The sequence below is a fragment of the Alosa sapidissima genome, chromosome 22 (genome assembly GCF_018492685.1).
Source record: "Alosa sapidissima isolate fAloSap1 chromosome 22, fAloSap1.pri, whole genome shotgun sequence".
NCBI lineage: Eukaryota > Metazoa > Chordata > Actinopteri > Clupeiformes > Clupeidae > Alosa > Alosa sapidissima.
The window spans coordinates 27,617,630-27,689,183 of record NC_055978.1 but is presented as its reverse complement, the minus strand read 5'-3'; the positions used below and the strand labels follow the sequence as shown (position 1 = coordinate 27,689,183).

The following is a 71,554-nucleotide window of genomic DNA, read 5'->3' as shown; positions in this document are numbered from 1 at the left end:
CAGTTGTCCGTCAGATCTTGTTATGAACATTCACATGAACATTAAAGGGACACCAGGCAAGCCTGATGTTTTTTCACTAAGAAACTCCCCCTCGCTCGGTCTGAAGCTCTTTTCCTTTTCTTTGCGTCTTCTGTCAAGGGTTTTCGCTGCTTCTTCGCCGGCTCTGCCATTATACACACGTTTGCAACAATCTCTAGCATTTTGTTAGCTTGCCTGCTTCGGTCGGCGGGTAGGATACACTGAACTTGCAAGCGGGATATTCTTCCTACAGGCAGTAGGGGCGGGCGAGAGAGTCTTCATTCGCCCTGTAACGAGTCATTTAACCATATACCAACTTACGAAGATGAGTAATTAACACGAAAACGTTGCCTGGTGTCCCTTTAATAGTAAGGCCTATCCGGCAGTGTTTAAGGGAAAGTCTGAAGTGCAAATCCCACTGTGGTAAGTGTCCACTGTGTGCTCTTCTGTTATGTCCACTAGGTTTTGATGAGTTTCAAGCTGTGGACTTCAGCGGTACGTTCTACGTCAACACAGAGCGTGATGATGACTACGCTGGCTTTGTCTTCGGCTACCAGTCCAGTCGCCGCTTCTACGTGGTCATGTGGAAGCAGATCACACAAACCTACTGGGAGGACAAGCCCCATAAGGCCTTTGGAATCTCTGGCGTGTCACTCAAGGTGGTCAACTCCACCACTGGCACCGGCGAATACCTACGCAATGCCCTCTGGCACACAGGCAATACCAGAAATCAGGTGGGCAGCCATCATGTCTTCACATGACAAAGCAAACAAAATCTTGTCTTCATTGTATCCTATTGCAGAGCTAAGCTTTGAATTACATCAGATTTTTTTCCAAATTCCATCTTGGTTTTTATCTCTCTTTCCTCACCTAGTTCTGTGCCTTTTTGAAATGTACAACGTGTTAAATTGAATGCATTCATTGTTGTTTGCCTAGGTACGCACACTTTGGCATGACCCCAAAAACATCGGCTGGAAAGATTACACAGCCTACCGCTGGCATCTCATTCATAGACCCAAGACTGGCTTCATCAGGTGAGTCACTTCACGGCTAGTCACAGACAGATCCATTTACAATATAAATACATGGTTAATGAAATATTAAAGACCACATTCAACCATTCAACTTTCTATTTCTAAATACATTTTTTTGGGGAATTGAGCTGTGAACACTGGCTTTTTTTGCAGGGTTGTGGTCTATGAAGGGAAGCAGATCCTGGCCGACTCCGGTCCTGTCTATGACAAGACGTACGCCGGAGGCAGACTGGGGCTGTTCGTCTTCTCTCAGGAGCTCGTCTTCTTCTCCGACCTCAAATATGTGTGCAGAGGTGAGCTAATGGCCGCGCCTCTCACAGCACTCAGCGCGGAGGCTTTATCAGCCCATCATTAAACATCTGCTTCTTTTCCTCCACAGACAACTAATCTGAGGATCACCAGTTCCATGGACATGCGTTTACCAGAACCCATACCACAAAGACGTACTAAATAAGACTCCAGGTAACCAATAACAGCAGAGAGAGCCACAGAAATACAAAATCAAGGCACCAAATTGGACTCCTAGTCAGGCAATTCTAGTCATAATCTATGCATCTGTTCAGTGATCTATACCACACAAAGGATGTTTCAAACATGTGATTCAGTGAGCAAACTGGATGTGGAGTCCATGGCACAGACTCAATGCAGGACATTGCTAATCCTCAACCCTTGTGCTGGTTGCACTTACACTTACAGCAGTACAATGTTGAATCCTGCCACCTTGAATGGACCCTGGGGGTTGCACCTGTTTCTCCAATTTCAGCTGATTTTTTGTACATGTGTAGCAAGTAGTCATATATTTTCAAAGAAAAATTTGTGTTTTGATTTGTAACATTTTTGTTAACATTTGAATGCTGAGGGAAAGATGTATCATAATTAGACTGTCTTATTTTCTACTGTAAATTATTTGCTTTTTTTGCTTTTCCGTGCAAAGATATAGATTCATGTTTTGTTGTTTGATCTGCTATTGCCAAAGAATGTAAATATTTATTTATTTTGTTTACACTGACAGAATTTCACCATTGAAGTGCCAAGCAATACTCAGTGTTAGTAGTTCTCTTTAAGCATTAAGCATAGAGTCTTAAACCCAATGAATTTGGTTCATCTTGGAGAGTCAGCACATTTAAATGCAGAGACTCTCAGTGAGGGACATTTCTTTTTTTGATATAAATATTTCCATTTGAGGTAACACTGCTCCATCGCATAACTCATAATTACATAACACGCTTACGCTTTGGACATATGGAGCAACTTAGTAAATGTCAAACTTTCGTGTCATCTGAAAAGCAAAAAATCAACCAGAGTTGATGTTACTCGTGCTTAAATAAATAGGCGACATGGTCTCCTGTCAGCCCAGAGTGGCCTTCAGAAGCACTGCGGCCTGCCGCGTGTCGGCAAGGTGAAACTATGTAAGATGAGCGATGCCCTGCATGCCCTGCATGCTTGTCATCTCACTCTCTGAGCTTTGACTGAGTGTAAAACTGAAACCAGGTGCCAGAGGAAAAACATTCCTTTGTCTGGCAGACATGGTCAGTATTTCATTTTAGTCAAGGTCAGTGTGTTTAGATGCCCAAAGCCAGTTTCAGGAAACCTTTTGTAATACAAAGCACATGCATACGTGTAGAGTGGCGTATAGTTCGCTTGGGGCAGAGAGGAGTAAGCACATAAAACGAGAGGAGTGAAATATATGAAATGTGATAATGATGCCATTTGAACTCTCAGGAGTTCACCATACCTCCTCATCAGGCTCATAGAACGTGTGATTGGAGCAAATGATCGGCCATCTATAGCTTGCAACTGTATGTCTTTGTGGCTTGCATTATTGTTTTGAATGTTTTTTATTTCTGTTTTGTAACACAATTTGTCATGCATATATCTGGCAACATTCAATATTCAAATCAATCAAACCAGCACATAAATAAACAGTAATAGGTTTACATGTTTCATTAATAAAATTTTATACAGTATGGCATCTATATTTTCCGTTTTGTCTTGAAAATGCATGTTTTAAATAGACAACAAATAGAACGCATCCAGTGAAAAAAACAAATTCTACTCTGCACTCTTTTGTAACTGAAAGTTCAATGTACAGTGTTTATTGGACTGATTGTCACCAATTGGACATGAATGCACTAGAGGCTAATAGTATACATTCAATGTTTATATCTCGGTTGACTGTTGATAGTGACACATGCAAAATTATAAATGTGTTAAGGAAGCTGTTATCTACTGTTATCAATGGTGAGAGGAAGTCTTGCTTGGAACAGCCATTTACTGTTCAGAGCACAAAAAGTTGTCAGCTGTATCATCCAAAGACAGAATACTGCGGTTATTATAGAAGTGACTATTGTAACAGCAGATTTTCTGTCTTCCCTCTCTCTGAGGCTGTCAGATAGCAGTATGACCCTAAAGCTAGGGGTGCTGCAAGGCATTGGCCTCTAAACCAAAGTTCATCTCAGAGCGCATACTTGTGTGGCATGTCTGACAGATCTCATGATGTGCAGACAGATTGTGTGATCTCCCAGACCTGGCACAGCATGAGTTGAAGAGGTCAAGAATTAAACTTTGGTAAAAGAATCTCAACTTGACAGAATGAGAGAGATTTAAAAACAATCACAGTTTGAAAAATAATGACATCAGTCTTCTTTCTCTATATGTCCACATGATGAATGGAAACACATTGGTTTAAATACCTGTGGCAACCTTAAAACAAAACATTTAGCATCTATAGCAACAATAACTCGCATTCTAGCATGTTATCAGTGACAGAGCTCTGCTTTGGATTTCACTGGAACAATTTATAGGACTCCTCAGGAATCAGTTACTCAGACCAACTTTACCTGGAAAATATGGTTATAATTCACAGGATTTAATGTCTCTGGTAGAGAGATCAAGAGTGACGATAATCTCTGTCTGAGAGAGTGTCCATGTGTGTGTTTGTGTGTGTGTGTGTGTGTGTGTGTGTGTGCGTGTGTGTGTGTGTGTGTGTGTGTGTGTGTGTGTGTGTGTGTGTGTGAATGTGTGTGAGTTCACAGCTGACAAAACATTCATTAAAGACTAATCAGGGGTAAAAGTTAGGCTTAATGTGGGAGTCACAGTACTAAGCAACAAAACTTTAACGGACATCAACAGCGAGCAATGATGACTTTGACTGGACTACAAGTCCGATTCATTCTAAGATGATGCCATCACAGCAAGGTAATACTCTGCGTGCTTTGGAGCAGCAGATTTCCTGGTACGTACTGATTGAAGAATTGTTATTCCTAATGGCATGTACATGATTCACTCAGCTGACATCATGGGTTTGGTTAAAGCACACACACATGGGAAGACTTTGGTTCCACTTGAGTGAGAGCATTTTGAATTTCATCTCAGGAGGGCACTCTTTGTCTTCTGAAATGTGGTTTTTGCATCTGTTTTCCTGATTTACAGGTTCCAACAGCACAATAAACAGATGCATGCATGTTTTGAAAGCTGCTAGGTCTGCTTTTATGTGCGCTTTTAGTGCAGGGCCCATGCACTGAAGAGCAATGCACTTAAGAGTTCTCTGCAGATGTAAAAGGATCATTCAGCAGCCTCCCTTTTCATTAAGGGGAAATTACCCAGGCTCCCACTGGAGAGGCTGGAGAGATGTTCTGTGAGAACTGGCCTCCACAACTCAGCTTAGAGTTGGAGCCTAGTCAGCCCCAGTGCCGTGAGTGTGTCTCCTTCAGAGAGGATAAGGAAACAGCAGGCAAAGCCAGAAACAAGATATTAAATTCAATCTATAATCCAAAAATAGACAGGGCGCAAAGACAGAGATTTTTCACTGATCCTCTTCTTCAACACAGTGGAAGAGATGCGCTAAAAAGAAGCCGTTGTGTAACTTGCAACCGTTTTGTAGCTCCTGATTGTATACAGTTTGCAGCTTGCACATAAGACCTATTAATTGTGCACTGTCAACTCACTGATGAAAAAGGAGGGAAAATGGAGTCCCTGTTAAAGTTTTGTACATCATTCTCTCCAAGTTAGCCGCATTCGGACACAACAGTTATAAGAACACAGTTATACTTACTAACTGGAGAGGCTACTCTTAACTACACAGTTCTAGGAACTGTAAAAAAGTCCTTACACTGCCTAAGGGCCTGCTATCTCAACATGTGGCTAAAGAGGTCAACAATTCATTCTAACAGAATCTGACACAAGGCATCCTGGCAAGCACACATTTCCTGTTTTAATGCGTACTCTTTTTTGCTCAGTGCAGTCGTGTCAGCCTTGTCCTGCTAGTTGAAGCTAATCAGGGCTAATTCAATCTGATGGGTGGCTCTCTGGAGCTGAAGCTGAGGGGATCGGTGGCTGTGACAGGCAACACATCTGACACCCCGACATGCATCTGGGGGGGAAATGGCTGACTTGCTGCCAAAGACAAGCTGAAACATCAACAGCTGTGAACTATAATCAGAACAACCAATTACAGTCCACACTGGACTAAATAACAAAAGTAATGACAGCAACTGGAAGCCATCCATGGTTGTAAAGAGCAGATGAGAGTAGATGTAAACCAAAGGGTGTGGTATCTGCTGTTTCAGGAAGTGAGCAGAGAATGAGTAAGTGAATATTATTATTATTATTTGGGGGCAGCCGTGGCCTACTGGTTAGCACTTCGGACCTGTAACCGGAGGGCTGCCGATTCGAACCCCGACCAGTAGGCACGGCTGAAGTGCCCTTGAGCAAGGCACCTAACCCCTCACTGCTCCCCGAGCGCCGCTGTCGATGCAGGCAGCTCACTGCACCGGGATTAGTGTGTGCTTCACCTCACTGTGTGTACACTGTGTGCTGTGTGTGTTTCACTAATTCACGGATTGGGATAAATGCAGAGACCAAATTTCCCTCACGGGATCAAAAAAGTATATATACTTAATACTTATACTTATTAACTGGTATCAGTTTTGGTGGATTGGATATTGCTAATACAATTCTAACACCCTATTTTTAGCTTCACATCAGTAATTCATAATTTTCACATTGACAAAAGGCCTATGCAAAATCATCTGTTTTTTGAATAGTGAATTGTATGGGTTGCCCTAGAAATGTTTTTCATATAACACTAATGTAGTTCATGCTGATTATTTTAAATCACGTTTTGACTTCTCGTGATGGAGAGACATGAAGTGCAGATGTTTTCCATTTTTGCAACTATCTTCAGATCGTCTGATCTGTAGATCCATGGAATGGAAAGAGAGGATGTTCACCAAACATCTGATTTGCTGAAATTGAATACAGAGAAAGGGGACAGTTGTGTTTTGCTTTCCTCCTCTCTGTCTCCAAACAGTAGAGTTCAGATGTATAACTAGACACAGCACATGATGCATTCTTTGCAAGCCCATGTCATCATGAGCTCACCATCATAAGGGCAATCAGAGGTTCAGAGCCTGGATTCTTCTCTATAATCTATAACTATTTGGTGATCACTTCTTGTAATGGTAATAATAATAAAGATTTGCCTTTGACATAAATTGGCAAAAACTCTTGCTGCAGGTGTCCTTTGAATATTCTGTCTCAAATGGGAGGCACACATTTCTGGATAATATCTGGGGAGGGACACCTTGTTCTAAACTAAAGCTACCAAAACATGTTTGTGTCATTAAAACAGAGCAACATATTGCATATTTTGTTGAAGGATTGGCTAAAGTATAATGATGAGTTTAAAGCTTTTTTGGCAACATAAGTTTGGCACGCTCTTTCTCTAGTTTGATCACAGAGTCATTTCCTCTGCAGTCATTTCTGTAGGGACGATGAGGGATGAACCCACAGCTAGGAGCCACCAGCTCTCTGCTGCCAGCCATTGGACGTGAGGGGCCGAGCGCCAGGCATGACTTCACTCCTGATCCTGATGCCCACACGTCTCGGTCATGTTGGGCTTGGTGCTTTTAGAGTCCCACTGGCACTCTGCTTAACAGGACATCCCTCATCCATGGTTCATGACACGGGTTCTCCCACATGACGGCTGCTGGCTCACTGCAGTCCTCAGTCATTGGAGGAGCACACAAACTCCATCACTAGAGTCTCTCTGCTTCTTTGTTTAATTCTGCAGCTGGTGAAGGATTTGCACCACTCAAATCAGGCCAACCATTGCTAACACATGGATTTAAAATATGACTGATAATTCATTCTTAAAATTGAGACATTTTTCAAGGATAAATATGTGTTAATCAGGTATTTTGCAGTATAAGAGCTTACCATGCATACGAGCTTAGAGCAGAAAAGCTGAACTAGTACATAAATAAATACTTCCCAAACCATATATGGCCTAAGGGATGAATTAAATTACATTCTGACATTCTATAAAATCATGAACTGTCCATCTAAGGGCTGAAAGGCTGGCATTCCACAAACCCCTAAATCATAACCCCCAAATTACAATATCTTCTGATCTTTCAGTGTCTTCAAATACATTTCCTGAGGGCAACTGATGTGTCAGCCAGATGGATTTGCAGCTTAAGTCACCCAGTGTGAACCCTCTGTGCCAACTGGAGGGGTGCCTACCGACACAGAAACACCAAAAGGGATTCAGAATATACAGAATATACAAAATACAGGAAAAAATGATGGCTAACTTTCATTAAGCCCTGTCATTAATCATACTTTTTGTTTGACAGCAACACTGAAAGCATGGGAGAGCAGAGCGGGTAATGAATGGGTGGTTCTCTGAACTGCTGGACTATGATCTGAAGCCCAGTCAAAACAGCTTTGTTGTGGGAGGTAGGAGTTGATGCAGAGGCTAGATGGAGGAGATCCTGTGATATGTCAAGCTTCCAGTATTTAGGACACAGCAAATGTGCAAAACGGGGCAGGTGCTTCATACACCCACAGGTTTTTGTTTTATTTTCGAAAAAGACTGGCTTCCTCACCTTTGAAGAAAACAGAATTTCATCACTGTTTCCATATTTACACTTAAAAGAAGCATGGCTTTCTTGCCACATCTCAAAGAAAACAGTTCCAGCTATTTATACTGCTCGGCTGCCAGGCTCCAGGTACAGTGATTTAAGAAGCAGGGGACTTTTTTGCTTTGTAATTAAAACCAGATGCCCGCTCCACAACCTCTCTCGGCCTAATTAAGACTTTAAAACACATGGAAAATAGCCTTTGCCTGTACGTGGGCTAGCTCATGTGTAAAGGTGTTATTCTATTGGTCTGTATGCAAAGCTATGGACATTTAGCCATCAGCTTGCAGTTGAAACTACTTGCAGTTGTTTCCTTGAAATAAAGAACATAATTATTTGGCAGTGGAACTCGCAAGGGCACTTATTTATCAAGACAACAGACAAACAGAACGTGCTGAAAAAAGATTTGAATTGTCATCGGCTGGAAGGGACACACAGGAAAATGGCCGCGGTGTGTGTTTGGGAAGACATCAGGATGACATTAGCATTCCCCTAACAGACCCATGCAGTGAGCTCACCGTGGATGTTTTCCACATTTCAAACGCAAACTGCTAAGTTTATGTGTACATGTCAGTCAGCTGTCCAGGGGCCGAGGGAGTGATTGATGCAAGATGTCAAACCAGGGAGAAATGAGCCCTGGAGATGAACAGCAGTAGCAAGGGGAGTTAGCATGCAGGCCAACACACTGCAATTACACCCAATCATATGTGTGCTAATGCATGCCAATTGAATGTGTGTGTGTGAGAGTGTGTGCTGAATCACTGGGTTAGAAAATGTCAAAATTAAGCTGCACTTAATTTCATTGATCATGTGTGATATATTGATCATAGTGCTTTCATACAGCAAAACTAGCAGCAATGTGAATATATAATCATACTTCAGTCTCCACTTTCACCTGTTTCTTGTGTAAAGATGTCTAGTCGATCAAAACATACAGCAAAATATTATAGGATTTAATAACTGTCCACTACTGACAAGTGTGTAAAAGCTTTACACAAGCTTAACAGGTCCAGATCATGCTGGGTCTGGACTCATAATACTATGAGACAAGCTGTCTTCATCTGTCCCTCTGATGGCTGGACGTTGGGTCCTCAGGTTGTCCACTGGGGTGGCTGGAGTCCTGAAAGAGGTCCTAATCATCGATAAATAAATCCGGAAAAGTAACGCAGGAGTCTTTTCTCTGAGGGGTTCCCAGAACACAAAGTGGAGCACACCAGGTTCTCGCTGACTGTGCGGAGGATAAGTGGCCCTCTGGGGTAGACCCGATGGCCAGGGATGACTTTTCCAGATGCTTCCGTCCGGCAGAGAATCTGCGGTTAGGACCAGATGGGAGTTTCTCTTCTCTTTTCCTTTTTTAATCTCACTGCTCTGTGTCAGGCTCAGCATAGCGGGCCTCGGTGCTCATTACTGAAGGCAAGAGCGGCCAGGAAACTCCACTTTCTTCCTTCTCAGGGCTTGAGAAAAACACATGCAATGTCTGTGTGAGACTGTGCTGCATGTGGACACAATCAATGACATGGCGAAGAGACACAGAGAGGGAATGAGAAAGTGAGAGAGAGAGAGGGAATGAGAAAGAGAGAGAGGGAGTGAAAAAGAGAGAGAGAAAAAACAGCTGAAAATATAGACACAGAGTGGCCATCTTGCCAACCAAACACACTCGTGACAAACGAACGTGCTGCCCTGCAGAGACGTGTGTCTCACTAGCCTTCCGTATGACACACAGAGGACAAAGCAGTGGCGGCAGCTGGCAGAGGGACAGCGGCCATCATGGCCCCGGGCCCCGGGCAGCCTGGGAACCTGGGAAAAGCTCCGAGGAGTTCCTGTGGGCCAATAAAAACAGTCCACCCACAGCACAGCACAGCAGAGCCGAGCAGCACGGAGCAGCCAGCCCCAACGGCCACTCACTGTTGACTCTGGCAGGAGCTGAGCAGAGGGGCCTGATCCTTGTTAGGTTCCAGTGGGGGGAAGAGAGGCTTAAGTGGGTGATGATGTTGGTCCGGCTGTGGGGCAGGCAGGAGCTCTCGGGCAGTTCTGTGAGTGTCTGAATGGTGTTCAAACATCCTGTTCAGTGACCAGGGGGACAGGGGAATACATAGTGATGCCCTACGAATAAAGCCGTCCTTGTTTGATGTCCAAACCTTTGAACTTAGCCGTGGAAAAACGCCACAACCTTCATTTGATTTAAAGTTGTATTTTGTGTTGTTTTATGGAAAATCATGATTGCCATAATGCTCAAGCAATCATTTGAAGGATGACTGATGCTGTGCTCTGTGGCTTTAGTACAGCACTCAGTATGAAGAGTCAGTGGTACTTAAAAAGAAAGCAAATAGCTGACCAGTATTCATGGACAGTCAACAATATGATATTTAATTTGTCTCTAATACTTGCTAGTCATATGATCTACATGCCTGTGGCAATCATTAAATCACTATCAATGCATTTATATGACAGGTCATTCATTTATAGATTTCAGCCTATTCAGAAGGCCTCGCCTCCCTGACTACCAAAATAAACATTTAGTGGATGTACCATCAGCACGTATTCAACATGACTTCCATAAGTGTATCAAAATGATGTGAAAACAAAACAAAACAACCTAGTCTGAGCACAAACTGAATTTGAGTATGCAGGGGGAAATACAGCTGGATTACTTGTACATTATGCAGCTGTCCAGCTCCTCCTAGTGGTGCTTTTTAATCATTGAGAAAGTGTCTCAGTACTTTGCTTGTGTTAATTTTCCATCAGTCTCTGACTGAAGCTATTCATTTCAGTGTGTGCAGCTTCTTGTCTAATCAGGAATAGAGGCAGCAATTAGAAGGCCAGCTAATGTTTTGACCTCATTCACTCATCTTATCAATGGCACTGAATTGACTATTATAATAGTATATATAGTAAATAGTATAATTTGTATTTAGTATATTAGTATATTCTTTATCTTCTACAGTCCTTATTGCTTAGTTGTGTTTTTTTATATTATATACTTTTAATTACTTTTTTTGCTGTTAGTGAATGTGTGTGTGTATGTTGTCTGCTACTGTGACCTTGAATTTCCCCTAGGGATCAATAAAGTATCTATCTATCTATCTATCTATCTATCTATCTATCTATCTATCTATCTATCTATCTATCTATCTATTCATGGCCCACTCCCCCGCATCACTGCACTCTCAATAAGTGAATATGCAAACTCTGTGGAATACCCACACCATGACATGCAACCTGAGAGGCCTACTCTGAAATCAGAACAATAACCTCATTCTAAAGGGGCACATCCTTCTTCATACACTCTATGGTCACATCAGCACCTCTATTTGTAGAGCACGTTTTCTAAGTGTTGTCTTACTGTCACAATTTGTCATTTGTCAATAGTTTTGCCCATCACACTGTAAATGTTAATAATAATACTGTATTTACCTAACCCTTCCATATCCACACACACATTTGGATCTTCCATTGAGCTCAGCAGGCCTCTGCAATATACATGTCCCTCCCCATATACATACCATACATACCATACACAAACACTTATCTGTGTCGCTGAAACTCATTGGAGAGGGAGGTCATATGTTTGTGCACATTTCACATGTTCTTCACTGGAGGAGTATGAAAAACCTGGGCTGCAAAATATGAATTTCAAATATTGTCACTATTTACATTTATGACACTATAAAAGATACAGGACAACAAATAAATGTAAACAAAATGCATACATTTCAAGAGAAACTACAACCAAAAACTTTGTAATGGATTTTTTTTCTGCCTAGCTGTGCAGCAGGTCTCTATTTCCCTCTGATGAGCCAAAAATAGCTCGGAGCAGCAGACCTAAGTCTATTCTGAGCCACCTCTCGCTAGCCAGCTAAGGTCCCCATAGCCTTGGGACAGAGTGGTCTGACTCAGCACATCGACCAGTACACTGCAACGCAGGCAGGATGCGCTCTGCTGCAGCGCCTCTGCCGTCACTAAACCAGATAGTGATGCAACAGTAATCAGTGTTGTGTGCGCCCTGGAGTGCCACGGTGCCACTGACAGTATAGCTTTAAAATATCAATACTACAAACCATGAAATTGATATTAGCATCTGTGAGGGGGCTAAGGGCACCTTTGCTTGGTTTAAAGATTAAGAAACATTTTGTACTGCAGGCCTACATTGAAATACAGTGAGTTTCCGAATGCATCAATGTTGGTTGTGTAGTAGCATGACCTTGTCTGACCAAACTGCCCTTGAGTTTCGCCATCATTGGTATGCAAAAGGAGAAGTCAAGTCTGATGAGTCATAGTTAGCTTTCCACTTATTGAGGGGGATGTGGTCTTCATCTGAGGCTTTGACAGCACACAAGGAGAGGGGTGTGTTTATAACACAAGAACAAGAGGTTTGACAGTTTCATCCTTAAAAAAGACATGCAGAATTTACATCTGAAACAGAGCTGTCTTTTCACATCATGACTGCATAGTCACACAGTGGCATCTTCACTGAATGTAAAAATGAATTAAAGAAGACAGGCCTGTGTTAACTATTGCCCTACGTGACAGCAGCACACATTTACAGTGAATAAGTAGGCTAAGGCAAATAAGTACACATAAAAATAGATACTATTCTAATACCATACTATACTATAAGATAGGCTACTTTGAGATCTGACATAAGCTATCACTCAGTTTTCTTGTCTGTGTGAAAAAGTAACTTACTTTTACATATTATGAAAAGAGGTGGAAACCACTTTCTGGCAACTGACATCGGCTATCATACAAGCACAGGCTAAAGCCTACCAAACAAATGAAGTGCTGTAAATATTGATGATGACATTGCCTTTTTATCCATGTTTGAATATCCCTTAGCAACGGCAATGTCCCAGGTATGTGCATATGCCTCCTTCCTGATCACTTGTGGTCACCTCCCATTCTTTGTTATGAATTGGCAGTCTTTCACACACACCTTCAAAACCTGTTTGACCAGAGAGATCGTCACAGATAAGGCAGGTGTATACGTGTGTGAGTGGGTGGGGCATGAAGACAGTTTCTAAACTGAGGCCAATCTCCGTCAACTGTGGACGGGAAAATGACTTAAAACTTGCCGTTTGTTTCTGAATCAGTCGCATACTTAAAATAGTCCTAGTGGTCTACAAGTCAGGTTTAGGTGTGCCTGCAGCTGTCGCCGTCATAGCTCACATCGCGCCGCCACCATCCTTGTCAGGCGACGTCACTGATCTCATCATTGCTTCACAACGAGCAGGAAACCGAGCAGTTGAAAAGTTTCATTTTCAGAGGCTCTTTTCTATTGCATTTCTAGGTGTGTTCGACACTGACCACCGAGAAATATTTATTTTAATTCACCCTGATAGCTTACCGGTAGCAACAAAACGACATGCTTCAGTGTCTTTCGGGAAGCGCATGTATGAGGCTGATACAAGGTAATAAAACGACGTGGTGTTTTGTGTGCCTTGTAGTGAGCTATGTATTATACCTGATACTCGGAGCTTTAATATTCTCTTCTGTGGAATTACCGTATGAGGATGACCTGAAAAGGGACCTCCTATCATTCAAACAGCAGTTTCTTCAGGACAATACCTGCTTATCTGACGATCGTTTAGAAGAGTTTCTTGCGAGAGTGCTTGAGGCAAACAATTACGGAGTGTCTGTGCTAAACAACGCATCCGCAAACAGGAACTGGGATTTTACCTCTTCGCTATTTTTCGCAAGCACTGTTCTCTCCACCACAGGTAAGCTGTGCCACCACCTAACCAGAGAGCAACCTTTTTACTTTACTCTAATTGACGTCTCTTTTGATGGTTCAGGTTCAAATTCAGGTGATAATCTGAAAACGATCAAAGATATAGGCCTGCTCTATCTATCTGTAAATGTGAGGCATTTAGTCTGATCAACATATTAATGAAACATGGAAATCCAGCCAGGGATACACCTGATGGGAATACTATGAGTTCATGCGTAACTTGAAATATTTAGCCCAATAACTTGGTTCAGGAGAAAACAGGGCCTACCTGTATCTATCAACTATTGCTTGTAGGCCTAAAGTAGACAACATAATTACCAAACCTATGTCCGATTAAAAAACCTAATTGGGGCAAACAAAAAACATGTACATCCACAAACAAAATAGCCTATTGAGAGATGGCCTCTCCCAAATCAAGTCTCACCTCAAAGGTTTCACCTAACGCGCAAGTGAAACGAGACACCAAGCTGCATCGCACCAGAGGTCACATAACAAAGAGTTGATTTCCGTTCGTGCCTTTCCTCTCAGAAAAATACACTACTGTAGCTGCTTTGTGTTCATCTTAAAACCTGTAAGAGATCTTAAAACCTATAAGAGACCACATAAATATTCTGACAAAACGAAAGTAGCCTATAGTGTTTGCTTCAGAGACAAATAAGGATAGTCTACTGATTTAACATAAATACAGCTTAAACTTTAAGTTATTCTCATATTTTGAGACTGATGACCAATTTGGATGAAAACAAAAACATATGATAAATATAGTATTATAATATAATAATACATGATAAAACTTCAGAAAGCATAGGCTTCCTATTGTCCATACTGAAAATTCACACTGAAATTCTCATGCACCTCCTCTTCAGTGATCTGATTCTGAGGGTGAGGTGTAGTATAGCGTGTTTGAAGGCTAAACCTGTGGGCAGTGTTGCTATAATTCCTCTTGGCCTTACGTAATGTAATCCACACCATGTAGGGAAGAGATCAGGAGAGGATTTCACTAATCACAGGTAGCATGTCTTTGACAATGAACTATACAGACACTTCATCAATGCCATCCCTTATCAGCAGTTCAAAAGTAAATGTTCCACCATTATTCTCATAAACAAATGTATGACGAGCAAGAAGCCCAAATAGTATATATTATATTTTGGCAAAGGTAGGTCCAGCCATAGGCCTATCTTAGGGTAACATACACCCTGATAAACTCTCCTGTGTACATGGTGTTGTTGTTCATCCCAAAATAACAAACATGACCGCTGCATGGAAAATGAGTTTCTGAAAATAATGTTTTGTTGGGGACAAACTTATTAAGATGCTATCACAATATAATTTGGTGATTCTCAATACATTGCATCTATAATGCATCAGATTTGTCACTGAAGGAGAGAATAAATACCCAGAAATAGGCAAAAGAGAGAAATGATTTATCTATACTACTGCATTATGGTTTAAGTTCCACAGAATTTCACAATTTAGATGAAATAACATACATCAAAATGCATTGTGTAAGCGACTCTGGAAAACCAAAGAGGTTAGGTAAATCAGATAGCTTTGTCTTGTGTCAATATTTGGTAATGATAACATATTGTGAGCAGGAATATTCCCAGTCAGATAAGCATGTGTGTTTGTGTGCTATACTCTGCAGGCTATGGACACTCGGTGCCACTATCCGATGGAGGAAAAGCCTTCTGCATCATCTACTCTGTCCTCGGGATCCCCTTCACCCTCCTCTTCCTCACGGCGGTGGTCCAGAGGATCATGGTCTACGTCACACGGCGGCCTGTTAACTACCTGCACAGGCGGCTGGGGCTGTCGAAGCCTCTGGTGGCTGGAGTTCACGCCGCTCTGCTGGCCCTGATCACGGCCTCGTGCTTCTTCCTCATTCCTGCCATAATCTTCTCGGCGCTCGAGGACGATTGGAACTTCCTGGAGTCTTTCTACTTCTGCTTCATCTCGCTGAGCACCATTGGCCTTGGGGACTACGTCCCGGGGGAGGGCTACAACCAGCGCTTCCGTCAGCTCTACAAAGTGGGCATCACAGGTGAGGTTTGGGAATGCACCTCATACAGACGTTTTTTTTTTTTATTTATTTTTTTAAGCACAAACATTGAAGAGACAGGCAGAGGACTGTGGGTTGCAATTAGCTGAATTTGACAAAAGGTGTATGAGATAACAATATAGCAGACTGTACCTTTAAGTGTGTACAGAGACGAGATATTTAGAAACCACAAGCTGCAAATAATTATGAATGTGCAAGAGCAGTGGAAGGACAAGTGCTGCGGATGTGTGGGCAGAAATACTCATATCATCTGACTTAGCATATCCGCCCCCTGCAGTATACAACTTTGAAACAAAATCTCTCACTCTCCATCTCTCTCTCTATCTCTCTCTCTTTCTTTCACACACACACACAAACACACACACACACTCTCTCACACACACACACACACACATACACTAACAATCCGACAAACAACTTTTGACACATCGTTGTTGTCTCCTTTACAGCTTATTTGCTCCTTGGCCTGATTGCAATGCTTGTAGTGCTGGAGACCTTCTGTGAGCTGCAGCATCTGAAAACCTTGAGGAAAATGTTCTACGTGAAGCAGGAGAAGAAGGAGGACGAGTTGACCATTGTGGATCATGACCATCTGTCCTTCACCACAGTATGTGAACAGACAACCCCTGTGACAGATAATAAGGGAGATCCCTTTACAGATGACACCTCTATGGCTGAAGCTTCACCAGTCACTCCCAGCGACAGCGTTGTAATTAAATGAGACCAATTCCTTGTTTGATCAGACCTGTAGTCATCAGAGAAATTTAGACTTGAAAATATTTTTAATCTACTGTCTATACGTGTTATAGTCTTACTTGATGGTATGCCAGGGTCTTTACTAGGTTGTGCATGCGATTGGTGAAGTATTTTTATTTTTTATTTTTATAAGTAATCATTAGACTGGTGTATTTTTTAAGTTACTGTTGTGCCATGCCACTGCTGCATAAACTACTGTAAATTTGAATCAATGCTGTATTCCTTAAAAGGCATGGATGTTGTCAGTAGGTTTTTAATGTAGTCTGTCAACTTATTTGTTACAATGTAACATGTATGGGCTGGTCCCTGATAGTTGTACATACAGTAATGTGTTGCCATAAACTGTAAATGGTGTCATGTCAGCTGTTCGGTGTCTTATGAGCAGTACAAACACTGGACAAGTGTACTTATTGCTAACCACATATTACTTACTGGAAAAAATAATGGTATTGTTAACAAAAACAGTCTCTTCTCTTGTCAATCTCTGTGCAAAAACACAAAAACACAAATGCAAGTGGTTACCAGATCCAAAAACACCAACAAAACATCATTCTTTACTGATACAGCTCTGCTGTTCATCCAAATGGCCAGGAGGGGGCACTGTTCACAACTGATATATTTTGCTTGTACTGTGATGCCATTAGGTGTCCAATGAACAGAAGGCAATAATCATGTTGTTGCCTATTTTTTACAGTCTATGGTTGAAGCATGATGCTACTGTAAGATCAACAACATTCCATAATGGATTGTAAGGGACATGTCTAGGGACCTACTTAAAAACTGCAAGTAGAGTGAAAGTGCTTTATATCTGAATAGTGTCCTTAGTGTAGCACCTTCATTTATTTTCTGTATATAACATTCTTAGTCTGAAATCATATAAATCGACTCAGTGGTTACTGTTACAGTGTCTATGTTCCCTATGGTAGCGTTATGGCTTTATGATCAAAACAAATCATTGATCTCATTATTAACACTGAGAAGGAAAACAGATATTATTTTGTGTTTAGACAGATTATTTCTATCTATTTGTCATGTAAGGAGCATGTCCTAGGGCTCTAAGTAAAATTTACTTTATTTATGTTTTACTGAGAATTTAAAATATATATTTTTTGTTTTGTTCTGTTCTGTTTTAAGCTGTATTTCTGCAACCAAAAAATTGAATGTGTCACTTAGACTCATGTTGGTGATGTTAGTCCAGAAAATCACTTGACAAAATAATAAACAGAATATGCTATGTATTGTGTGTTTGTGGTCTGGTTTATGTAAAATTGGATACTTACATTAGTTCTCATGTTTACAAAGAAATTACGGTGTATTAACCAAGTTTTAACCAAGTTTATTAACTTAACGAATCAATAAATATAATACTATGATCTATTTAGGTCCTTGAGCAAGGCACCTAACCCCTCACTGCTCCCTGAGTGCAGCTGTAGCAGGCAGCTCACTGCGTAGGGATTAGTGTTTGCTTCACCACACTGTACTGTGTGTGTTTTTCACTAAATCAAAAGAGTATACTTACTTATCTCACCTCTTTGTATGATGTGAATTTGCTTGCAATGCCAGCTGTTCCCACTTCTGGATTTCACACAGTGGTTTATGTTTAACATGTGTAATGTGGACTTTTGTTGTTCTACAATTCTTTTGGTCTGTCATGCTGTAATGAAACGGATGATAAAATGAACTATTTCAAATTACTTCTTCATGTATGAAGAGACTCTTTTCGTGAAATGGAATGTGCAATGTCATACAAATTGAAATCAAAGTGTAATATTGAAAGTTGATGCTGAAATCCACATGAAAGCACATTCTCCAATTGGAACAACTCTACATGCTTTATTAGAATAGCTTGTAAAGTGTCACATCAATGGTGAAAGTGCATACCCTTACCTAGGTAACAGAACACAAAGCCAACACTTCTGCTGATATCATCCTCATGAAAGTATACAATATATTAGGCAGCTATTTGCTATTTACTAACAAAGTTCCATTGGACATATTTGTTGTTCAGCTACAGTACACCGAGATTCCATTCCAAAACTTTCGTTAACCTTTCGTAGAAGCTGACTATGGCCAAAGGATTTTTGTTTACTTTGTTCTCACAGCTCTGCCACTTTAACTGCGACTTTGCTATGTCCTTGATACACCCATCATCCGTGAGTTCATCTAAACTGCATTGGAGACGCTGATCATTAATCTCCCTCCTCCAGGCTCCCCACGCTCCGGGCAGGGCAGGGCTGGCTCGGTCTCCAGGGCCCCAGCGAGATCTCTGCAGGTCTGCCTCCCATCCGCTGGGGCTCCCTGGGGTCTGCGCAGGGGGTCTCTGTGTCAGTGGGTGTCGGAGTAAACCTTACCGCCTCCCTCCCCACAGCAGTCTCCGGTGCAGAGTGTCGGCTGGCTTATTGATAAGCTCTGTCAGGAATTTTTGCCTGACTAAGCACAGGTCTCTTCACAGCAGGGGAGCCAGGCTTGCTACGTGGCGGAGGTTCTTCCCAATCGATCCGCGCCCGAGCCCCAAGCCCCTCCCCACTCGGGTGCATACTCAGACACACACACACAAATACACACACACGATCTGTCTCCAGCGTCGCACCCCTCCTCCTTCTAGTCATCTTTCAGGAGCTGGCTCTGGACAGCGCTGCTGCCACACTGCAAGGACGGGAGCCCTACACATGATGCACCGGCGCAATGCAGCGAGCCGAGCAGACAGCAGAGGCCCCCTGCTCTCCGCACAGCAACCGCACCAAGAGGTAGGGGCTCGTTCCACTCGCTACCTGTGTCAGCACTCTCACCTGGCTAGCACACAGAGCCGCAAGAGCAGCTTAATGTAAGTTTCAATGTCTAACAAACAGAGTTGGGATTTAAACTAGTGAAACTATATGTTCCTTAAAAATACTAAATATGTTTGCTTGTAGCTCTGTTTGTGCTGAAAACGGAGTAAACGGAGGACCTGTAGTTCTTTAAACAGGTTTAGTCAGGCTGCTTCTTCTCTTGGTTCTGTGTAGCTCCATAATGACTTGGATTTGTTTGGAACAACACAGTTCTGTGGCAGTGATTGCACTCCAAAACAATGACGTTGTCTAATTTGAAACTTGAAAATATTACTCACCACATGAGGGACATTCTACAATAATCTGTCATTGTCATGCAAGAAAATATATTCAAAATACATAAAAAGTTAAGTCATGTCCCTATTTGACTTCAACGCCTTAGAGATGGCTAAGGGTGTTGTATTGAATACTGCTGAAATGGTGAAGAAAATTATACCACATTAACTCTCTCTTGTAGTTCAGTTGGTCACTGTGCTATAAACTTCTTGGAAACAGGTCCGCCATCTGGTTCCTTCTTCTGTTTTCAACAACTGACCACTGCCCCACCACCACCCTCCCCATCTGTGTGTGTGTGTGTGTGTGCTGACACAGCCAGGTGGCAGGCAGAGGTTTTTGGCCTGGGTCTTTACTGCAGCATCTACTCCCCCATCTGTCCCACCCTCGTTTACTGCTGCATCCTTTGGCCCACCTGTCTGAGTCGTTTGTATTGCAGCAAACTCCTGATGGCCCTCGTTCTCCATCTGCTAACTGTGACTGAGCTCTCTGTCTTGTGTGTCTACACATGGAGCCTCTGTCCCAGTCTGATGCCAGCCTCTGTAGATAAGCCTGAGTTCACAGCAACTGAAAAGTTGACAGTTAACATCAACATTTAACATTTCTCTTGCAGGTTTTATGTGCTCAAAATTAGATATTTAAATGGGATGACTCTTAAATAATTCTGTCTGGTTTAAGTTGATGTTTTTATCTTCCTGTAGAAAATACAGTGCCACTGTAATAGGACTAATCTTGTGTTCATTGGTATGCGTCTAATTATCTAATATCATTGAATATTCACACAATGAATTTCCATGGCACTTACTTGGTAAGGTGCATTATCAGGTAGGAAAAAATATGCTATAAGCAGTTAAATAGGCCTAGGCCTAATTAACATACAGGACACCATAAACACAATGCCAAATTCCAATCCAATAGGCCTACAGTGACAAGACCTGCACAACACAACTCTCTTCCTCATCCCCAAGACACTTGCTTGGGAACAAAACATGAAGAAAGCATAACGTTAATTTGGCACTTTCATCTGACTGCTTTGCTCTGGTCTGTGCTTATCAATATGCTGTGCAACTCATATAATTCCTTGTTTTGCAGAGGTATGAGAACTGCTCCAGACTTGAGCCCAAGGCGCCTGTCTGATATTAGCCCACAACTACAGCAGCTGAAGGCCCTCGTTGTTGTCGTCGATGACGATACTAAAGAAGAGTTGAAGTCGTCCCGCTCCGTGGAGACAATCAACAATACGTCAATCGAAGAGCGAATACTTAGAATTGCTGGCTACTATGGCTGCAGTGGTAAGAGTAGTAGGCTAGCCTACTCATTGATCAAAATAACAGGTCTCTGATAGAAGATACATGGATAACTCTACAGAGTAGCCTATGCATTTCTTTTTCCTGGTTGGTCTACCTTGCCTGGGTATCTTAATATTAAACGTCAATACTTAATATAAAATTCTGTGGCAACTGCAAAGTAACCTGTTATTGTTTTGCCAGCAATTTATTACCTAACACGTCGGTGTACCCCAGTCGACTCTGATGATGATGGATGCCACGGCCAAGATTGCCGCGCACATCCACCTGCTCGCGCATCGATCTACGCCTGCCACTTCACCCACAGCATCAATTTTTGCCTTGCATGCGGGCGCACAGTTAGACTGGTGTCGCCGACATTTCACCCATTACCTCAGGAAGGACAAACAGTTTAGTTAAAGACTAGTAGAGGGACTGTTCATTAGTTCAATAACTGTAGAATATGAATATTCGGTAGACTACACTTCAAATATGATTGACTGCTACATGACTGTGATGCTTTCAGCCATACTCCACACATCAGTCTGAGCTCAAGGTTTTGAAAGTAGGGGTGTTGTCGTTAGTGGATACTGCTTGCAGTCGCTGAGATGGTAGTGTCTGAGGTGGCATTCATAGTTGATTAAAAAGTGTGCCAAAAATATTTCTGCAGAGTCACAGGTCTGGCCTAATCCCGTCTCTCACTACTTGCTCATTTGTGTGCACGCTCATGAGCATATTTCATCCCGTGAGTGAGCAGGGAGATAATCTAGTCACACCCTTTTGCCATTTTCTTCATGAATAGACTGAATTTTAATACACCAGGGAGGACTGCAGTAAGTGAAGTATATCTGAGGGACAGACTACTTTATTTTTGTGATTACTTCATTGCAGTGTTTTGTATATGCACTTATCTATAAGAAGTGTTGATATTTCTTATCCGTTCCAGTGTTAATATTTGTGCAGCGCTCAGCATGGGCAGGCTCAGTGTCAGTAGCTGTGTTGAGGGCTGCTTTCTGTAGTGACTTCCCTTCTCGCTTGATAAACTTCAGGGGCAGGTTCAGCTATGCTGGGCTCAGCCTTACATCACTCACTGCCTACTTCTGGCGTTCTTGGGATAACAAACATCGTTTGGTCTGCGCATGGGGACAGTCTGTCTGCCTCCTTGTCATCCAGAGCTCGGATCTCTCTCTCTCGCTTTCTCAGACACACACACACACACACACACACACTCGGATCTCTCTCTCTCGCTTTCTCAGACACACACACACACACACACACACACACACACACACACACTCGGATCTCTCTCTCGCTTTCTCAGACACACACACACACACACACACACACACACACACACACACACATACACACACAGACACTCAGAGAGACACTTCTCTCTCTCTCTCTCTCTCTCTCTCTCTCTCTCTCTCTCTCTCTCATTTAAGTTTAATGGGACAAATTTATATCCATTTCTTCCCTCAAGATAATCTTTCTTCAAGTAATTGGTTGAAAGAAATTGCGTGTGTGTTTTCTATACAATATTTCGCCCCAATGCCTTCATGTTATGGGCTATTTTCTTAATTACTGTATATGATTTGTTGGCAGTCAGTTAGGTCAGTCAACCATTCTATTGATGTACAGACAACACATAAACAAGGAGACAGTCCTGAACAGTCACCACACATCCTTCTATATCACGTTTCATTTATCTCTCCCTCTCTCTCTCCCTCTCTCCCTCCCTCTTCTCTCCCTCTCTCTGATGGCAGGACCGCGTGTGACCTAGAGCATAAAATAGTGCAATAGTCCTGAGGTTAAGCAGCTGTGTACGGTGTTCTGATCAGTTGTCAGAACATCTTATACAGCATCAGATCAGCAGCTAGATAGGGATACCATGTCGGCACAGCACGGCACTCTGTTTACACTAGATTAGATTGGATTAGATTCAACTCTATTTTCATTGTGCAGAGTACAAGTACAAAGACAACAAAATGCAGTTTGCGTCTAACCAGAAAAAAGCAGAAAACGTGATATACAAAGTATAGGCAGGTGGTGCATAGACAGTAGAAGATATATAGTGCAGTGTAGACAGTAGTATATTGTTAAGAAGGTGGTATGGTTTACACTAATATAAATTAAATAAAGGGGGCAGCCATGGCCTACTGGTTAGTTTGTCATGAGTTGGGTCGCGATAGTCCGTCATTTTTAAAAAGTGGGTCCCCAGAAAAAAAGTTTGAGAAACACTGGGTTAGGGCTTTGAGCTTATAACCAAAGGTTTGCCGGTTCGATCCCCAACCAGTAGGAAAAATGTGGGGGAAGTGGTTGAGCACTGCTCTACTATGCCCACATCCATGGCTGAAGTGCCCTTGAGCAAGGCACCTAACCCCTCACTGCTCCCCAAGTGCCGCTGTAGCAAGGCAGCTCTCTGCTCCGGGTTGGTGTGTGCTTCACCTCACTGTGTGTTCACTGTGTGCTTTGTGTGTTCACTAATAAATGCAGAGACCAAATTCCTTGTATACACAAGTATACTTGGCCTAGAAACCTGATTTACATTTACATTAAATATAAATATTCAGTGTATTAGCAGTAACCTTATAAGAGCAGAATTGATATGGCTATGTAGTATGAACAATGTATGAACAACATGTACAGATATGTACAGTGTAGTAGCAGTAACATTATCTGTGGCTGTTCTGTTTCGTGCACTTAAGAATGGTATTCTCATCTACCGGTACATTCTCCAGAATGTTGACTCCATAAAAATGAAAATGTGAAGATCGCTCTCCCCTCTGCAGGTGAGGAAGCTTCCAACGACAAAGCCCCTCTGTCCAAGCCTGATGAGTTTTCCATGACAAGCAGTGGGTCCCAGGCCGACGTGTCCAAGGCAAGCAGGAGCAGGAAGCTGCGTTGCTATACGCAAATCGTCATGGTGCACCTGCAACAGGCTCTGTGGGGCGTTGCCGTGACAATGTGCGTGTGCTGGTCATGGTGCGGCTCCACCCAACTTGCCAAGGTGACCCTCAGGCGTTTGAATGCCCCCCTGACCATCACCTGGTTCTCCACCTCCTGGAACTGCCTCCTCTTCCCCCTGTACTACCTTGGCTACTTGTGCTGCAGTGCGGAGAGGCAGAGTCCTCGACAGAGGTTCAGGTACAGAGTCTTCCATTCTTGACTAAACATTATTTTTGTGTTTCACCAGTGGGATACTTTTTGATGCACTCTGCTTTGTCAAAAATCTTCCTGATGGACATCTAATATCAGATTTGAGTGGAGTCTCTTCTTACCAGAGCCCACTAGTAACTTTGCTGAAGGGTCTTACGATAACGAAAGGTGGTTAATATTTGAGCTGAACAGCCAGCCAATACAAGATATTCCCCTTTCTTCTGTGACCCTGAAGCAACGGATCACACCTTTAATGATGCAGTAGTTACAACATGGTGTATGCAGCGCCTGAAAGCTAGATTTTGACACATGGAGTTTAAGTACAGTTCTTCATGCACAGACTATTGATTACACTTTTGATCACATGTAGCAAACTTCTCCTCACATTCCTCTATTTGCCCATCCTGAGTAAACTCAGTGTGTTTCTGCACCAACCTGGTTTTGTACATTTGGAAACCAACCAAACAAACCAAGCCATTTAGCCAATCAACAATGCTGCTTCAGGAGCACAGACGGTAAGGATTAGGGGTTGCACATTTAATTTATCTTTCACAGACTGCATGGGACATTTCTTTCCACCTGATCAGCTACCAGCTTCCATAATTTCTTCTATTCAACATCTAAATCTTAAATAACATTAACCATTATTCCATTCTCTCATCATAAAAATAATAAAATGAAATGAAATAGTTTCTTAAAAAATCATTTCAGTTTATTCCTGATTAAGCAATACTGAAACCTTATTTGGATTCATGATATGGCCTCAGTGTAAGTTGGAAGCTGTTGGACTCTGTGTCTCTGTGAGTCTCTGTGAAACCCTGGTATTGACTTGCATAGATAATGCCCTTCTGGGGGTTTATTGGGAGAGAGCTGAAGAAGCTGCCCTTGCCTTCTCTGACCCTGTCCTTTTGCTCAGGAGTTTCACAGGCACATCAGCACTTTATCACAGTTTGAGGTGTGCTCAAATAAAATGTGTGTGTGTGTGTGTGTGTGTGTGTGTGTGTGTGTGTGTGTGTGTGTGTGTGTGTGCGTGTGTGTGTGTGTGTGTGTCTGTGTCTGTGTCTGTGTGTCAGTCTCATTTCTCAATCTGGCTTATATTAACATAGCTTAGTGTTATTAATGATACAGTACATTACAAAAAAACAACAACATGAATTCTGTGCATGCTCCTGACCTTTGTAGGGAGTGCTGTCGTTTCCTTGGTGATGAGGGGCTGACCAAGCGAGTTCTGGTGGGTCGTGTGGTTCCGTTTGGGCTGTTGTGGACTCTCACCTGCTACCTGTACCTGCAAGGACTGCGGATGATTCCACCCACTGACGCCTCTGCCCTCTTTTGCTGCTCCAGAGCCTTTGTTTTCCTGCTGTCCTGGGTCGTGTTGCAACAGCGCTTTATGGGTGTTCGGGTGAGAGGACGCTCATGTCTGTGTGATGGGGATCACTTCTTAGGGGGACTAAGTTGTTGTAGTTGCAACTAGGAGTTGTAGTTGTCTGTTATTACAGTTTGGGTTGTTTCTTTGGATCCATGCTGAAGAGCAATGTCTGTTATTCTTTGTTTTTCCAATGGAGTGTGTATTACACTTTTCAGTTGGAAGTGCCTTTGTGTCTGTCCATCCACAGATTGTTGCCGCCATTTTATCCATTGCTGGCATAGTGATGATGACATATGCAGATGGTTTCCATAGCTACTCTGTGTTTGGCATCTCACTGGTAGTAGCCTCTGCCTCCATGGCTGCATTGTACAAGGTGAATGTGATAGTCATTTCAACAATGTTTCACTCAACCACCCCGTTCACATGTACACACACTGCATATACAACATATATAGAATATCTGTATTCTTAAGAATGCTTTCATATTTCACATTGCCTGCCATATGTCCCTCCTTTGTCTCTCTTTGAATTTTGTAAGTCTGCTCATTGCTGCATCTCTCTCTCTCTCTCTCTCTCTCTCTCACTGTCTCTCTTTTTCTCTCTCTTGCTCTCTCTCTCTCTCTCTCCATCCTCCACCTGTCTCTCTGTAGGTTCTGTTTAGACTCTTCCTGGGCAGTGCTAAGCTGGGAGAAGCGGCTCTGTACCTGAGTGTCCTGGGTGGGGCCAACCTGGTGTTTGTTGGTGTGGTCCCCCTCCTCCTGCTGCTGACTGGTGCGGAGGAACTAGGCTCTCTGGGGGACGTGCCCTGGGCCTGTCTCTGTGGGGCTGCCGCTCTGCTACTAGGTGGGTGATCTTCAAAACACACACACACACACACACACACACACACACACACACCCACACACACACACACACACACACAAACGCACACACACACACACACACACACACACACACACACACACACAGACACACACAAACACACACAAACACACATAAACACACACACACATACACACACACACACAGACACACACACACACACACACACACACACACACACACACACACACACACATACAGCTTTAATAGATACACTGCAGTAGACACAGGCAAATGTTGTTTCTTAAAGGTTGAGAGCCATCTAAAATTGTAGACATTCAGATCATGAAAAATCATCAAATCTATCGTAATAATAAAGCTGTTGAGTAGACAGAATAATATGTATCACTCAGTGGATGACTTCATTACCCAACAACTGACAATATGTAACATTAGAGTAATGTTACAAATTAGTCTTAAACTGATTCAAACTGTACCGCATGGAACTATGCAAGAGTGCAAAATCAACTTTGGATGAGTATCTATTGAGATACAGACCTCTGCCAAATGTCTTTGTAATGGTTTGCTCAAAAAGCACCTTCTCTTAGGCACATTCTGATTACTATAATCACCACAGTATTACAGGGCCACTTTTTATCAGTTTCCTGAGGTAGTGACTTTTCCCTCCTGGTGCAGGAACATTAGCAGGAACATTAGTTTATACCGAGAGGAAAATTGAGTTTCATCCAAACCTAATCATCTCTGTATTCCATTTGTCTTGTTTTTGAAGTCTTCAACTTCCTGATGAACTTTGGCGTGTTGATAACACTTCCAACTCTGATCTCTCTGGGGGTTGTGCTCAGTGTACCAGTAAATGCTGGTGAGTTGATTTCAGTAAAATGTTTGTTTTTTTGTGAGCTGAAACTAAGTTGCTTGGTGAAAATACAAAATTACCCAGCAGTAATACTAATTTTCATGTACGGTAATGATCTTTTTGCATGTAATAAACCAATGGGTGAATGAGTTTGATAAAAGCTAATTACAGATTAATAGATCATCTTACACAAGTCCACTTCTACACCATTATGTATTACTGTAACCTCCTCTCTGTTGTGTCTAACGGAGCATTTCACGGCATCTCAGTTATAGATCGCTGTGCAAGTGAGGTGCAGTTCAACAGCGTGCGTGTGATCGCCCTCAGCGTTATTGGCGTGGGCTTCCTACTGCTGCTGCTGCCTGAGGACTGGGACCAGAGTCTGCTGCAGCTCTGCTCCGCACTGCACCACTACCAGCAGCCCCCAGGGGGCGCCACAGACACATGCACAGAGACTACACATGTGCTGAAGAGCTGTCCCTCCAAACCGGCATCTGGACACTGACTGAACTCTCACCGAGACTAGCCGTTTGTTAAAGCCATATAGGGCCATGCCTGACAAACATGAAGAAGGGGATTTCTCACAACACGGGAGTAAGATGGGACAGATTACTGGACAAAACAGCTGCTGGACTGCCATAATAAGGTTAGCAAGAGAAACACTGTAGGGAGGCAGAAATGTTAGCTCACTGCAGGGTGGTAGGACTGCCATGTAAATAGCTTCAAGTTTGCCTTTTATCCACTGAAGCTGAGTGGGCAATGGGTGTGACCTTGGACTATTCCTGCTGACTGTTTGTTTGAATGCTTATGTTTGTTACATCTGTTGGTATGATAACATGTTTATAATCTCATACATATAACCACAATGAATTTGAAAATGTTTAAAGCTTGGCTGCATTTGTTTGTGCTGGCAACCAGTGTACAAACATTTTTAATGGACTATCCCTCTAAAGTACTGCCTGCAGCTTTGAAAGCACACATATAGTCTGTTGAATGTCTGTGTCGTCTATGGAGTGTCTCTCTTGACCACCTTGCTCAGAGGTTAAATGCCTCAGATTTAAAAGGCATCGCAGAGTATAATATTCCCATGGAATTACAGCTATGGTTGTAAACCTTTGTAAGGAATCACAGTATGTGTATTAGTGTACAGAATCATCTACAGTATCATGGTTTACAGCTATATGGACAGACTAAATAAATAGTCTATGAAGTAGCTCTGGACTCTGGACATAGAGTGGACTTTCAAGATGTTGGTGTGCCGAGATGATCTTTGCCTGATGAAAACAACCAAGACAACTCATGTCTATACCACAGAAAAGTTTTTTTTTGATTAATATATAAATCCACAGCTTTTATATTCAATATACAAAAGAGACTGACAATTTAAAAAAGTGAATGGCCCTTGGTGGGGAACCACAGTATACAACTCTGTACATGGCAAGATAATCATACATTGGATATCACAAACTGATGACAGGTCAGTTTTGTGCAAGAACATCCATGTATGCAGGCAAGGGCAGGAATGACAATTACTCACATTACTGATGTTAACAAATATTAGACGCTTTTAAGCTTCAAAAGGGAAACCTTTCCATGTAAGCATGGCCTTTCTGCTCACTGCTTCACACTTGGTACACATGAGAAACTGGTATATAACAGTAAAGGTTTCATTCATTCAGATTCATTCACATTCAGCTAAGAAAAACAGGAATGATGCTCTCACTTTTAAGGGCAACACACAGAGAAGAGAATGACTTAAAAAGGCACCTCTGCAGGCTTCTTCATCCTGTGTCCTTGTGAGGTAAAGAGAGAGTTTATAGGAAGTGCCCCCCTGTGGTGTCAGGGGGGATAAAGAGCTCTCCTCCCAGTAACACATTCACTTTGCTATGCATAACAACACAAGTCCATGAATGGTAATTTCAAAGAAAACATCATAAATCCCAGTGTTAGCCATTGCAGTCCTTGCGGAAAGGGGAGGCAATAACATGTTCATTTTAACCCTTAAAGGAGTACCGTCACACCGGTGTGACGGGAATGTTGGGAAATTAACATTCTAAAGAATATCTGGGTTCATTGAATTCAACATAGAATTTTAGAACCTTCAATTGTTGCGGAACTTAGAATGTTCAAAAACCTACACCTTTAAGGGCATAAAAAACATGTTACTGTCACTGCTCCGTGGGGATGAAATTGTAAGCCTCCTCTACACCAACATAACCATACCATGCATGGCATTGAGAGTGAAGACTCAAAACTCAATATTTTCATTTTTCAGACCCATTTGTTCTTGATCTAAATACATTTTGGACAGATAATATGGCTAGCTACTATGGACATTTTGCACACTTGACCTAAACCATAGCACTTGACAGGCAAGGTGATGATACTCATAACCTAGTTAAGCCTGATCTGAACAATGAGAAATAAGTACAATTCTTTGTAGAAAGGATTACTATTTGCATATGTTGCATATGCTAATTCACCGATTGGGTTAAATGCAGAGACCAAATTTCCCTCACGGGATCAAAAAAGTATATATACTTATACTTATACTTATATCATACCAGTTAGGAAAAATGTGGAATGATAATTACAATACTACAATATTACGGTGACAGCAATAGAATGCTGTTGTGAGTACAGGTAATGGTTCAATTTTGTTTTTGTTAAGCTTGATAACTGAGCTGTAGTTTCTACATGGAATAATATTCCAATAGTTGCATAAAAATACAGTAGATGTTTAAATCCCATGAAGGGATTTTATTGGAGTGTCCACTTCAAGGCATTTAAAGTTCATCTTGTGATAAGAGATAAAACCTAGTTTGAAATGCCTGTAGAATATTTGAGTAGATCATGTCATCATTAACTTTTTTGAATGCCACTGGTTTTCTTGGGGTCTGTTAAAAATAATAAAATAATAAAATTGTCAATTATTTACACAGCTCAAAATGATGATGCATCATGCTCATCATTTACATGTTGGACACATAAACGCACACAGTGCTATAAGAAAACCCTTTAAAAAATATTTATACAGTATTTATAGCCGAACTGCTATTACCAAAATAAAACAATTTCTCTTAAACATCCAACAATCTCCTGAGTTTGTTTGGTTTGGGCAGGAAAAGTTTCTGAAGACAGTGAAAGACTAACATCAACACCTTCACTCTTAACCTGTCTCCTGTGCTTCTGAACTCCTGTGGCCCTAGTTACTGTCTGCTACTAGCTAAGTTGAGCTCCATAAGAGGTGGTCCTTATCCAACAGGATGCTGCCTTCATCAGATTCCTGCTAGTCCCTTGGTGGTCACATTAAAATCCCTTCCCCAGGGCAGTCTGTCCTGTAACCTCAGCCTTGACACAGGCCTAGACAATATCCTTCGGAGATGAACAAGAAGGCCGACCAAGAAATCTGTGGCCGAGGAACAAGAGGACGAGGAGGAAGATGCTGAGGAAGAGTATGAGGGTGATGAAGCCCCCGTGAGTCATGAGTGGAGTGTCTGGGGCCTCGGCGGGAATCATGTTGGTCAAGTTGAGCATGTAACCCAGAGTCCAGCCTGCACTACTGCCTTCGATCTGTGAGGAGACAACACAAGAGAGTTCAGTGTTTCCCACAGAATTGAATTCCATTTGTGGTGGTTGCTTTGCAGAATTACCTTGAATACAACAGTTTTTAACAATCAGCACAGTGTGTTTATGATGCTAACCAGATTTAAGCACAATTTAGTACAACCTGGAAACTCATTGTGTGGTGGTCAAAGTTGATATTGTGGTGGGCCGCCACAAATAAGTCAATGTATGGGAAACACTGGAGTTACACAGAATGCCCCAGAGATATACACATACACTGCAAAGAACACTGCCAGCTGAATGGATCTATGCAACAAACCCATATGATTCATTTACAACCATTCACAGTCATTGGCTGATTAATACTTTTGAACAACTTGTAAATGAAAATGAACATTTTGAATAAATGTGTTAAGCATGTTCTAAAATGATTGTAAGGCACTTATTAACTGTACTACTCTTTATGATGCAGATCATCATGTATTGTTAGGGTGCGGTGCCCAGGTGCCCATTTTTCACAGAGCACAGATAGAACTTTAACTCTTATGGGAGACAAAGATGAGTGCGAGAAAGCTGGGGACCTTATCAATGAAGGTGATATCTCTCCAGGTGTCATCTGTGAAGTTGTAGCCATTTTCTAGCAAGGTCAAAATGTAAGTCCCAGAGAAGCAGTACTCTGAAAGGTACTTCTCCTTTACTCGTTCACCGTATCTCTGCTTAATCTGAAAAATCAGGAGAGGTATTATTTCATTGTGCTGCGATTTCTGGATGGATATTGCCTATAGCTTGACATGAAGTCAACATACTTCGTTCCATGGGGTCTTGCAGTAATCTGCTAAGTTCCTCTTGGTATCTTCCAGGGACTGGCCAGTTAGGTTTAGGAAGTTCATCACAAAGTAGTACGCAGAGAAGGCCTATGAGCAGCACAGAAACAAAGAGGAGGATATGAAATGAATAACAGTACTATTTTGTAATACCAAAATGATCAGGAACCAACTAAACACATTGATGATTATTGTAAATGGAGCATAATCTAATAGAGTAAATGTATTTGATTGGATATAATTTATAATACCTTCTAGCTTTTAATATTTTTTTCTTGTGACCATGCACTGCATACAACTAAATCAACCATGAGCTTTTAGAAAGATGAAAGTAGCCAGCAGATATTTCTCACCCCAAAGGTCCCTACTACAGGAGGCTGGTACACTCCATTAAAGGAACATCGTGAGCTTGTACATTGGCTGAAGTTGAAGACTTTCTGGATGGAACTTTGACACTGTGCAAAGTCGCCAGTGCCATTGTGTGTGAAATTTTCTTTTGAATCATCTTTGTTGATAGTCTTGACACAGGGGGTATCAAACACGTCCTTAAACTGCTTGTCTTGACTGTAGCCTTGGTGGAAGCAGGGGTCATGTAGGAGGGTCTCACCTGACTTGGTGAAAAAATAGAGGGAGCCTTAAAAACAACAAGCCTGGAAAGTCTAATATTATACATGCAAGAATATAAGTGAAATGGCTCTTAAAATTATAAACTTTTGGGGGAATGTTTCCTCTTGAGTTAAAATGGTATATACATATTCCAGTGATTTCCATGTAGACCTGAAGTCTGTCAAAAACCATAAAATTAAGTGATTCTGAATTTCACAAACGGGACAGTAATTAAGCCATGAATTCAGTAGGCTATGTCAGTGCATGATCAATCTCCTTTTGACAGTGTGTACACTTCTGTGGTGTGAAAGTCTTACCTGTAGCTGTTTTTCCAGAGCCAATTTGAGGACCTGGTCCTTCCCATAACACAGGAAGCTGTGTGTGTACACCTGGTAGTCGCTACCATAGAGTCGGAAGTCCATGGAATTGTCAGGTGACTCTATTGGTTGGTTGGAGACAAAGGTGATCTGGGTGGAGGCACCTCCCAGGTCTAAAGCTCCCATTGTTCCTGCAGCCTGAAAAAAAACGTACTATTCACTTTTCTTAAAAGAATCAGATGGCTAGTTCCCTCCAACAAGAGATGAATGTCTGCCTCTTAAGTCATGTTCTGGTTACTGTTATTCAGTCCCACTCTGCAGTATTCCATCCATGATCAAAGCATGAGATATATTATGGAATCAATTCTATTCCTCTTATTTACTTTAAACTCTTAACACCAAACAAGACACCCATGCTGTCAGAAATTAGCCTTAGAGTTTAGGCAGTGGTGTATGAAGCACCTGAAAACCATAATTAAGTAAAAGTATTGATATCTTACAACGAAAATGACCCAGTACCTATTAGAATATACAGTGTCTATAAAAAGTATTCATCAGCCCCCCTTGGATATTTCCTCTTTTACTGCTTTTTGTAAATGGGATTTCAATCAATCTAATTTGGCCTTTTTTACAATAATTTACAAAAATCCCTTCTATAATGTCAAAGTGAAAGCAGATTTCTACCAAGTAATGTTAATGAATAAGCTCTATGCACGCATCACTTCGGCATTGGCGTAAGGATGCTTGGACATTTCCGGTCACATGAAGAACAACATTAGACAGTGACAGTCGACATTTACGATGGCAGATACGAAGTTCACAAGGTGTTTGCTGGAGATGGATCGTGCGTGGTTTCCAGGGTTGGGTAGTAACGGATTACATGTAATCTGGATTACGTAATCAGATTACAAAAATCAAGTAACTATAATCAGCCCAGATTACAATAAAAAATATGTATAATCAGATTACAGTTACATTTTTGGGGATTACCTGATTAGATTTTATCATGCAAACAATGCAACTTTTTTATGATAGCCTAGCTATCTTTTAATTTGACAAGACTTTCACTTTTTAGACTATTTAAGATATAGTTAAGAACAAAAATATTTATACCCCTGGCAAATATTGATTTTCTCTTGACCAATATGTTTGTTCTTACTTAAAATTACACTTGCACATGCCAAAAGGTTACAAGACAATGTGGTAAAAACATGGAATAAAAAAAAGTGTTTTTATCTTTTTTAACATTTTTATGAAAAATTGCGTGTTCAAAATTATTCATACCCTTTTTAAACAATCACTGGAAACATCTATTTTTACCACCACAGCTCTCAAAATGGTTCATAATACCCACCAAGCCTCTTCATGTCTCCACAATGATTGTAGACTGCACCTTTTTAGCAGCAATCTGGTTTCTGAGGCAGGAACAATTATTTGCCATCACGTTGGCCTTGTGCTCACTTTTTTGACAGATTGAGGTCCGCTCTAAAATGTTGATATTGTTCTCTGTTAACCATTTCTTGCCTTGTTTGGCTGTATGTTTTGGATCATTGTGTGGTTTAATGTTCAAATGCTGCCTTTTGGGGCAGCCATGGCCTACTGGTTAGGGCTTCGGCCTTTAGGCTTGCCGGTTCGACTTCACTAACTCACAGGATCAAAAGATATACTTACTTACTAACTTACATACTATTGGGGCAGGTCTCTCGGCACACTGATCTTTTCCTCCTAATCTTAATGTAGCCTCTTGTTTTAGTGTTACTGTTTACTTTAAGAAAGTCACCAGGTCCCCCTGGTTGAAAAACATCCCAAAATAATAATTTTCTCACCCCCACAATTGAAATGGACATGGTGTCATTTGGGTTTAATGCTTCCCTTTTTTATGCCAATCTCAGGCCATGTCCCTGGGTAAAAAAAAAAGCGAAAGCTTTGTCCAGCTGTGCCCTTATAAAGGTTAAGCTGAGTTGTGCATGTTTGGAGAAGAGTGGAGAAAAATAGAATGAGAATTCTTTCATCAATTCTGTGGTGGTGTCTTTTACTTAATGGGCATATTTATTGAAGTAATCTAAAAGTAATCCTAAAGTAATCAGATTACGTTACATGTTTTTGGTAATCCAACTGATTACGTTACTGATTACAAAAATTACCATGTAATTTGTAGTCAGTAATGGATTACATTTCAAAGTAATCTGACCCAACCCTGGTGGTTTCTGTAACGGGACGCTCTGTCCTTTCCCAAACTCCTGGCCGTGGGGCTGGCAGACTGAAGTTGTTCCACTGAAAAAGAACTGGAACAGCTCCCTTCTTTAGACGTCTGCGCCCAGCTGGAGTCGGAGGCTCTCTCACGTCTTGACTTAGAAAGTGGCGGCTGCAGACTTGTGTGTTTGTTGTGAGAAAATTGTCTCGTCGCATGTTAATCACCCACCGTTTATGTAATTCAATGTCTTTGGGGAAAGTAAAAAAACTAACAGAAGAATTACATCTTGCAGACACTGTGCACTGCGGCACACAGCAGTGGTGGCTAGAAGAGCCATCTTCCCGCCTTTGAAAGGACAATTTCGTACGTTTACATGTCATCGCGTTATTAGTCAAGACAAAGTTCAAGTAAAAACATTAACATAAACAACGACGAAAACGAACCGTTTTGGATCTTTTGACGACAAGCATTCGATGGTAGCATACGGTAGCACATCACATCACTCTACGACAGGGGTCTCAAACTCAAATGAGCTGGGGGCCAATTCTGCCAACGTCATCTGATTGAAGGGCCGGCTATTTCTGAAAATGCAATGTTCTTTTTTTCAAATACCACACAAAACTGCAAACAGAAAGTGCAAGTGTTTTTATCTAGTTTTAGACACCTGTGCTAGCAACCTTAGCTTATAAATAAAATAATGATAAAATAAATATTAATACAAATTATAAAATAAATGAAAAACATAAAAACAGGTGTGTGTGTTTCACACCAAATAAAAATATTTCCTCTCATAACTTTTTTAATCCTGGCAAACTAGGCATCAGGGTTAAGAAAGCAACACCATTGGATTTTTATATCAAAATTTCAAAGGCCATGGCTTGAAAGTGGTCAGAGATGAAGTCCTATTGTAAATGTAAAAATCTTTGAGTAAAACAAAAGTTTATGAAGGGGGTAAATTTACCCATGTAATTTGTCACTGGATGGCAAGCACCTCAAATTATGCACCTTTCAGTAAATACTGGATGAAGATATTTAAGCAGGTTTACTTTCCTTTTTTCATATTACCCACATAACAAATTAACAGGAAAACACCTAAGATGTATACCAACACCTAATATGTTGTGGTTTAGTAATAGATTACTACAATATAGGCCTACAATAAAGTATTCTGGTCAAACAGTTCCTATCGCGGGTAATCTGCAGTACCCAGAAGTTCGCATCATATTGCGGTTGACTTTGTAGTTCTTTAGAGCCCTATTTCTACTAGCCCTGCTGTCTGTACCACATCCATTACGGACACTATCATCACGATTACCACTGCAACCTCCAAGCTATGTTGGGCAGAGGGTCGAAACAAGCATGGTATGCTTAGTGGACACCGTTGTATACACGCACCTCCATTCACAGACGCACCGTGACTATCACTGTCATAGACGATCGATCATAATCTCCAAAAGGATATTCTCCTTCAGAATTAGAATAGGTTAATAACATAGCTTACCTAAGACTTCATCGCACGTGAACGTTTTTCAACATTTGGTGTAGGCCTATTTCTGCTTAATTTCTGCTTCAATTTCTGCAACACTATGGCCTGCATCGCTTCCGCGTCATTACATATGCACGTCTTTGTGTTTCTCGCGTGTAATACAAGTATTTCCTGAAAACTTTGCGCAGCGATTTTGGGTTTGAATCAAGCTATGGATGTCTTGCACATAGTGGAGCAGAGTAGGCCTATAAATGAGATTTGTCACCGTACCTGGATCTATCGTCTATTTTAATCAGTATCGTTGTTTGTCGCAATTAATAGCCTCAAGGGCCGGATTACATTATTATTTTGTCATACGTCGCGGGCCGGAATTGGGCAGGACGCGGGCCGGGTGTTTGAGACCCCTGCTCTACGATAACCGGATGTTTACAGACATCCTGAGATTTAACCGGATCTACGTCATGCTCGCCAGTGCATAGCAACTATTAAAAATAATGCAAAACAAGTGAATGCATAAATCCCACCCCAGCAGTTTTGCAAAGAAAAATGGAGTAAGGTTGCAGTATCCAGATTGTTGGAGCCATTTCTGCAATTCATGATTTATTTATGATATTCAAGATATTTGTAATTAATATGTTAGTATAAGTATAATTTAGGTATGATTATTTTATAGTTTGTAATATGTACTAGACAACTGTGATATGTAGCGCATTTGTGTCACAGGGTGCTTGATTGTGGGCACGGATTGGGTGCCTCTGCTCCGCCTACTTAGATGCGCACCTACACAGGTGAAACAGCTGATGGGTTTGAATGAGCTGGCGGGAGTAGAGGGAGATAGTTTTTTGACCGTGGTCCAGGCCTTATAGACCCTTTCATCAATAAAAACAAAAACAATGCTTGAACGTTCTATTTGGGCCCCAATCTACTTCCTCTACATTAAGATAACATATGGAATGTTAAAAAGGAAGTCTTGTGGGGCCAACTATGATGCTGATAATGGAACTCTCTTGAAAGGGTCCATTTGAGACCTATCCACACAAACTCTATGCTTTGTTGTGCATCTACTAAATGGTGTATTCTTCACCAGTATTCTTCTTGAATGGTCACTCAGTTTGTGATGATGACCTGTTCTAGGCATATTTGCACATTTGCCATAGTCCTTACATTCCTTAATGATAGATTTCACTGAAATCCAGGGGATGCTTGTCAATAACCTTTTCTCTGAGTTTCTTGGAGTGTTATTTTGTCTTCATGGTGGAATTGTAGCCAGGAATACTGATTGACCAGTGACTGGACTTTCCAGACACAGGTGTTTTTATATTACTATATTATACACATTCACTGCACTCAGGCAATCTCCATTTCAGCAACTGTGAGACTACTAGCACCAATTGGCTGGACCTCTGCTGATTTAGGTCAGTCACTTTAAGGGGGCGATTTATGCAATCACTTATTTTGCATTATATATTTTTAATTGATTAACATTACCTGGTAGAAATCTGCTTTGACTGTGAGGGGGTGAATATTCTTATAGGCACTGTAGGTAAAGTAAAAGTCCTAAAATATCTGATTTGAACATTACTTAAGTAGCTTATCAAACATATTTTATTGTATTATATGTATACCTGCTTTATACTATGTATAACTTTGTTTTGTTGGTGTCACTTCTACATTTAATCACATCCAATTTGAAAAATAGAGGAGAAAATGGTATGGAAAAGTATGGTGATGGTATGGTGATGGTGAATTAACCCTTAAAGGAGTACCGTCACACCGGTGTTACGGGAATGTTGAGAAATGAACGTTCTAAAGAATATCTGGGTTCATTGAATTCAACATAGAATTTTAGAACCTTCAATTGTTGCGGAACTTAGAACGTTCAAAAACCTACACCTTTAAGGGTTAAATGATATCGTTACACTTAAGTTTAAGGGAAAAACTTATCCGGTGACCTTTTTGGTATAAAAAATGATCTCTGTGCTATGAAATGCATGGATTTATTACAAAAACCATGTAACTGTCATTTTGCTTAAAAAAATGTTGAAGAGAGTGCAGTCTTTCATGCACAGAAAGCAAAACAGATTAATCGTGTTGTGCACTGAAATTACTGTGGTGCTTTCATTTTGCGGACAAAAAGCAGAATGTGCTATATGATCATTTTTGCCACTACTTCTGACACAACGTAAAGGTGTTAAAGTCCTTGTTCTACAGGTTGGGAAAATCAAGCCTATCTAACATTAGGCCTACACAACACAATGCAGAATGGAATGTGGATGGAATTTCTGTAAAATTACTTCATTTCATCCATAAAGTCAGAAGTGAATTAAACCTTTGTCCAAAAAGTAAAGAAAGCATTCTGTCCATTACAAGTTCTCAGGAACATTGCTCAGTCACTTGTCCCTAGTTGTGAGTTCACTGCTTGAGTGGAAAATGAAACTGTTGGTATGAATTTACTTTTTTCTCTTCAATATCTGATCTGCCAATGATTTCACTTGATTCAATGGACACTTCTCCAAACTTTCCCAACATTTGTGTTTAGGTTTTGGGAAACATTTATTTCATTCGAAAATGTCTTAAAAAGTTTACTGTGACATTACATGAACTCTTAAATTAAATCTAATTCAAATTAGATTCTAAATAAAATTAAATTGGGGCAAAAAGTAAAGTAACATTACCTGTTCAAATGCAGTAGAGTAATATTTGCTGAGATTATTTAGTCAAAGAAACAAGTTGCCATGATCAGTAAATAAACAAGTATAATTAGTCATGTGCTATTATACACCACTGGGTTTTGGTTTAGAAGAGTCTTGCGCTGGAACTACCTGCATTTAATTTCTGTAGAAATAAAAGCCTGTGGCTTTATATTGTATGTGGGAACCAACCTTCCCGAAGTTTTCCCTCAGGTAGTTGACAGTAATCCAGCCAAAGGCCCCCTCCTGCTGGCCAGTGATGATGCGTGCCCCCTGGAAGTCGAAGGGCGTCTTTGACAGGGTATCCTTCACCGAGGACAAGACCTTCTCTGCACTCTTAGGGTCCTGCTCCCTAGGAAGAGCGGTTTGACCATTGGCCCATAATGAAGATGCAGAAGGATTGCAATATGATTCTTATTTTATTACTAATTGATTGTTACTATTGAAGAATTGCTGCTAAATCTATTTGAACTGTTGAATGGAAATATAATGTGATGTGATTTATGAAGAATTACAGTGGGAGTATTATTTTCTGCCTTCAAGATGTTGTAAAAAATAACAACTCTCAGGCACCATCTCAGGAACTTTCTGATTGGTTACTACAACTGAACCGTCCAGTGCCATTCTGATTCCAGTCCCATAACACATGTTTTCTCAGCCACCTAACTGACACATTTGAAAAGAATGTTGATTACACCAGCCTGAAGGCCTGTGAATCTGTTACGGCAAAAATGGCTTACATTAGCAGCCTCATCCCTGCAGTGGCTCCCAGGTACACTGGGGTCTCTTTGTGCTTGGCTGGATCAATTTTGCGCTTGGCCTCCTCTATGCAATGCATCAGGGACAGGCCTGCTCCGCTGGAGTTGTGGGCATAGCTGGAGATTCCCTTGCCTATGGGAGAGGATCAAATGAGGTCAGAAGATCACAGGGACAAATTCCCTGTCATGCTGGTCTACTGATTAATCAACAACTGGTACAAAACCTTAAGCTGATGAAAACCTGGCAAATCACAAATTTAATTCATACTTTCAACAAATTGTTCCTCCCAGAGCTACAAAAAAATAACATAAAAACTGCTGCAAAAATCATCTCCAGATTTCAGTTTTGCAATTGCAAGAAATGTACCTAGGGAATAGAAAGTTTGACAATGGGGGAAAGTGGGACTGATTACTAGTGCCCCAAGGGGGAAGAGTTAATTGTAAAGTTAATTTATAAAGTGCATTTGCTGAATGACTTGGTTGATTGACTAACTTTTTATATAAAATATAGTGAAGACAGTTTAAAGTCACACATCCCTTGCTAAAGCGCAAAATGGTCTAGTCCACCTGCAGGACAATAGGTAGGCTATGCACTTTTTGTTGTCATCAAATTGATGAAGATGTTTTCTTAAGTTGTTTGTGTTTTGTATATTTGCAAGTGTTTTGTCGATTTTCATAAATTGACATAAATTGCAGGTTGTTTGCAGCCGTCGGCCACTGTACTGAGTTGCTCTGATGAGAATGGCCCTTTGTCACTTTGGAAAAAACTGTCTGCTAAATGAATAAATGTAAATGTGGTGAGGATTAAATATACTATACTCGGTACAGTTTTTTCGGTAACACTTTACTTATAGAGATATCTATCATACACAGTCATGACACATGAACCCTAACCCTAACCATAACTATAACCTTAACCATAACCTTAACCTTAACCTTAACCTTAACCTTAACCTTAACCCTAACCCTAACTCTAACCAGAGACGGTTGATAAATTGACCCAGTTACCTATTAGAATATACAGTGTCTATAAAAAGTATTCACCCCCCTTGGATCTTTGCTCTAACTCTAACCATAACTTGTCATGACAAAAACCGAATGACACTTAATGACAGAAGCATTATGTCATAAACGTTTATGAGTTGTGTATAATGTTTATGACATGTTTATGTCATTTCACTGTTATGTAGATACCTTCAAGTAAAGTGTAACTGATTTTTCTAACCATGTGGAAAGATTTTAGTGGCCTAATTTCACACAAATAGGAAGGCTGAGGTTCTATGTCTACTTTCATTTGAATTTGTGCATGCGGTCACATAATCTCTGCATGTAGGTCACGTAGCTGTAAGTTAGAGGAGTTAGAACAAGTGACACACACACACACACACACACACACACACACTCACACACACACACACACACACACACACACACACACACACACGCACACACACACACACACACACACACAAATAGGAAGGCTATGGTTCTATGACTTCTTTCATTTTGTGCATACTGTCACATAGTCTGTGCATGTAGTCATGTAGCTCTGACAGATCGTTTCATGTCCCCTCCTGTCAAGGGTTTTCCGTTTTGATTTTTCTACCCTCAGTAACTGTCATGCTGAGGTGAGTTTAACAGGTGTCACTTTCACTTTTACCTTATTCAAAGCTGCTAGGCAATAGTTGCTCAGGATTTACTCTATTGATGTTGTCTATGTGAAGAGATCAAATTGTGTTAGGAAACAAATGGTTGAATACCAGTGTAGGTTTTTACAGGCTGCATTGTAATATGCTATATAATCAATGATTGTAGCCTATATATTTTAAGTCTCAATTTATCAATTGCCAGCGGACCATCTAGCATTTTGAGGGGCCCAGAATTATTTTCTTTCATAGGGCCCATATTTTCTAGCAGCGCCCCTGTCTACCCTGCTGAACACAAACACTGCAGTGGTCTAGCAGAAGGAAGAGAGAGGATGTCCTGACTGAATGCCATACCTTTCACAGCGCAATAGTGTCGCTGGCGGACCATCCCAGTGTTGTTCTCTTTCTCCGCTGGCCACTCATAGATGTACAACGCCGTATGTGAGGAACCTGCGTCGAGCACTATTCCATACTTATCACATAAAAGAGAGGGGAAAGACACACAGAGAGAATGAGAGAGTTTATTTATCATGTCAATTAGCTTTGAAGTTCACAGTTTAGTTCAGAGGTAAACCTTGACACTTCCTTTTCAGCATGAGCATACAGTAACCATTAACTGTGGTGCAACAGGACTTTCATTCAACACTGAGCCAGTTCCAAAAGTCAGTATTTACAAAGACACAGGTGGTTGTATCTCATAAACCATTGCCTACCTTATACTTCTGCTGTATCGGTTTATTCTGCACAACAGAGATGGCTACGAGTGTAATAACAGCAGCAATAAAGAAGATGGCCACACAGAGCATTTTTCCACTGTGCCATGGAGCTTTCATTTCTGAAAAAAAAAGACAAAATTAAAGATAAAATTAGCCAACAGATGTAAGGTCAAGCATCTGTGTCAGCTGTATTCAATTGATATAATTTTGCGAAAAAATCAATTCAACTCAATTTCATTTACATGGCTCCATAGTGCTACCTACTTAGGGCCAGCTGGGTAGTGTGATTAACTCAGCTTGATGATATCTAGTGAGTGGAGGGAAGTGTAGTGGAGAGAAATTTATTTTTCCCATGGGGTGAGACAGCATTCAGAGTCGTTGCTTAACCCTTGTAAGGTGTTCATACTTTTGTTACTCAGCCAATGTTCCCGGGTCTGGTGGGCCCACCTCATTATTAGGCTTTTAAATCAATACAGCCATAACAATTTATGCAAAAACAGATGCTTACTTTAGCTCAATTACCAATGATATAGACACCATTTATTGTTCATATTTGTCATTTGCAGCCGTGGCCCACTGGTTAGCACTCTGGACTTGTAACCGGAGGGTTGCCTGTTCGAGCCCCGACCAGTGGGCAGCAGCTGAAGTGCCCTTGAGCAAGGCACCTAACCCCTCACTGCTCCCCGAGCGCCGCCGTTGAAGCAGGCAGCTCACTGCGCCGGGATTAGTGTGTGCTTCACCCCACTGTGTGCAGTGTGTTTCACTAATTCACCGATTGGGTCAAAATGCAGAGACCAAATTTCCCTCACGGGATCAAAAAAGTATATATACTTATACTTATATATAGCCTACTTATACTATATTTACCCCTGTGAGATCACTTTATGATCATAACTTTGTGTGGGAATAGCAGGTGCAGAAAGACAACATTCCCGCTCACAAACACAGACATGCACACATACAGATGCACAGACACACACACACAGACAGACACACACAGAGACACACACACACGCACACACACACATGTGTAGGGGGGATGTACCGTGTGCAGTTGAAAATAAGTTATTTTTTATGTTCTTCATAGTAAATGAGCCAAGGCCAATGAGTTTGAGTTAGAAGAAATAATAAATAGGATAATTTTTTCTTTCAGCAAACATTGAACAAACGGGTCCCACAGACCCGAACAGCTATAGAAGATTACAGTAATTCATGGTAGCCTATTTGTTATGTCCAACAATAGCCTACTGCGGTCTAGACTTTCCAACGCTTGCACCTTTACCCGACGCTTGTGCAAGAGGTTTTTCCACAACCGAAAAAAGGTAACGTTTAGTTTGGCGCACAATGCTCTTGTAACCAAGTGGATATAGCGTCTTTGTTAGTCTGACTGTAGCCTACCGCTGTATCGATCGCTTGCTGCCCAAGTCAACACAGTCAACACTTCATAACCACATATTTAGAATAGACTATATTATTCCGCTAACTTTAAACAACCACTCTCAAAAAGTTGGAAATAGCCTTTAAATGAGTTGCAACGCAAATAGGCTACAGATAGCCTAACTATAGGCTACATTTGATTTGATCTAATCTACAGTAGCCTAGGCGACAATTTTGACATTTTCAAATGACTTGAATGCCTATAATATTTGGTAGACACTGTAAAGCCACTCCGATTTAGCAAAACATGATTGTTTGAACATGGTTTTAAATATGTTTTAAATGCATTATGCATTATGAATAGCCTACTTGATTTTTTGCGCGAGCTGTCCGCTCACGTCGGCATTCCTTTATGGCACCTTCCACTGGTAACCAGCTGAGACTGCTGTTGCCGGCGATGAACATGCATTTGACCCTCCTGGAGAATACATTTCCTCAAGTCCTGCCCCTCGCCGTACAGTCGATGTGGTAACGCCTATGCCCTATGGTAACACAGCCGGTATGGCTTGCATTTGGCAAGCAAGGCAAAGTGATTTGATTGCAACCCAAACAGTCATTATTTTCTTACTAGGATAGGCCAAATACCTGACACGTCAAGAGTTAACAAGTCGTTATTCATGAAGAAATCCCATTTATACAGTTAAATGACCGAAAAGACAAAACTTTAAAACCGGAGTGACTCCAATGCTCCGGTTGGAACAGTAGGCCTAATCTAGCAGGCCCTATTCAATTTTACAGATCAGATGGCCCTCTTCGGAAAATGGTTGATTGTGATTACACATAACATAATACAACTAAAATGTCCAACCTAGGTTAGCTGCACTGACTGAGCCATACTCGTTTCAACCTAATAAGTAGTAACCTAGAAAGTGGTATGGCTGCATTTGTATTTTTTCTTGAAAGTTTGAAGGCATACTATTTTTGTATAGCCTATGGAATTCAGAAATACACAGGAGAGGCGTTAAATTCCTTGTGTTGTAGCTAGGTGATTTCCCACACTGGTTAATCAACAACCAGGCCACAGTTGGCTGGCAGCAGTTGCATGCAGGATCCATCCCTCCTGGTACCTCTTGCACCTCCTAGTACCTCTTGCACAACCAAAAACCAAAGCAACAAAAAATAAAAAATCATCAAAAGCACCCACCAATAACAGCATCACCAACAGAGCAGCCTGCATGAGCATTTCACTGAGGTTATCACGTAGGGACATCAAGCAAATAACCTAAAAGATTTCTCTAAGAGCAATTCTGGTGTGGTCATTTAAAATCCAGTCAGTGGATGGAAATATTGTACTGCATGGAAATATATTTCACTTCTATAATCTGAATATGGAAATATGTTAATTTTTGGTTTAGCTCTGGTTATCATCCTATCCCACAGTCACTCTACACCTTTATTTCTCTCCTGCTTACACGAGTGTCTTTGTGTGAAATAAATTGCCTGTGCAAAAGTCCCTGGTGAGTGGCCTAGTTTATCTTTGGTTACTGATCACATGAAATTACAACCTGAAATTGGTCTTTAAAAGCCTGAGCGTTGTTAGCCTTCTTCTCAGCATCCTTCAATTGTTCTGCAGAAAATCAAGGCAGTGTAGGGAGTTCACCACCATGGAAAAGGGAGTTGTTATTGTACTGCTCCCACCCAAGATAAGGTTCAGTCAGAGCGTTTAATATAAACACTGCTTTTCTCGCGAACCGTTTACCACAACAACTAACCACTAACATCGTTTAAAGGCTGAGAAAAGGTTCTTTGTGTGATACATGATGTCTGTGATGAATTGGCTACTTCGCAAGTAGCTCAGCAAATTTGGGTGGGACAGAAATACCTTTACAGAGCAGCAGTTCTGGCCATATCGGCTCTGGCTCACATGATACTCTGCTTTAAATGCATTATCGCTTCACTACCCAACACGCGAACAAGAAAGAAAAGAAAAAAGAAAACAATGTGCTTATGTCGCGATTTCCAATAGGCCTAGGCCTAGAGAAAAGACAGCTATGGTAACCTAACAATTAGGATTTGCTTTGCCTACACTGCTGTTTGGTTGTCCCAAACTTTGAGACGATCCATACTCGCATTAACTGAATCTTATCAACCCGAACTGCGATGTTGAGTGACAGGATGCAATGTCTAATAATCTCACTGCCTTCGGCATAACTGCTAACAGCGCGCCTAGGCCTACTGTTAAACACCTGAAAAATATTAAGCTGCTGTTTTCTTTTCATGACGAGCACTAGGCCTACGCTTGAATGATTTATGACTGAATGGAACGTTGGGTTTTTAAAGAACTGCTTATCACGTCGTGTGACAACGTTTACACTAATCATCATCTTCTAATGTAGGCTATCCTTATGTTGAGATATCCATTCTCTTTGCCCTAGGCTATCATTTGTGCGCGAAGCATGTTTCAATTAAAACAGTAGGCTACACAAGCTATTTTTATTGTTGTAATATTTAATAATTTCATGAATAACTTGTATGCACAGTACATTGTGACCAAAGTCGTGACCATGGTTTTTGAAATCACACACCTGCTGTATCTAAAGGCCCACGCACATAAGGCCTACGACTATCACTCTAAACTCCCCGTTGCACGTCAAAATTTAATTTACTATAGCTGATCCTGCCTCCTGGCTCCCCAAAATGCCGCATCATGTGAACAGATCAGCAGGCCGGCAAATTTTCACCTCGCTTTCAGACACAAAAAGACGGCAAAAAGACGTCCCCTCTTCCCGCAAATTTAGCGTGATCTCTGTGTGAAAAGGCCTCGTGATTCACCTCGTAGGCCCACTTCTTTAGGCCACTGTTTTCCCAGGGTTGTTTAAATAATTTCAAACGTGTTAGCTACCCTTAGCTAGTGTGGTGTCTTATTGTTTAACATTCCTGGTTACCTTATTTCATTTAATGTTGGTTTTGTGTTGTTGTATGTGTAATTCCATCCTCCATCCAGTCGCTGTGGTCCGTGTAAGTGGCAGTGTAACCGTATTGGCGTGCACCAGTGTGGTAATCTCCCCCTAGTTAGTCTACTGTGTGAGTCTTGGGGATTGTGGTGTGTTGGCTTGCAGTGACATAAGTTTTGTGGCACCTTGTGTTCCTAGGTTGGCTTTAAGCATGGGCGGATTATGAACTTTTGGGCCCCTGGGCCCAGATGTATTAAGGGCCCCCCACTTATTGTCATATACTGTATGTGGGAGGGGGGGTTTGGGGGTCCTCCCCCAGAAATGTTTTAATTAGTTTGATGTGATTTCCTGTATTCTGGTGCATTTTGGGGATGGCCAATACTAAATTTAATCAGATTCATAGCCTACATCCTGATTTGTTGATATTGAGGCAATGATTCCATGCAAAGGCTTGGGCTTCAGGGCCCCCTGACCCCTTGGGCCCCTGGGCCTGGGCCCGGTAGGCCCGTGCAGTAATCCATCCCTGGCTTTAAGGGTGTGGCTATTATTTGCTGTGAGTATTGACTGTCCATAGTAGTCTGTTGTAATTGTTACCTGTAACTGATTCTTATGGCGAGCAGCGCTGGTGGTTGCCTGGTGGATGCTTATTTATTTTGTTTGCCTTACCATTGATCCCGCTGTACTGGCCTCTATACTGTTGTGGCCCTTAATAATTTCGATACATATAACTTATTCAACTACAAAAATACCAAAGAGAAAGAATAACAAGAAAATAAAAGATTTACTATATTTCTGCAACCTTTGCCTCTTACTACATTCATTTAATTGAATAACCTAGGTTCCCATTCCAACTGTTACATTAGGACATCAGGATGCTTGCTGAGACAGATTTGCATTTTTGTAAGTTTGCTCAACAGAAAGTTGCTCAACCCACCTCATGTGTTAAGCCTATTCACTTAGCTGTCCTGTTTACCAAGCAGGTTGTCTGTGTAGTCACTCATGAGGAGAATGTTTGTGAAGGCCTAGCAAACCTGTCACAATTTCTGGCAGTGGTTAAAGGTGCATCTGTTTATCCTTCAAACACAAATGAATAATTCACCAGACCAGTTTTTTTTGCTAATGTACCACAGATGTACTACAGTGATGCTTATATTGTAGTGATAAATAAGTTCACTCTTGGTTCCAATGTGCAGACAGAGGGGTTAGATGAGGCATTTCTATGGATGAATGAAAGAAATCCTGGAGGACATCTCCACAACAAAACCCCAATGTGAGCGCATGCAAGTTCAGTGGCTATTATCCAATGACCACAGAGGGACACCTACCACATCAGTAGGTACAACTGCTTAAGTCATCTGCACCAAGTTTGGCCTCAGCAGTCATCAAAAATGGATGTTGGCTTACTTGTAATAAGCGGTTGCTCAGTTTACCTAACATGTTCTGGAAAATAATAACCTGTCCTAAGTGTTGCCATGGTCTACGAAGAAGGCTCACAAGTAACAATAACAAGCTGTAATTATGTCTACAATGACAACATTCTTGAGATGTTCATGTGGTCCAGAATGAACATATTACTCTTCGGTCTTAAGAACGAAATTAGAGGATACATGCAAGAAACAACAAGCTGCCTGGGGGTTGTACAAGAAAGAGCAGAAGATATTCCACAATAAGACTAAGAGCCACCTCATATGGCTATCATCAATATGGGATGGAAAGACTTTAGACGCCTGTCACTGCCTGTCTAAACATTTCTATCCTGTTTATTGGCATGGTTCCATTCCCAACAGTACCGTTCAGGCAGAGCTTTTGGACATTCATCCCCAGGAGTAAGCAGCTGGACTGTACTCTCTTTGAACTTTGAACCCCATGGAGTCTCCTCAGTGGTCAGTCCTTGAAGGTCTACCAAAAATGTTCCATTTTCAATTCCCTTGTTATTTAGAGGACAGCTACTGCTGACAGCTTCTTATTGGCTGCTCAGAGCAGAGGGCCTAACTTGTTCTGAGGAATGTCTTGTATGGACATGCCTTTAACTGTGTGGTTAGACTGTGTGAAGTAATGTTCTGTGTACATCTGAGGCTTATCTGACTCATTTTGTAAATAAGAAGACAAAAAGAAGGTATGTTGAGCTCTTATTCTTAACCCAAACCTTGAGGATTATTACATAACTGTGAGGCATAAAAGGAAATTTTTCAATCTATGTTTGAAACTCGCACAGAGCAAGAGTTCCATTAAAACATGATTTTACTGAACTACAAGTGAATTGTTTCCTCTAAGCATAACCTCTATGTTTACATTCAACTGTATTCTAAATTTGACGCATGATGGTACTTATTTAGAGCAATGATACACATTTTTAGAGCTGTGCAAGTCACATACATTGGGGGAAGATTAAGTTGTGCAGACATTTGTGCCAATAGCTGTGTTTTGTACTATGTACTAGGACCAGCTGTAGGACCTTTCAAATACATGTGAAATTTGTACAATATGTGCAAAAACCAATGCAGGTGCTGAAATGTCTAGAGAGGTGTCACAGGGAGACTGGTAAAAAGTGCTTGATAACATACAAAACATAACTGTGTGGGATTATATATTTTATATTCAGCAGCAGTGCCATTGTTGCCATTGTTGTATTCCTCTGCACACCAGCCAATTCCCATCCTTGACACTATACAGCAGGTTTGATCATGTTCTCTTTCAACTGGAAAAACATGCCAGTCACTTCCCCTATTTGACATGGTCCCTTGTGACTTGCGGTAATGACATACTGTTGGCCAAGATCTCACATGTTTGTGGTGGCTGAGATCAAGGGCATCTCACTGGGAGAAGCCTGCTGTCCTCATGCATGTCTGATCTAGCTGTTGTGTGGTTACTCCGGACACGCCGCTCCAACTCCACTTCTGATGGGAAACCCCATGACATCATGTCTGCCTGGCCTTGAGCCCAAGCCATGAAAGGAAACACATTCCCCGGGAAATACTGCACCGTACTTCAATTAACTTGACGTTTAAATAAGAACCATACGCAGCACATTTAGCGTTTCTTCTGAATCCAACAACTTATTGAACCTCTCTGTTCCAGGTTCACAGATGATGTGTTACCTTATAGAAGTAATAAGTTGTAACATGACTAATGAGGATCTTTTCAGCACTGGTCACCACTCACATGCTTTCATTCCTCCCGCAGTCGCACAGATTAGAGGAGACACTGCTTGCAGTAGCACAGACAGGGATTAACCCAAGAAAGCCACAACTCTCCATCAAACCTTGTCCCATAAAATTACTCTAAGATTGTATCATACAGCTTGTAGAACTGTCTTGATATCTGGCTTTTGCATATAATGGGAGAAAAAGACACAACAGCAGAAAAGGCTAAAGGCTCTGACTATCAGTTAGTTCACAATTCACAAACTAAATGATGTAGTGCTATGTCTGTTTCGGGATCTCCCAAAGACATGGACTAAGACAGAGTAACAATTATTTGCCTTAAATTAAATCATGAACTATGTAATTTACCGTAGAAAGTAGGCAGGGTCTGAAACATTCTGCTGATTTCCCAACAATGACAATAAGTGTTCTAGTCAGGGATAGTATATGTGAATGTGTTATGTATCCTTCTGAGACCCTGCGTCCTCGTATGAGGACATAACATTTAGGCTTTGCAGAACTTTCTACTTTAATATTCTGAATCAATTTCTGTTGCCCTCATATCCTGACAGTTATTTGTATCAATTAGTGGTAATAAACGCACATTACACTGTATTGGAAAAAAACAAGATGGCGTCGAAATCAACCTGTTTTGTCAGCGCGCACATGACAACTGTCGTCATGGTAGAGTACCGTTGTAATTTATGGGGTTGAAACTTGTTTATTTATGCTTATTAACACTTCTAGTATGATATGGCATACATTTTTCGCATTTATTTTTTTATTGTAACACATCAGGAAGCTTTTAACTTTGATGTCCTCATTTGAGGACATCGGGACTTAAATTTGTGCTTCCGGATTGCATCCACATAATAGACCTAATGGTGCTAGTTCTAAATGTTTAGCAGTTTTCAATACAAACATGCACACACTCACACATTTTGCATTGTTTCTGCATTTTGCACTGTTGTTTTCACACAGTCTTGTCAACTAAACTGTTAAATTGATTTTTTTAATTATATGTTCCAATGAATATGTGCTCGTTTTACTAAATCATGCGCTCATTTTATTGAATTGTACACTCATTCTAGTACATAATGTGGTCATTTTACTAAATTGTCCACTCTTTTTTAGCAAATAGCACAATTGTTTAGAAAATAGCACAATTTAGCTAAATGCTCAGGAGAGTATGTTATGTTATGTTGTGGAATGTTATGGAATATTATATGTTATGTTATGTTATGTTATGTTATGTTATGTTATGTTAAGGCATGCCGTTTGAAGGGAAGTGTCTGTTTTCCAAAACTGCCAAAGTCACTCACTCTGCTGTTAACCTCCAAGATAATAGACACATACAATGACAGCAATCAGTGAAGTGAAGTGAAGTGTACATTTGAGGCTGACATTCTGTAGCTGTCTTTAGAGTAACAGTGAGCAGACCTTTCCACCAAGTGGAGATTGATAACCTTATTTTTTGGGAGCCCCAATGTTCTGCCATCTTGGCATGGTGACAAACACTGTAAGATAAACATTATGAAGTGTCTTTAATTCCTTAAAACAGTCTCTGTCACTCTGGCACCGACAGTAAAATTCTAAGCTTACCCTCGCATATGCATTTGTAGTGACTGACTGTAAAGACAGCCCAGAATACCATGAATTGATTTCTTCCTGCTCTATTAGGGCACAGGCACAACTAGCTAAGAGGGATGACATTTCAAACTCAGCTACATCTTCTGGAGAGATAAGCAGAGCATCACAGCAAGTCATACTGACAAAGCAACAGGAAATATTTTCTGCAAGCAGGAAATTCTTGGAAACACCCCTCTATCTATAACAGATGTGTTGAGTACAAATTTGTCATGATTTGATGAAAGACCATGAAGGATATTTGTAGCTATTTGCAGGCAGGTTTTTTTACATGACCTGCTACAGTAATGATGAGCAAAGAATCACACAAATGGTTTGACACTGGTTTCTTGCAGTGTCTGGAATGTCAGGCTAAGCTTGTACAGGCTCACTGGGTATGATCCAGTCATGCATACAGCAGCCTTAGCTAAAGGACTATTCAATTTTGTGTGCATGCATGCACTAAATGCAAAAGATTTCTACTGTTGGATGCTCCATAATTTAACAATGCAGCATGTAGTAGTTTCCCCTCGCAGAATAATTCAGACCCAGAAGCATTTGTATCTGACTCGTGGATGGTTTAGCATGAACACAAATGCCACTTAAATGCTGTGTGTATGAATAGCATATGGAATGTCACTAGGCTCCTCAGTAGACTCTGTTTACACTTACACAGAGAGGTTGTGTTCAGGCTAATGGATGTAGCAAGCGAACTGCTCTGTAGTACATTCCATGCGCAAGCCGGACAAGGCACTAATGAGAAGGACAGACAGAGGAGTCCTACTCCACTGTCCACCTCAGAAACAACAGTCTCAGGAGAAATAAGGAATCTGAAGAGCTGCAATGTGAAAATGTAATGTCTTCCAGTCAAAGCTGCACAGAGACTATAGTGCATGGGATGACCTCTGCAGAAACATTTCAAAAAGAAAAGGGCTTGTAGTCAAACATTAAATAAGAGCTCCATATGACCTAATTGTGCTAAATGATGCAATCAAAATGAATTAAACAAATCCTTGTTTACGCATGACAGTGGATCTAGACTGAAAGGTCTTTTGGACAACTCAGTCTGCTGTTTAAACACTTTTGATGGAAATAAAATGGATGAACTATTCCTCCAAAGGAACCTCAGGGAGTAAACATTAAGGTCATCTATGAGGTTAAATGAAACAAGTCTTCATAACAAATATTTACAAGTTGCTATGCTGTGCATCTCGCTGGGTGGAAGTCAAGAGTGTTTATAGCATTTCGGCTATTTTCAGTGTGCCAGGCACAGACAATGAGTTCCTCTGAAACGTTCCTTTCAGAGACAAAGAAAAGGGAATCACCACGGCTCACTTTCAGGCTGGCTGGAGGGACTTCCTCAAATGACACATGACTGGAATAATAAGGCATGGCACACACTGACCTTGTTGTGCAGGGGACAGGAAGTTGGTTCTCCCGGTGAACCGAAATAGGCACAAGGAGGGGATGCTGAGTGGCATGAACCGAGCGCCTGGTTTTTGTCTCCTGATATCAGAACAATACCAATAGCAATCTGGCTAATGCCATGAACATACACGCACACACACACACACGCACACACACACACACACACACACACACACACACACACACACACACACACACTGACAGACACACAGATACACTGACAGACAGACACACGCACACCTGATCTAACTCACAAACTGAATTCTTTCATCACAGTCCAAAATGCAAATCTGAATCTGAGTTTTTGATAGGGTTTTCTCACAAGGTTTTTCAAACACTGCATGCCAGATGGCGCATCTGTGTTGAGGTAGCCCTTACATAATCGACCCTTCCACCCCCACCCGTTTCCTCCCTAACAACGTCTTTGCACTCCAAGCAAAGTGTCTGGCCTCTCGCCCTTTCATCTTTCCCACCCCCATATGTGGTTACCTCATACATGCACCAGAGTGCTGGTCTCAAACACAACTGTAACTGCATCAGCTCATTAGCAATCTCCACTGCCACAGGCATCCGTCTGCTCCTACGGTGGTGACTAACAACATATCACCTCGCTGGCACAACAAGGTATCCCCTCGCAAGCACTGACCAGCACTAGGTGAGACCGAGACTCTGATTAATGTGAAACGCTGGAATGCATCAGCTTTGTACTTCGAAGTGAAGGTCCATGGTAAGCTCTCAAGAATGCAGTGCCACTGATTGTTTGACAGGTCCATCTGGGGTCAGGTTAAGTCTCCGAGAGTGTACAAGATAAAGTAAGGGTGCTCGCCTGTGATGGAATACAAAAGGTTTAACCCATATCTGAAGGTTCTGAAATACAAACTGTCTCATGAACAGAGCTGCTCACACGCAACAAATCAGTGTTATTCCCAAGCAAAAAGCCCTCTAGCATTAATTCAAGCAAATTCATGTTTGCACTCTCACGAAGAACTAGTCTGACAGAATTGTATAGCCTCAATGGAAAAGCTCCATTCAAACAAGTACACACAAATAGAAAACGTAACTGAATATGGCAAATATTCTCACACACACACACACATTATCATACACATTCAGGCACACATGCATGCACACACACACACACTCACACACGCCGAGGCCCACACATCCACGCACACATGCACACACACACACCAACACATGCATGCACACACAGCCTCGCACACACACAACACCACATGATAAACTGTCATGAACCAAGCATCCCATTTTGATTCTTATCTGAAATGTCTACTTTAGTCCTAACCGCCAGAGAGAAGCATTTATCTGGGATCTGGGTATGACAGTGTTTGCACTTTGCCTCCTTTCCTCCTTCCTAACATCTAATCTCGTTTTGCAGTGAAGCAAGAGTCTCCTTTGTATAGGTATACTGTGTGTGTGTGTGTGTGTGTGTGTGTGTGTGTGTGTGTGTGTGTGTGTGCTTGTGTGTGTGTGTGTGTGTGTGTGTGTGTGATAATGGAAACAATTGTGTGTGCAGCCATTGAAAAGCCATTTGCTTACCTCTTTGTTCAGCCATGAGTACAGCCTCTCTCTCCTTCTCTCTCTCCTTCCTTCCTTCCCCCTCTCTCTCTCTCTCTCTCTCTCACTCACGCTCTCAGTGCTGTTGCCTCTGCTTTGTAAGTGCTGGTGTGCTGCTCCTTGGCAGGCAGGTCTTCTGGAGTTTCTTTATAAAGCCAGGGGGGACTTGAGGGGGCGGGCTTGCCATGTCTCTCTCTCTCTCTCTCTCTTTCTCTCTCTCTCTCGCTCTCTCTCCCTCTCTCTCTCTCTCACACACACACTCTCCCTCCCTCCTCCCCTCTTTTCTCTCTCTCTGTCTCTCTTTCTCTTCCCTGTGTCTACTCTGTTTTCCTATACTCAGAGCATCTGTCTGAGTAGCAATGCTGATGGAGGAACAGAGAACAAACAATGTCACCAACAGACAGAAACAGAAAGTGAAAAAGCAAACTGCATCAAATCAGTTGCATTTACTAATGACAGAATACACCTCAACAAGACGCACGCACGGTGTCTGGTATCGCTTGTCCACCATCTTTGTCTCTGACCAGCATTGACGTCTCCCTGAACAAGCACAAAGAGGTGTTTGTTTGATTTTTCAACACGGTTAACTGTTAGCTTTCCTGCACTGTCACCAGTTTGTCTAAAAGCTCTAAAACACTCTATTAGCAGATCCAAAAGGCTTGGCGTGTGTGTGTGTGTGCACTTGATGTTCTGATTACTCTTTCAAAACACATGGTGTCCTCGATGCAAAACCAAACCAAAGCGAAGGGGTTATGAAAGTGTGTGTTTGCGTGCATGTGTTTGTGTGCAAATGTGTGTAAGTGAATGAGGGTGTTGCTATGGCAAACGGCTATGGTGGATTAGCCATTACTGCCATGCAAAATCTCTCATGAAAACACCTTGTCACTGTGTGGGTGCATTTCAGCATAGGCAAAGTCCAAGTCTTTCTCATCAGTTTCACATGTTTGTCAGACGCCAATCACAGATGGGCTGGAGAGGTGGCATGACAGTGAACAGAGCCCCTCAGGGATGAACAGACGGTGTACTGTCTCCAGCTTTTATGAACTCCAATATGAACCTGATATGTGCTGATCCACACCCTAAAAACCAGGTGCACCTAAGTCTGTGTGAGTGTGTGTTTGTGTGATATGTGATACAGAGGGGTAAATTGAGATGTTTTAATGTTCTATCAGACCCGCATGTCCTTGCTTTGGCAATGAGAGACAGGCGGGGGCTAGAAAGTAGAGTTGGCATGAAAGACCCATATCCCATTTCAGCGTAGCACATTTGGTTCTGACTTCCTCTAAAGGAAGACGAAAAAAGCTGTGCTGTCACTATCTCTTTCAGTTCCATGTCACACAAAGGTCCCAGACTACAGACATCAAGAGATCAGGTGATTGAAGTTCCCTTGGCTCTTTTAGGCATTCTCCAAATTGGGTCTGATTTGCTCAACTCATTTTCTTGCCAAACAAAGTGAGGGGATTGATATGTCAGGAGAGTTAATTTGGAACTATTGTAGATACTGCCTTGAAGGGAGCACGACAACGCATGCCAAGAATGAAGATTTGAGGAAGTGATTTACAAAGATCTAAAAAACACATCAAGCCTTCAGGAAGGCCATCACATCACTTAACTGGAGATCTCAGTTCTTTGTTGGTGGAGAGCTCTGCAGCAAAGCTGTGGAAAACTCTTGTCAGCTGCAATTAACACTTTCTCCAAGGAGCACTTTGAGATCAACAGGGAGGATAGTGATGCAGCATAGAGGAACAGGACATGCTCCAAAATGTCCTGTTCCAGTGCTGTGAGGAAACTATCTTACACACACCTCCCACTTTAATGCAAATGCATTTTCCCCCATTGCCCCAAAAGGCAGAAAAATATGCAATGATCGTGGAGGGGAGATATTTTGAGCAGATGGGGGATAAAAAGAGCTTTTGTACAGATTCTGCTGGCAATGGAAAAACGCTTCCACGTGAACCGTGGTTAACCTCTGACCCAGGGAACACACTGGACACCTCTGTGGTCCTCGACGCATAATTTAAAACATTATGTAAATTCAGGGTCCCTATAAATCAGTCACAGAGACGAAACACGTGATCCATGCTCAAGGACCTCCATGGGCCCTGGGGCCCCTTGAGAGGCCCAGGCAGCGATTATGCCACAGACCCTTTCAATTAAACCCCCAAATAGCTGTTGCTAAGGACGTGTTTTTCCACCATTGGGATAAGGCACACGTAAACAATTCGCTCCACATATTGTTTCCATCGCAAAACGCTCTTGTTTTTGAGACCAGACTGCAGAGGAGGGGGCCACCCTCTTTGAAAGTGTCTGTTCTGTGGAATTACGTCTCTGGGAACAGTCGTTAGACAGGCTCATCTTCTAGAGGAGCCTACAGTCATCAAGGCAGCTATCACACATCTGGCTGGACCACACAAACACAAGCACTATTCAACTACAGGTGGTGCATGACTCCTAGGCCTAGAGAAGTTTCCGTGTTGGGGTTAAACACCACTGTGTTGCGAACAAAGTGTGTATGCATGTGTGTGTGTGTGTGTGTGCATGCGTGAGTTTGTGTGTAAGTAGGCATCGTTTCCAGGAATGGGCATGTATTGTTTATAAGGATGTGTTGTGTGAAATGAATAGTGTTCTGAGGAAACCCTAACTCCAGGGGTCAAGCGTGGTGACAGCACTGTGGACCAGCCGCCCTCACACCTTCTGAGTCAAACTCACTCTCTCTTTAATGGAGCGAATACAGCTACGCAGATTACATCGATGTCAAGGAATGTGCAGATCATTTCAGTTCTGCTCTGCAGAGGTTAAGAGATGCAACATGCCATTTCTACCTAAAAACATTAGTCAACAGCCAAGAACTGCCACTGATTTGTTGATTATACTCCCACTTGAGACGTCAGAGGGATATTTTTAGAGGAACATATATTGTTCATTGTCACAAGAAACGCATACACACATAAGTCACCTTTAAGATTCGTTGGCATGACAGACTTCAGTAGGGTGGAGTGCAGGCCGTGGCGGGATGATATAGATAGATAGATAGATAGATACTTTATTGATCCCCAGGGGAAATTCAAGGTCTCAGCAGCATACATACAACACAAACACATTCTTTAACAGCAGAAAGAGTAATTAAAGTATATAATATAAAAACACAACTAAGCAGCAAGGACAGTAGAAGATAAAGAATATGCTAAATAAAATACAAATTATACTAACACTTAATACAATATATAAAAATATACTAAAATACAAATTACAAAATTACAAATTATACTAACACTTAATCTAAATCAATTCTAAAAACAGTATCCACATAGTGGTGATTAATAAATCAGAGGCGCTTGCAATGACTGAGGCAGGGACTGAGCCTGTGATTCTCTCTCTGTGCTATATATGGTTTATCTTCAAGGATACAGTGATAACCTTTTCCTTTCTGTCCTCCTCCTTTCCTCCCCTCCTCTTCCTCTTCCTACCTCCTGTTTGGAAAGCCGTATCCAGGTGGTTGGGTGTGGGAGCCAGTTCTGACCAAATCAATATCACCCACTGACAGGAAATTCTGGTATACACATATCTTTTTATCATTTCATCAAGGATGGTCCATTATGAATCATGTGTATGATAAAAAAGCCATTGTAAAAGAGGACTGTTCAATTTTCCTTCAAATTCAAACTCACTAGTTGCCATTTGTTTCCAGTTGTCTGGCTGAACCCGCAAAAATAATATTGGTATCTTAGAAATGGACAGTCTGAGTCACTATCTCAGTGCTAGGTCACAGGACAGGCACACAACATGTGTGAGAGGATCAGTCAGTGGAGAGGTTTTAGGATGTGTTGACAAGGTGGATAGCATATTTCCAAGTATAGCGAAGTATAATTTTGGGTGTGAGCTTTTTTTGTATATAAAATGTTATTTGATATATCAATTGTCAATTTAGGAAGTCATTGCTGGAATGCACCAAAATCACGCTAAGCATGCTATGAATACAATACACATAAGTGTTGTGTGCTTAGACATGTGGTGACACTGGTGAGTGAGGCCTCAGCCCAAACCAACTGGCATTGGGATTGAGTTCAAAAGATGTTCCTAAAATCATCATAAGGGCACATCACATCATAAGGGCTGAGCTGTGGTCATAGGATGTGAATGAGCAATGTGTAAAGTCATGTGGGACAGCACATTAAGCTGTTAAAACACAATCTAGAAACCCAGCACAGCTGCAAATGTGGTTTCCATAAGTGGAAGGGAATCCATCAGTCCATATGGCACTGATGAATTGAAAAGGACCTCCAGAGGCCATTTTTCAGAGAAAAGGGGCCAGACAGAGAGAGAAAGAGAGAATGCACACACATAAAATAACATGACATGCCTGACATTCCTAACAACCCACTGGTGCAGGAGGACACCTCACTAGAGAGGCAAAACAAAAAGCGCAGGTGGGTCAAAATAAGTAATGCCATCTTTACACAGTCATCGACTGATTGCCTATTATGACTACAGTGACTTATTAACAACACAAAGATAGATGTTTTAGGGCTGTAAAGTTGCCTTATCATGGTCTACTGTGTGTGTATGTGTCATATGTATGATTACCGTGAATGTATGTGTGTGCGTGTGTATCTGTTTATGCACATGTGGGCATATGGAATGGGTTAACATGGCCCCTGGAGTGGAGGCAAACATATGCAACAAATTGGTCATCCTAGGCCCTACGGTTCTCAAGATATTCACAGAAAACTCTGTTGGTGTACAAGTCACTAAATGTACACATAAATTAATTTATTGTATGGCCCCCCATGAACGAAGTCCATGACACTTGGCATGCATTCGGAGGGTGTCATAATGATCCTACAGTACACTTTCAATTTTGTGCAGTTTTGACCCTGTCAGCCAGAGATACAGTATATTGTGATTACCTAATTTTTGCTTTTTCATTTTTAACTAGGTGGCGCTACACATGAAATGAATGGTTATGGGATGGGTTGACATGGCCCTTTAAGACCAACATACAAAAAAAAGGTGGTCCTCCTCCTAATTACTCATGCGAAAAAAAAGGAAAAAAAACAGATGAAAAAAAAAACTCTGACTAAACCTACATGACCACCGGTCATAATAAATGTAGCTACCCTCACATCCTTAAAGTGACAGGCACTCAATTACACCTAAAAAAGTTGTGCTATTGCACACCTCCTGGGGACGAGTGCGTCAGAGTAGGACCACAGGGTCACCAATGTCAAAGAAAGTAGGAAGCTACCGCACACGGTCTTCATTTGCAATTGTACTGGTTTTTATTGCAACGTTTCGGTCAGATGACCATCATCAGGCAATTTTTTCAGCAAATCAATTACACCTACACACCACCAATACATAGCCTAATGACATTAAATAGAAGTGTAGCCTAATAGTTTAAAAATCAATATCAAATATTGAAATTACTAAATACTTAGTTGGCTATTAGTAATTACGCAGGTCACAGAATATGAATTATTAAAAATATATTAACTTAAAATGAGTTCCAAAATATATGAATGTATTGAAACATATGACACAACGCTTTGTAAGATAGATTGATGTCACATTCCTGATTGGTTTGCCAAGACTTCAGTCATCTACTGAGTAGGTGAACCCCAAATTCTGATTGGACTGTTATGTATAGGAAATAGTAGGACCATTGACCCATTCGTGAGGATAAAGGGTGGAACACAGCCACTCCAGTCTCAGATTTTGCGCAGGTCTCAAATTTGGGTTAAATATTCTGCAGAATATTAAAGGGACACCAGGCAAGCCTGCTTTTTCTCTACGAAACTCCCCCTCCCTCGGTTTGAAGCTCTTTTCCTTTTCTTTGCGTCTTCCGTCAAGGGTTTTCGCTGCTTCTTCGCCGGCTCTGCCATTATACACGTTTGCAACAATCTCTAGCGTTTTGTTAGCCTGCCTCTGTGCTGTAGACTGATACTGCTTCGGTCAGCGGGTAGGATACACCAAACTTGCAAGTGGGATATTCTTCCTACAGGCAGTAGGGGCGGGCGAGAGAGCCTTCATTCGCCCCGTAATGAGTAATTTAACCATATACCGACTTACGAAGATGATTAATTAACACGAAAACGTTGCCTGGTGTCCCTTTAAGGTTTTAAAGGTAATAGGCTACTGCTTTGTGAATTACCCCAGCCAAAGCATTTCTTCATTTAGCTACAAATAAAGCATTAAGGATGATCAGTGTGATTTTGGTGATTTTACTACCCTTAGTTGCCCTAAAAAAAAAAAAATTCCCAACACTATACTGTACTATTCCATCAGACTTTAGCTTTCACTGAGACAAGCATAACATTAACCATTTAAAACATAAACACAAATATTTGATTATCTGAATAGTTGGCTGATTTGATTAGTTCATTTATCAATATGATTTTTTATCCTTGCACAGGTTGTGTGTTTGACAGAGTGCCGGTGGACGACCGCAATAGTGTGTACTGCCCTCTGGTGGTGATATAGCACACTGGCCTCTCTGTCAAGAGATGCCCTCTCTCAACATACAGCCAGACAGTAACTGGTTTTATGCATTGAAAGATGTAATAAAAGCAATTTATAACTGCCGCATTAACACCTCAACATGCATTTACTTTTGCTACCAGAATGCTGTCGTCCATTATCCTTTACATAATTAGTATACATATGCATAATTTAGCTTCTTCATTCACAATCTACCAAGGTTTAGATATGGATCAGCAATAGCAATTGCACACACCAAACACAGCCACTTCTTTAGAGCGGAAAGTGTAAAACTGAGGCACTTGTAAACTTCACTGAGAAATCAATACTTGGTCTAGTAAACAGTTTCTGTCAATATGTTCCATCATGAATGTGCCGGAGTAATACCCTGGAAATCCAGAGTTCTCGTGAGAGCACAGAGATTCTAGATTATCAGGGTCTGGATTTTCCAGGCTACCTGAGTAACACAATCCTACTTACTGGGCTAAATCCTCCCCATTGGCTTTCACAGGCCATACATCTGAACATAAAAATAGCACATCTGAAAAATGAGCCAACCATTGGGAAAATATATTCAGCCACAGCAATTATCTTGAACTAAAACTATCATAACTCACGCACTAGGAGAGTTTCTCAGCAAAGAACTTCAGAGTACCTCCATCAGCTCCTCCGGATCTTCATGATCTCAGGGTCTATCCACAGCTCTAGTCACTGCTTGTTAGAACAGTAAACAAATCAGTACAGTGGAACACGCGCAGGTCTTTCATTTCTTTAGTCTGATCTAACACTCCCTTACACAGCAGCAAAGGAATGCCAGATCTTAACCTAATTTCAGTTGTGTCACATGACATCAGGAATCCACTGGCGTCTCAGGGGAACTGAAACGCACTTGTTTTTCGCTCTAGGTGATCTTTTTCATTGGTCAAGCCGGCTGAAAATCAGCCTTGGTCAGAAACTGACCATCACAACCAGTCATCTTGCATTGCTGAAAATGAAGGACAGATCGCCAGAGAAGGAGGCGTGTCCTTACAGAGGGTAATCATGGATGAATGTATTTCTTTGTGACAACACCTGGAAAAACCCAATACGACAAAACAAACAACAGCACAAGCAGGTCAAATTTATTTTTTCAAGAGGGTGGTTTTTCTGTCAAGGTTGTACAACTTTGTGGACAAAGTTAGGAATGTGTTCAGTAGAAAAAAAAAATGTACATCCAGCATAAAGGCAGCAGCCATCTACATGTGGAAATCAACAGTAGCAGAGACGCTGGCCAGCAGGAGCCAACCTTTCCACACGCTGTCTTTGGTACAAATAGACCTGAGCATTCACTTGGATCTGTGTTTACATACAGGCTTCCATAACGGAGGGGTGAGTGAACAAGGAAGAGACACACAATGAAGTAACAGCACCTCAACTTGAATGTTGACAGCAAAACAAAACTATAATGGAATGATGCGTGACAAATGAGGAAACAAAATCTGAAAACAAAGCAAATTCCCCCCAAGAGAGACCCCACACCTCCCCCAAGAGAGACCCCACACCTCCCCCAATAGAGACCCCACACCTCCCCCAATAGCATGGCATGACCCTGAGTGTGTGCGTATGTGTCTATTTTGTGGTCTGGGGAGGTTGGCATCAGGAAACACGTTTATAATCACTTCCTCCTCTTGCGCGGGCTGCGGTCAGAGTCCTGTGGTCTCTCCTCGGAGTTGTCCTTCTTGCCCTTGTTCTTGTCGGTGACAGGCTGGGGCTCTTTGCCCTTCTTGCCCCTCGGCTCCGGAGGGACGCCTTTGGACTTCTGGCCAATCATGGACTTGACCAGACAGACGGAGGCCACGGTGGCCAGCAGGGCCAGCAGCACCAGGGGCCCCGAGAGAGGGCTGACCTGGTCCCGGACCAACGCCAGGGCCTGGCCCACGGGGGAGTCCGACATGGCCCGGACAGGGTGCTTCTCCTGCAGCAAACACATATTTACAAGTCAAGTTTACAGTTGAGGACAGGTTAAGGGTTTGTTTGTTTAATTTAAGGCCATTTCCGTAACTAAGGCTATTTAATGGCCAGAGCACTGTGTTATAGAGACTTAAATATGTTTCTTAAAATCTATGCTAATAAGATATTCTAAAACCTTCAAAGGTGGGACCTTACTAAAAACAAAACATCAGCTATAGAATTTTGATGATAAAATTGTTGTCTTTTGGTTTTCAAGGCAGGGCAACAGATCAAAATATGTCTCACTGACAGGGGCGTTTTGTAAAATTGGCATTTGAGGACAGGTTAAGGGTTTCTTGAGAACAGGTCACAAACACACCCATTTAAGTGGAAAGGTTTACATTACAAACATTTAGACTCCACATTTAGTAGGGTAGGATAGATGCTAATGGCTGTATCACTGTTATCCATCATCCAGGAATGTCTCCAGATGCAGAAAGCAGTTTAAACAAATAATTTTAGTCTTAACTGTACCAACAAATAATAGAACTGCTGGTAACGTTAAACAAAACGAAGGGTACGATGAATGCCTGTGCTATGTGTTACTGCAGGCACATCAACTATACCTAGAATAACAAACAGTTGAGTCATGTTTACAGATGTAAGAAGGACAGCAGCAGTTTATCCTCTGTGGATGGAATGTTACCTTCAGCCCATGGCTGCGGAGCATGCTCTCCAGCACGGGATCTCCCAGACGCACTGCAGGGTAGAACTCCTGCACAAAGTGCCTCCTCCACCACTGCTGCGGCTGGGAACTAATGGAAACAAACTGTTACGACATGCCTCTCTCCCAGCAACTGGACAGGCTCCAACTGTTTGGGCTTTTGGGTAGCTCTAACCAAGATCTGGCCAAAACAGGAGCATCATTCCAGAATGTACTGTTATTTTAAAGTTGTAAGGTAATCTGAAATAATTATATTACAGTAATTATGAATACATATATTCATTTATAGAGTACTTTTTTACAGTTATTTAGGATCATCATTTTTTTCACTACATTTTCATATCACCGTGCATTTTTTTCTTCTTAGTTAAAGGAAAGAGGGCATGCCACAAAAAACAAAGAGGGCATGCCACAAAAAACAAAGAGGGCATGCCACAAAAAACAGAGGGACATGCCAAAAAAATCTAAGAGGGGCCTCTGTTTTTTGTGGCATGTCCCTCTTTGTTTTTTTTTGGATCCTAATTATGCATTTTTTCTTCTAAATAATAAAAAAAAAACATATTAAAACAAAGGAACAAAACCAAAGAGGCCATGGCAATCTCCTCCATGACTCACCCATCCTGTGAGTCTTCCGTGAACCAGTACTTATAGAGGCCCGCTCTGATGAACGTGGGGGGAGTCTGGCTGAAGGGGTACTGAGCATCATCTGTCTGGACCAGTCGCACCACTGAAAAAAGGCAGATGCAACGCCATGACTCTCCCACTTCCAACCACAGGAGGGCAGTACATTTCAACCTGGTGACTTATTAATCGATGTTTACCGTCTCTTTTGCCCTGTAGGAGCCGCTGCACCAAGCCTGTGAACCAGTGGCTGTCCTCCTGCGCCCCGTGGGCAGCCTCCCACAGCTGCCAGTCCAGCCGTGGCTGATAAGGAGTCATCAGAGGAGGGGCTCTGCTCTCCTTACCTGGCTTATACATAAACTCAATCTCCTACATGAAGCAGAGAGAACCGACACCACCTCAGTCAGCTAGAGGAGCATCATGCTGTTCAGAATGGGAATCTCTGAACAGCACTCTTTGAACCCTTTTTGATTTATGAACTGAATGACCAGAACTAACTAGAGATTATTGTTATGAATTTTGATTCTCCACATACTCTTCACTATGAATGGGAAAAGAATGTTAAAATAAATCCAGCAATGCTTTTGTCTTACCGTCCATTTGTGCTGGTCCATACTGCCCTCAATAACAATTTCTGGTCTTCCATCCTCCGTGAGGGAGTTGTGGTCGATGCCATAGGCACCTACCAACCCATAGGGTTCCACCATGTTATATGCTTTCCTCACCTCTGGTAAAATCTTACTGCTGGAGACATTCTCCATAGCTGTGTATGGAACCTATTATCAATCAAAAAGATAAAGTATCCTTTGACAATTGCAAAAATATCCAATATCCAATCCAAATTCTGAAAATATGCCAAGTCAAATATGCCTGCATCACTGGCTACCTACCAGAGTTAGTGCAAAGATGCCAGCAGCCAGTGCAGTGAAGACAGCCCACTGGATGAGAGCCCAGAGCTTGGACAGAACACCTCGAGCACACACACACCTGTGATGGCCAAATCAGTTACTAACAGCAGGTGGGCCACAGGCACAGGGGCCCTGATTTGTGTGTTTGTGCAAACAGAGTAAAATATGTGACATCTGAGAAAAATGGGCCTAATCGAGAGGAGGAACACATCTTTCTGGCATTAAACATAACAAAAATAATCATAATCATCATCATCAGATGGCAAAGTCATGGATGTCACCTGATAGACTTACCCGAGCATAGCAGCAACCACCTCCCAAGTAAGGGACAAAACTCCTACCCAGATACTGGGCACTGTGACCAATTTCAGCACATCAGCAAACTGCTGCTGTGTAAACTCTGCAGGGTCAATAACATACAAGTTAAAATCACTTCTATAGATAGTCACCACACCAATGGAGCCATGTACTCTGATAACGTAAGAGTATTATGAATAAAAAAAAAAATATGGAGGCATAGAAGAAAGATTTCTATGAATATTAATATATGCAGGTCATCTCACTTGTTTTTGAGGTCACAATCTTCTGCTCCCAATCGATCCGCAGCTGGAACAACTCCACAGCACTGTATATGATTAGGGCAAACACTCCCAACTCCAATAACAGTGAAATGAGAGAGCCAATGGACTGCATCCAAGCTGGAATGAAAATCAACCAAACAGGACAGGGTAAGAACAAGTACATGACTAAGGCCAACAAATTACTCCTGACAACGTGATACCAAACATGCGATGTCATGCATTGGTGAGAAACTATGGTGAGTTCTCCCCCAAACTGTTTTAAATTGCCCTTTTCAGGCACTGTATCATTTCTGGACTGCCATAGTTCAAATGCTCCATCTTAACGGGTAAACAAACTGCAGAGCTCCTTCATCTACCGGACTCCCACTCATTCCTGCTCAAGGTCGGAGCAGAGCCTGGCACTTTCCGTCTCATCATCAAGAGGGGCTTGGAAAGCAGTAGTAGAAGTGTGGGGAAAAACGGAGGATGTCTGCAGCATGAAAAACTAGTTTTCTGTTGATGGTCTTTGGGATTGTGAGGCAGTGTGCAAAGAACACTTATCTCTTTAAAAGCATTCAAAAGACACTAAATAAGAGAAGTTACCGTGAACTTGGTCTGTGGTGGATGTAAAATGTACTGTAAAGCATGCAATGGGCCACCATGTTGCGTTTAATAGAGGACACTACTGTACGTGTAGAGCAATGAGAGGTCATCGCAGCACTGCACTACTGGGAGGTCATACTTTTGCTCTTCTTCTTCTTCTTGGGGCCCTGCCCAGAGCTGACATGCTCGTCGTCCAGCAGAGAGAAGCACAATGCAATGGTCAACAGGCTCATGGCGCTCAGGTTCCCCGTCAACAAGCTGCCCAGCTGAAGCAGCACCTGCATAGGGCACAGAGAGAAACACACACTCAAACACAGGTCCATGCACAACACTACACAGGTCCATGCACAACACTCAAACACAGGTCCATGCACAACACTGAACTCATTCAGCCAGTCATATATAGACCATTTCTGCAAAAGATGCTTCAGAAATTACATTAAAAATGCTAAAAAAAACATTCAAAAAAAGTTCAGTGTAAATTGACCCATAATCCTGTTGATCCAGCTCATCACATGCAGCCCATAGGAAAAAGAATGAGACAATTTGGGACAACATGGGCCAAGTTATGGACAGGCAGCTTAAAGCAGACCCATGGGCCAAGTTATAGACAGGCAGCTTAAAGCAGACCCATGGGCCAAGTTATGGACAGGCAGCTTAAAGCAGATCCATGGGCCAAGTTATGGACAGGCAACTTAAAGCAGATCCATGGGCCAAGTTATAGACAGGCAGCTTAAAGCAGACCCATGGGCCAAGTTATGGACAGGCAGCTTAAAGCAGACCCATGGGCCAAGTTATAGACAGGCAGCTTAAAGCAGACCCATGGGCCAAGTTATGGACAGGCAGCTTAAAGCAGATCCATGGGCCAAGTTATGGACAGGCAACTTAAAGCAGATCCATGGGCCAAGTTATGGACAGGCAGCTTAAAGCAGACCCATGGGGGTCTCATTCTTTTTCCGATGGGCTGCATGTGGTGAGCTTATACAACAAGGCTATGGGTCAATTTACACTTTAACATGTTTAAGTAACCCACAAAACATACTGGTAAGAAAAAAAAAAATATTTCTTAATGTTCAGTTGGAGTGCAACACGTTCATTAGCCCAATAAAAACACATTGACACATACGAAGTGTCTGAATTGGAGCGCAGCAGACCTGGAGGTAGAAAGCGGAGAGCCGCAGGCAGCGGATGGGGGCAAAGAAGAGGAACGGCACCACAAGCTGGGCCTCCAGCAGCAGCACCACACCCAGCCTGAGCAGCCAGGCGGGCAGCTGGTGGCAGTACCAGGCCAGCAGGGTCGGGCTGCCCTGGGACTCAAAGACATGGGACAGAGCTACAGCACAACACACACACACACAGGCAAACAAGGACAACAGCATTAGCTACACAGAAACATTAACTTTGGGCTCACTTATTCCATTTTCAATTTAAGAGTTTCTACATTTACGACTGAGAAATGAACGCATCTGAAAACTGTTCAAGTAGGCTTTTTGAATGTTGCCATGCAGTGGGCCAATAGGTATATGAATCAAATCAAATGATTAAGAATTATGATTTGCAAAGTATGATTTAGGATACACTCGCCAAAACCTATAGATTGTTTATTAGAACATCTCATCTCAAATGTGATCAGTGGTTTCCTCTAATCCTACTGTGTGCTGTTCATGTACGGATGTTAGTTCAGTGCTGAGTGAATTGACGCTGCTCTGACCTGAGAGGCTCCACCACTCGGAGCCTCCTCTGGCCAGCTTCGCCACTCCAGCACCAAACGTGACCCTGAAGAGCAGCCACCGCGTCAGCCAGAAGGTCACGGGGTCGTGGAGCCTCAGGGAAGAGCCGCCACACAGAAAAGGAGCCACGATGACCGCCAAGAAGCCTGCCTCTAAGAGCAACGAGTCCCTACGCAGAGAGGACCAGAACACTGACAGTTAGACTCGGCCAATAGACGTGTGATGCTAGTCCATAGTCCTGTTCAGATACAAGATGCTACATATTATAGTACATGGAAATAACACCGCTGGTTTAAATGATTCCAAACCTTCCTTCTTGTTCACACCCTTATTTCATTCCTAAAAATAGATCTTATCACATTCCCACGTGACAGATAGTCAACATTCCTCCTGAGTGTAACTTTATAGAGTGATGAAAAGAACTCAAGGGCTAGACTGCCATTTTAACACAGCCTTCTCTCATTCTCATGGAAGTCTCTCACTCATAGTTATCATTAATATGTCTTGACTTTTGGATGGAGGAAACAGAAATCTACCTCTGAATCTGAAACTTGAACTACCTCGGCACTTAAAGTAAACAAAAATAAACTGCACTTTGGTTGGAGTGTACTTCAACAGCCTGTTCTATTTGTGTTTCACAAAACCTATTTAAAGTAATTATATGCATATTAATGTGTTTCTATATTAAATCATAAAAATGTAGCTGCAGAGTAAAGCTCATGGAGCTTCAAAGTAATTACTGAAGTTAAACTATTTTAAGTTTCAGATAACTTAAAATGGGGATGCCAAGTGCTCTGAAACTTATCAATATCTGGTGTCATTACTTCAATATGACCAATGATACACTTTTAAGTGAATCTCTGCATATCACATACTGCTAGTGCACTGGATGCTTTTTCTAACTCACCACTGACTTTGAAGGAAGTCTTGACCAACCTGCCAAAAACAATAAAAATGTGAGTTTAAACATGTAATATGCATAACTGGGTAAGATTTTCAAACTTTCAAAATTAACTGGTGACAGTGATACTCCCACAAATGCAAACCCTCAAACATCCTTATCATCTGAACAATTCCATTTTCAAAGCCAAAGACCTATCTGAAATTAATAAATGACTTGTCTCGAGTTGTTAACTAAGAGAAGATTAACTTGAAGAGAAGATTTATGTTAGCAATTATCTTGTAAAAAAACCTCTTCCTCTGGTGTCTTTTAACATTACTACCACTAGGGGGAAGTGTTGCCTAAAGCATCTTTAATTAAGTGTAAACTCTCAGCAAACATGCAAAGCAGAAGGACTGCACAATTTAAATAACAGACAATACAGTGGAGGTTTTCCCGCCATTACTTCTCTGGAGCATGTAAAGGATTGTCTTACTTTTATGATAAATATTAGCTGCCAAGTTTGGGGTTGGAGGCTTTGTTCCAGTGGCAGTAGAACCCACATAAATCATCCAAACAAGATGTAGGCTATCTGTGCTTGCTAAATATCCTATAGTTAATATCTTTGAACATGGAAAACATAAGCTATTGTCTCACAGCGTAAACACACCTGACAAAGGGAAAAGTAGAGTGCCCACAGACACAGAAAGACCAGGCTGTTCCTCAGAGAGCTCAGCAGGACGGCGGCCAGGGCCAGCAGCACTCCTAGCAGGCACACCAGCTCCATGGCCTGCTGGGGGTTGAGCCCTAGCTGGGGCCCCAGGACCAGCAGCGTAGGGAAAGCTTGCAGCTGGTCCAGCACGGGCCGGTCACTCTGGGGCACCACCAAGCGCACCGGAACAATGCCCTCGTTCCCATACAGACCTGCAGCAAAGACAAAGAACACAGAGATTCCAGTGTACGTGAATGCGGTGTTCAGTGAAACATCCTATAATATAGCCTCTGTGTGTGTGTGTGTGTGTGTGTGTACACTGTGGATGAGGGTCAGAGGTGAGGTTCATTCAGACAGAAATCAGGTGTCAGACATATTCGTCTCACAAACATGACACATATTGAGCATCTAAAAATGTGGGTGTGTCAGATGTGTATCTTGTGCTTGGTTTAACACACAACATAGTCAGACAATGTGACGATCAGAATGTATGATGACTGCGGTTTGGCTGTTACAAGCCAATGAGGTTGCAGATGGTAGCCACAAGGTCAACATAGCTTTAGGCAGGTAACTATATTTAGAAAGGGCACATTAACTACAATTTCAATCTCAAGAATGAACACTAAAAGAGCACCCATCCTGAAACTGTGAAACTGCCAGACAGATGGAGCTTATTATTAACATTCATTCTATAGGCACATACTGCAAGATGCACAAAGTAAATCAAGATTCCAAGTCATTAAGCAACAGTTGCACTTCCACATTTCTGGAGCACATGCCATGACAAGTGTGCCAGTTTGCTTACAGTGTGGTGAGTAGTATAACAAGTTCTGTATTGTGCCCAATCCAAAGTGTGAGTCATCCAGGGACCATCTAACGAACACGGCAGAGTTAACACAGTCTTACAACTGGAAAAAGTGAGCGACAATGTCGACACATTCCCCAAAGATTTATCAACTCCACCCTTTGCCTCTATCTGATACAAACGTATAATACAAAACGAATAATAAAAAAGTAGATTATTCATCATACAAGAGGAGTTGGAACCACTTTCAGCAGCTCAAATTTGTTGGGGGAAAAAGATCAAGGGAAAAACAACTTTGTGCAGTGATGACGGGCCGTTACCAGTGCGCGCCACTCAGCACTAACTGGCATGCGTCCCGGGGAACCGCATGCACACGTAGCGCAAAGATCGGCATCACCGGACAGATACCGTAGTAACTTGCTGAAGGAACGCATGCCTTAAAAGAGCATCTTATAGAACTCAGCTGTGTCTTTCATTCAACATCATAGTCTATATTGTGTGCCAAGTGTCATTCTCTCCATTCTCTGTCAACTCTTTTTGCGACAGTGCCAAATTCTAAAGTTAAAAATCTCTCTCTTCTCGTCCATTTGTGACACATTGTTGCACTGCGTTTAAACCATTTCGACATTCATATCTACTACGAGCACGGAGCCTTAACAAACAGTGTAGCTCGATATCTGATGTTTCTTCCGCAAAAATTCATTGTTCAACAACTCCGTGGCACATGACCAGTGGAGAACCCCAAATTCCCTGATGGAGACCAATCGAGTCCAGCGGCCTAATTGACAAAATATGGAGATTGGCAATACTGTCGAAATATGCTGTAATTGGCGTGAAATGGCTTATCTAAATCACACATGTTATTTTTTGCTGTAAGCTGGTAGCCTACGGCACGGGCAACACCCAGATCGGGAAAAATATATAATGCCCGGTGACTCAATGAAACCGCTGCTAATCAAGTGCTCTCCCTTCAAACAGACACGGCCTGAAACAAATACGCAACACTTCAGTAATTATCAATACGTTAGAACGTGCCACTGTAAGTCACTTTTGATGGACTTACCTGGAATTTGGACGTAAAGAGATGCGAATGCAAACAAGTATATGGTTGCCACACTCCGCAAGAACATGCCTCGCGGAAGCCCAATTTCACCCATTTCTGCTAAAGTCACACTATTTCACGCTGGAATTATGTGCGCTGAATATTGGAATTGGGCCCTCCGAGTTTGCGTGAAAAACTAAAGTTTTCCAGCATGGACAGAATGAAGGCGGAGTTTGCACTTGTCGCACATGCGTGAAGTGCCTTAACCGCCGAAAAAGAAAGTGTGTAGCCACTGCACAATACTGTAAACCAGATCAATTCAGTGATTTCGGTAAAGATTTCAACTTTCAAATGGGTATTTTACATCAGATTTTAATTGACGATTTAAGTGCTTAAAGGGCGATAACTGGTGAGATTTCCGAAGGCCATTCTACACGTCTTGCTTGACAGCTGGTAGGTATAGACGAAGGGAGGTCATCTGAGGTTAAATGTCCTGGTGCTTTTGCCTCCTGCTGCAGCGGCCA

The 71,554-nt window shown here is 41.8% G+C and overlaps 5 protein-coding genes across 6 annotated transcripts in view; 3 read left to right on the top strand and 2 right to left on the bottom strand.

The window, feature by feature from the left end:
• The window catches only part of thbs2b (thrombospondin 2b), a 21,753-nt gene extending 18,734 nt beyond the window's left edge, over positions 1-3,019 (top strand). Inside the window, exons 19-22 of the mRNA XM_042078943.1 lie at positions 481-752; positions 955-1,052; positions 1,206-1,345; positions 1,432-3,019. Coding sequence (XP_041934877.1) covers positions 481-752; positions 955-1,052; positions 1,206-1,345; positions 1,432-1,439 — 518 coding nt within the window. The 3' untranslated portion in view covers positions 1,440-3,019. The remainder of the gene's footprint in view (positions 1-480; positions 753-954; positions 1,053-1,205; positions 1,346-1,431) is intronic.
• Positions 3,020-12,984: 9,965 nt separating this feature from the next.
• Positions 12,985-17,759, top strand: LOC121697125 (potassium channel subfamily K member 1-like). Its single transcript, XM_042078448.1, has 3 exons — positions 12,985-13,692; positions 15,352-15,747; positions 16,215-17,759. The coding sequence occupies exons 1-3, from the start codon at positions 13,338-13,340 to the stop codon at positions 16,484-16,486; spliced, it is 1,023 nt and encodes a 340-aa protein (XP_041934382.1). The 5' UTR covers positions 12,985-13,337; the 3' UTR covers positions 16,487-17,759.
• Positions 17,760-19,138: 1,379 nt separating this feature from the next.
• Positions 19,139-28,199, top strand: slc35f3a (solute carrier family 35 member F3a). Its single transcript, XM_042078447.1, has 8 exons — positions 19,139-19,268; positions 20,715-20,914; positions 23,701-24,055; positions 25,250-25,469; positions 25,684-25,809; positions 26,087-26,279; positions 27,049-27,138; positions 27,402-28,199. Exons 1-8 carry the CDS (start codon positions 19,207-19,209, stop codon positions 27,635-27,637), a joined length of 1,482 nt encoding a protein of 493 aa, XP_041934381.1. The 5' UTR covers positions 19,139-19,206; the 3' UTR covers positions 27,638-28,199.
• Positions 28,200-28,432: 233 nt separating this feature from the next.
• On the bottom strand, positions 28,433-54,255 carry entpd1 (ectonucleoside triphosphate diphosphohydrolase 1). 2 transcript variants are annotated; one of them, XM_042078446.1, is made up of 11 exons: positions 54,022-54,255; positions 43,683-43,878; positions 41,934-42,055; positions 41,575-41,692; positions 39,557-39,707; positions 39,009-39,168; positions 32,447-32,644; positions 31,877-32,134; positions 31,506-31,613; positions 31,281-31,421; positions 28,433-30,705 (listed from the first exon to the last, which is right to left on the bottom strand). In XM_042078446.1, the coding sequence occupies exons 3-11, from the start codon at positions 42,051-42,053 to the stop codon at positions 30,496-30,498; spliced, it is 1,464 nt and encodes a 487-aa protein (XP_041934380.1). In that variant the 5' UTR covers positions 42,054-42,055; positions 43,683-43,878; positions 54,022-54,255; the 3' UTR covers positions 28,433-30,495. The 2 variants fall into 2 exon arrangements, with proteins under 2 accessions (XP_041934380.1, XP_041934379.1); XM_042078445.1 differs by lacking the exon at positions 43,683-43,878.
• A 7,361-nt stretch (positions 54,256-61,616) lies between these two features.
• On the bottom strand, positions 61,617-71,270 carry lmf2b (lipase maturation factor 2b). The gene is made up of 15 exons (XM_042079131.1): positions 71,052-71,270; positions 69,142-69,395; positions 68,499-68,527; positions 67,573-67,760; positions 67,016-67,194; positions 66,001-66,139; positions 65,262-65,396; positions 64,993-65,098; positions 64,681-64,777; positions 64,384-64,566; positions 63,991-64,159; positions 63,785-63,896; positions 63,152-63,260; positions 62,081-62,470; positions 61,617-62,034 (listed from the first exon to the last, which is right to left on the bottom strand). Exons 1-14 carry the CDS (start codon positions 71,143-71,145, stop codon positions 62,171-62,173), a joined length of 2,094 nt encoding a protein of 697 aa, XP_041935065.1. The 5' UTR covers positions 71,146-71,270; the 3' UTR covers positions 61,617-62,034; positions 62,081-62,170.
• Between the last annotated feature and the right edge of the window lie 284 nt (positions 71,271-71,554).

Bases quoted from the DNA above. Each gene is read 5' to 3' on its own strand.
- LOC121697125 (XM_042078448.1), top strand. From the start codon at position 13,338: ATGCTTCAGTGTCTTTCGGGAAGCGCATGTATGAGGCTGATACAAGGT. The intron at 13,693-15,351 runs GTAAGCTGTGCC...TATACTCTGCAG, and splicing joins CACTGTTCTCTCCACCACAG to GCTATGGACACTCGGTGCCA. The intron at 15,748-16,214 runs GTGAGGTTTGGG...TCTCCTTTACAG, and splicing joins CTACAAAGTGGGCATCACAG to CTTATTTGCTCCTTGGCCTG.
- slc35f3a (XM_042078447.1), top strand. From the start codon at position 19,207: ATGCAGCGAGCCGAGCAGACAGCAGAGGCCCCCTGCTCTCCGCACAGC. The intron at 25,470-25,683 runs GTGAGAGGACGC...GTCCATCCACAG, and splicing joins AGCGCTTTATGGGTGTTCGG to ATTGTTGCCGCCATTTTATC. The intron at 25,810-26,086 runs GTGAATGTGATA...GTCTCTCTGTAG, and splicing joins CCATGGCTGCATTGTACAAG to GTTCTGTTTAGACTCTTCCT.
- entpd1 (XM_042078445.1), bottom strand. The intron at 41,693-41,933 runs GTAGGCAATGGT...TTATGTGATAAG, and splicing joins CGATACAGCAGAAGTATAAG to TATGGAATAGTGCTCGACGC. The intron at 39,169-39,556 runs GTAAGCCATTTT...CGCTCTTCCTAG, and splicing joins GCAGGGATGAGGCTGCTAAT to GGAGCAGGACCCTAAGAGTG.
- lmf2b (XM_042079131.1), bottom strand. From the start codon at position 71,145: ATGGGTGAAATTGGGCTTCCGCGAGGCATGTTCTTGCGGAGTGTGGCA. The intron at 66,140-67,015 runs GTCTGCTGCGCT...TGCCCTATGCAG, and splicing joins TCTCCGCTTTCTACCTCCAG to GTGCTGCTTCAGCTGGGCAG. The intron at 65,099-65,261 runs GTGAGATGACCT...TTGACCCTGCAG, and splicing joins GATTGTGACCTCAAAAACAA to AGTTTACACAGCAGCAGTTT.